Genomic DNA, 72,089 nt, shown 5'->3' with positions numbered 1-72,089 from the left:
AGTATTACATAAGTCTCCTTTTCCCTCCATTGACCATAATCTGGCCAACCCACCCCCCAGCACATGCTCTCACAGCCCCCTCCTCTGTCAGTGTCCATTGGTTATGCTCATATGCATGCATACAAGTCCTTTGGTTGATCTCTTACCCCCTCAATCCCCACCTTACCTCATAGGTTGGACAGTCTGTTTGATGCTTCTATGACTCTGGTTCTATTTTTGTTCATCCGTTTATGTCATTCATTATATTCCACAAATGAGTGAGATTATGTGCTATTTATTTTTCTCTGACTGACTTATTTTGCTTAGCATAATGCTCTCCAGGTCCATCCATGCTGTTGCAAATGGTGAAAGTTCCTTCTTTTTTACAGTAGCATAGTATTACATTGTGTAGATGTACCACTGTTTTCTAATCCACTCATCTGCTGATGGGCACTTAGGCTGTTTCCAAATCTTAGCTATTGTAAATTGTGCTGCTATATACACAGGGGTGCATATATCCTTTTTGAGAGGTGTTTCTGATTTCTTGGGATATATTCCTATAAGTGGGATTACTGGGTCAAATGGGAGTTCAATTGGTAATTTTTGGAGGAAACGCCATACTGTTTTCCAGAGTGGCTGCACCAACAGTGCAAGAGGGCTCCTTTCCCCACATCCTCGCCAGCACTTATTGTTTGTGGATTTGTTGATGATAGCCATTCTGACAGGTGTGAGATGGTATCTCATTGTTGTTTTAATTTGCATCTCTCAGATGATTAGTGACTTTGAACATGTTTTCTTATGTCTCTCATGTCCTCTTTGAAAAGTGTCTATTTAGGTCCTTTGCCCATTTTTTTATTTGATTGTGTATCTTCCTTTGTTAAGTTGTATGAGTTCACTATAAATTTTGGAGATTAAACCCTTATCAGAAATAACTGGCAAATATGTTCTCCCATGCAGTGGGCTTTTTTGTTGTTCTGTTGATGGTTTCTTTCTCTATGCAGAAACTTTTTATTTTGATGTAGTCCCATTTGTTCATTTTCTCTTTAGTTTCCCATTGCCTGAGGAGCTGTGTCGGTAAAGACATTGCTATTACAAATGCCTGCTATTTTGCTGCCTATGGCTTCTTCTAGATTTTTATGGTTTCCCGTCTTACATTTAAGTCCTTTAGCCATTTTGAGTTAATTTGTATAAGTTGGTGGTCTAGTTTCATTTTTTTGCATGTATCTGTCCAATTTTCCCAACACCATTTATTGAAGAGACTGTCATGACTCCATTGTATGCTCTTGCCTCCTTTGTCAAATATTAATTGAGCATAATGGCTTGGGTTGATCTTTGGGTTCTCTGTTCTGTACCATTGGTCTATATGTCTGTTCTTGTGCCAGTACCAGACAGTTTTGAGAACAGTGGCTTTGTAGTATTGCTTGTTATCTGGTATTGTGAACGCTCCAACTTTGTTCTTCTTTCTCAGGATTGCTGTAGCTATTCAGGGTCTTTTTTTTTTTTTTTATTCCAGATGAATTTTTGGAGAGTTTCTTCTAGTTCTTTGAAGTATGCTGTTGGCATCTTAATGGGGATTGCATTGAATCTATAGATTGCTTTGGGTAGTATGGACATTTTAATGATGTTGATTCTACCAATCCATGAACATGGTATATTCTTCCATTTGTTTATGTTTTCCTCTGTCTATTTTTTCAGTGTCCTGTAATTTTATGAGTACAGGTCCTTTACCTCCTTGGTTAAATTTATTCCTAGGTGTATTAAATGTTTTTGTGGCAATAGTAAATAGGATATTTTTTTAATTTCTGTTTCTGTGAGTTCATTATTGGTGTATAAAAAGGCCATGGATTTCTGGGTTTTAATTTTGTGTCCTGCTACATTGCCAAATTCATTTATTAGTTCTAGTAGTTTTTTGATGGAGGCTTCAGGGTTTTCTATGTAGAATATCATGTCATCTGCAAAAAATGACAATTTTACTTATTTTCCAATTTGAATGCCTTTTATTTCTTCTTCTTGTCTAATTACTATGACTAGCATTTCCAGTACTATGATGAACAGGAGTGGTGAAAGTGGGCATCCCTGTCTTTTTCCTGTTCTTTGGGGGTAATGGTTTTAGTTTTTGCCCATTGAGTATGATATTGGCTGTAGGTTTGTCATATAAAGTTTTTATTATGTGGAGGTATGATCCCTCTATTCCCACTTTGCTGAGAGTTTTTATCAGGAAAGGATGTTAGATTTTGTCAAATTTCTTTTCCGCATCAATCGATATGATTGTGATTTTTATCTCTCAATTTGTTTATGTGATGTATCACGTTATTGATTTGCAGATATTTTACCAGCCTTGCATCCCTGAAATAAATCCCACGTGTTCATGGTGTATGAACTTTCTAGTGTAATGCTGGATTCGATTTCCTAGAATTTTGTGGAGCATTTTAGCATCTATGCTCATTATGGATATTGGCCTGTAATTTTATTTGTAGTGTCTTTATCTGCTTTTGGGTTTAGGGTAATGATGGTTTCATAGAAACAGCTTAGAAGTGTGCCTTCCTCTTGAATTTTTTGGAATATTCTGAGAAGAATAGGTTTTAGTTCTTCTTTGAATGTTTTGGTAAAACTCTCCTGTGAAGCTCTCTGGCCCTGGGCTTTTGTTTGCTGGAAGCTTTTTGATGACTGCTTCTATTTCCTCCTTAGTTATTGGCCTGTGGAGATTTTTTGATTCTTCTTGATTGAGTTTTGGAAGGTCATATTTTTCTAAGAATATGTCCATTTCCTTTAGGTTGTTTAGTTTGTTGGAGTAGAGTTGTTCACAGTATTTTTTTTATAATATTTTGTATTTTTGTGGGGTTGTTTGTTATTTCATCATTTTCATTTCTGATTTTGTTTATTTGGGTCCTCTCTCTGCTTCTTGGTGAGCCTGGCTAGAGATTCATCAGTCTTGTTCATCCTTTTAAAGAACCAGCTCTTGGTTTCACTGATCTTTTGTATTTATTTATTTATTTTTTGGTCTCTATGTCATTTATTTCTGCTCTAATCTTTATTATCTCCTTCCTTCTGCTCACTCTGGGCTTTTCTTGCTGCTCTCTTTCTAATTCTTTAAGTTGTAGGTTAGATAATTTATTACCAGTTTTTCTTTTTATTTCTCTTTTTCTTTCTTCCTTCCTTCCTTCCTTTCTTTCTTTCTTTCTTTCTTTCTTTCTTTCTTTCTTTCTTTCTTTCTTTCTTTCTTCTTCTTTTTTTTTTTTTTGGTAGGCCTGTAATGCTATGAACTTCCCTCTCAGGACTGCTTTCATGGTGTCCCATTGGTTTTTTGATTGTTGTGTTTTTATTGTCATTCATTTCCAGGATATAACCCAATCATTGTTTAAAAGCATGCTATTCAACTTCCAAGTATTTTAATTTTTTTGATTGTTTTTATTGTAGCTGATTTCTAATATTATGCCATTGTGGTTTGAGAAGATGCTTGATATGATTTTAATCTTCTTGTATTTGGAGAGACTTTGCCTGTGACACAATATGTTATCTATCTTTTAAAATGTCCCATGTGCACTTGAGAAGAATGTATAGCTTTGGAGTGAAATGTTCTGAAGATGACAAGTAAGTCCATCTCATCTACTGAGCTATTTATGATTGCTGTTTCTTTGCTGATTTTTGTCTAGAGAATTTATCCAGTGATGTCAGTGGGGTATTAAATTCCCCTACTATGATCGTATTGCTATTGATCTCTCCCTTGATATTTTTCTGAAGTTTTTTTATGTATTTGGGTGCTCCTGCATTGGGTGCATATATGTTTACTAGAGTTATATCTTCTTGATGTATTGCTTCCTTTAGTATTATGAAGTGGCCTTCCTTATCTTTTGTTATGGCCTTCACTCTGAGGTCTATTTTGTCAAATATAAGCATTGCTACCCTAGCTCTTTTTTTCATTTCCATTTGCCTGAAAGATATTTTCTCATCCTTTCACTTTCAGTCTGTGTGAGTCTCTTGTTCTGAGGTGGGTCTCTTATAGACAGCATATATATGGTTCATGTTTTCTTATCCATTCATCCACTCTGTCTTTTGATTGGAGCCTTTAGACCATTTATGTTTAATGTTATTATTGATAGGTATTTGTTGGTAGACATTTTTCTTCTTTGTGCCTGTGTTCCTCCTCCCACCCCTTTTTCATTTTTTTTTTTTTTTTTTTTACAGTATTCCCTTTAGCATTTCTTGCATTGATGGCTTGGTTGTGATAAACTCCCTTAGCCTTGTTTTTGGTCTATGAAGCTCCTGATTTCCCCTTCAGTTTTGAGTGATAGCCTTGCTGGATAGAGTATTCTTGGATTCAGTCCCTTGCTTTGCATCACTTTGTAAATTCTTTTAATTCCATTCAGGCCTGATGCGTTTCTTTTGAAAAATCATTTGATAATCTAAGAGGAGCCCTTGGTCCTCTTCTTGTCCTTTTGGCACCCCTATTATATGTATGTTGCTTCATTTCATGTTGTCCCAAAGCTCCCTTAAGCTCTCCTCCTTTCTTTTGATTTTTTTCTCCAATTGCAGTTCAGATTGGGTGTGTTTTGCTTCCCTGTCTTCTAATTGCTAATTTGGCCCTCTGCTTTTCCTACTCTACTGTTGAAAGCTTCCATATTGTTTTTTTTTTTTTAATTGTAGCTATATCACTCTTTATTTTCTCCTTATTCTTACACAGGTTGTTGATTTTCTTGTCCATCCAGTTTACGAACTGTATGACCCTTATTCTGAATTCTTTTTCTGACATATTGCATGACTTTATTTCATTTACTTCCTTTTCTGGATATTCTTTTTTTTTTTGTCTCCCCATTTTTGTTCTCACCAAAGAATCTAGGTGCTAAGTTGTGCAGTGCCTATGGCTGCAGCGGTGGGCTTGGTGGCAGGTTGCACAGTTGTGGGGGGGGTGGCTGCTCCTCCGGCGGTTGTGGGTGGTGGCTGCTCATGTGGTGGCGGGCAATGGCTGCTACTCAGGCAGTCATGTGCAGCAGCTGCTTGCGTGGCTGATGGCAGGGATGCTGTATAAGGCTCGACTATTTTCTCAGGGCTAAAGTATCTGGCTGGTAGGGATAGAGCACCCTCAGGAACTCACAAGAGCCCTCAGCTCAGGAGACTGGAGTTCCAGTGACTGTGGGTCAGTAGCTGAGGCAGAGGTCTCTGGCTGGAGTGGCTCTAGGATCCCAGGTGGTGTCTGAGAGCACCTGGGTGGAAGTGAGGCTGGGCTCTCAGTCACAGCAGCTTCCTCCTTCAAGATGGCATCTCTGATTCATAGCCAGTGCTCTGGGAGAGATTACAGCAATAGCAGAGGCTGCCTGGTTATTCAAGCCTGGTCCACCAGCCCCTGAAGGTCCTGCAAGATCTAGCTGTCCATCACTCAGACATACACACACACCACACATCCACATACTCCCCTTTCGCCCCTCACTCACTCACACTCTCTTCCTCACTGCCATCCTCTCGGCTGCCATCTTGGAATCTGATCTGTTTCCATTTTTTTATGTCTTCTTTTATATTTCAGGAATGTTTTAGTTTCCATTTTACAAGTCTTTCATTTCCTTAGTTATGTTAACTTTAAAGTATTTTAGCCTTTTTCATTATAATTGGAATTGTTTCTTAATTTTCTTTCCACGTTGTTCATTTTTCATTTACAGAAATGCATGTTGACTTTATATCTTTTCTAATTGAATTTATTAAGGTTGTTTTAGTCAATAAAATTATATAGATTTTACGTGTACAATTCTATAATACATCATCTGCACATTGCATTATGTGCTCATCATCCACATGGTCTCCTTTGGTCACCATTTATCCCCCATTTATACTCTTTCACTCACCCTCATCCCCCTTGATATTTTTTCATAATCCCTTCAACTATTTCATCTTTATATTTTGCATCTTGATAATTTTTTATTAGCTCTAAGAGTTTTTGTGTGAAATATAGGGTTTTCTACATAACAATTCATGCCATCTGTAATCAGATATAATTTTTCTTCTTCTTTTCCAATTTGGATGTCTAAGACTTCAGTACTATGTTGAATGAAATTGTCAAAAGTGGATATTCTTTTTAAAAAACATATATTTTATTCATTTTTTACAGAGAGGAAGGGAGAGGGATAGAGAGTTAGAAATATCGATGAGAGAGAAGCATCAATCAGCAGCCTCCTGCACACCTCCCACTGTGGATGTGCCCACAACCAAGGTACATGTCCTTGACTGGAATCGAACCTGGGACCTTTCAGTCTGCAGGCCGATGCTCTATCCACTGAGCCAAACCAGTCAGGGCAAAAAGTGGACATTCTTGATTTGTTCCTGATATTAAAGGGAAAGAGTTCAGTCTTTCTCATCATAAAGTATAATTTCATCATTAAGCATGTCTGTTTTTCATATATGGCTTTTGTTATAAGATATTTTCCTTTTATTCATAATTTGTTGAGTGTTTTTATTGTGAAATATATTAAATTTTGTCAAATGTTTGTTCTGCATCAATTGAGATTATCATACTTTTCTCCCCTTTATGCTTTTAATGTTGTTTATTACATCGATCCACTTTCATATGTAGGACCATCCCCAGCCCTGGTAGGAGTGCATGTGGGAGGCAACTAATTGATGTGTCTCTCTCACATTGATGTTTCTCTCTCTTTCTGTCTCTCCCCCTCCCTTTCACTCTCTCTAAAAACCAATGGAAAATATCCTCGGGTGAATTTTTAGGTGCCTTATTATTATTTTTGATTTTGAATTAAATAATTATTTATCTATCATGGATTGAAGAAGAAATAGTTGAAGAAGAAAAACATGGTAGTTTTTGAAGGTACACTTAATGATAAAGTGTGTGTGACAGGCAGGATTGTAAAATTAGAATGAATATTTTTAAGCTATTGACAAATATCTTGTTTTAGATGTTTGTTGTATTTGCTCTAAAATATGATAGTACCTTGTCTTTTGAGTTGAATATGATTCAGCGTAGGGAGTAGAACAGGAAATGGAGTATCATTAATTTGTATGTGTTTTAAAATTTGGTCTTTAAAATAATCTGCAATATAAAACTGATATTCTAGGATTTTTAAATGAAATACCCCAAACATAAAATGATTAACCAATGGTTATACTTCTTACTGGTACCAATTCACCCCTAGAATCCAACTCTTCTTATTCAAAATTTTGTATTTTTTATATTACTTCACTCATATTTATTAGATAAGAGAAAAAATATTTCTTGATAACTAGGGTTTTCCTGCTCTAATTCTGAGAATTTATATAATTGATGAGGAAATTTTTCAGATTAACTTGTTTTTTGGAGAAGCATAAAATCTTAAATATAAGAGGACAAAAATCCCTTTAAGGTATCCTTTTCACCTAAAGTGGCAATATGACTTCTGGAGTTTATACTAGTAGTCAAAAGAAATTTGCAACTTTAATGCAGCAAACCCTGGAGACCAATCAGAAACTCCCATAGTACTTATCTAATCACCTTTCTCCTTGGAGAATATTTATACAAATATTTTAAATTAAAAATGAAGTCATCCGCTTGGTAGAATGTTTGGAGCCATTTCTATACTAATGTTTTCCAAATAGTGTGATTCCCACTGGATGGCTACAGTAATACTCCATTTTCAGAGTTAAGTGTGCCAGTTAGAGAGATACATCCTAAGAGAGATAGAATCATGCCTTTGATGAGGTTAATGAGAAGATGCGACCCCATTGGTCTCAAGATACAAATGCAGTGTAGAGTAGCTAATTTCTTATACTTCCTAAGACTAATTGATATGGTTTTGCCATAATTAGCTATAGGTTACATCAGGGCAACCAGGCAATTCCCACTGGCGGAATGAAACTTTTGTATCCTGCTATGAATTACCTTAAATAAAGCCTATGTAAAATAACTTGTGACTTTAATCAGTTTCATTGGGCCCTATTAAAAAGTGAATTCAGTCAAAGAACAAAATTAGAAAGAACCTTAAGAGATCCCTGAATAGGAGATTATAGGACAACTTAAGCTTGAAATAGTTTTAAATGGTACATTCCATTAAATGTCAAAAAAGATTGAGAGACGTGTTTCCTTAAGTTTTTATTCTTTCATATACAGATACACACACACACACATACACTCACAAGAATCTCTAGGGTGAATGTCAACATTATTATAGTAGTTTCCAAACTCCACAAATTAAAAGTAATTTTAATATATATGCAAACATAATTTTCTGATTCCATCAATGATGAGTTATATCTGCCTTTGACCACATCTTAAAAATAAAAAGAAACTATTTGACAGAGTAACTAATAGCTTCCGTTTCAAAACTCATCTTATATTCCTTAATCTCTGGAAGTTAGTTTATATTTTATTTACATTTTTTATTTCCTTTAGGAGAAATAGTGATCTTATATTATTAATCAGGTTTAATAAACATAACCTAAGATAATGGCAAAAAAATAAAGAGCTCATTTTCTAAAACTGTTTTCCTTATGCACAGACAGATTTGAACCACAGTTTCTCTTATTTCTAGTACACACATGTAAAATGACATTTTACCCCACATCTTCAATATATATATATATATATGGTTTGAATGGCAAAATAAAATTAAACAATTTATTTTGAGATGCTCCAAAATTTTTAATTGAAATTTTTGAAAGAAGATATTTACATTAGTCAATCAGATAAATATGTTACACTCTTTACTTCACCCAATTAATATACTTATCATTTGTATTTTTTTTTAAGGTCTTTATCTCCATTTACACACACACACACGCACGCACACACGCACGCACATAACCTCAGGACTATTGCTTGTTTGTTTAGATTGAGTAGTTGTTTTAAACTATATTAGAAACTATATTAAACTATACTATGATGCACTATTCTCAGCCAGTCCTTTAACAACAGCAGCCACACAAAATACCAATGTCTTAACTTCACCATTAATGCTGCTAGGACTGATATCAATTAAATATAAAAATAACATCACAGCCAAAACCGGTTTGGCTCAGTGGATAGAGCGTCGGCCTGCGGACTGAAGGGTCCCAGGTTCGATTCCGGTCAAGGGCATGTACCTGGGTTGCGGGCACATCCCCAGTGGGAGATGTGCAGGAGGCAGCTGATCGATGTTTCTCTCTCATCGATGTTTCTAAGTCTCTTTCTCTCACCTTTCCTCTCTGTAAAAAATCAATAAAATATATATTAAAAAAAAATAACATCACAAGCAAACTGCAATACCAACTATAAACAGGATTTGAGTAATAGCTGCTAAAAAAAATCCGCATCCAAATCTTCCCAAAGACATCTATTACACTCAATAACCTTAAAAGATATTCCTCCCCTTACCCACCAAAAGTTAGGCATAGTTCTGGGAAGATAATTATGGAAAGACATTTTCTGAGCATAATGAGTAAAATTGGTAAATGTGAAAGAAGGGAGTGAAATGGTGAGAATAAGGAAACTGTCTGTAATCTACCTAAAACAATGCAATAGGGTCTTTATACTTATACCTTTAGGAAGAGAAAACAAGGCTCTATCTTTAAAAATCTATCTTTATTGTTGAAAGCATTACAGATGCCCTCTGTAATTTCCCATTAACCCCCTCTACCCCGCACCTGCCCCTCCCAGGCCTTCACCACACTATTGTCTGTGTCCATGTTAGCTCTCAATAAAAAATATAACTTTTTACACCTTCTAATTGAGGCTAACTCCAGACACAAAATAATTAAGCTATAATTCAAATGTTTCTTTTACATTTTCCAGAATCTCATATCATGTAGAAGTGGAAGATTTCTTATTTTAAGAGAAGTAGTGTTTTAAATTTTAAAGCTTTTTCTTAAAGATAGCTATTCATGTTAATAACTTTCAGTTAAATAAGATAATTTTATTATTGATTATAAGTTATCAGATGATATGACATTATTCATAAAGGAATGCTTAGTGTTAGTTGTTTATTTTATATTATTCATGCATATAAGTAATCCCCTGAAAGATTGAAAATTATATTCTACCTAAAGATAGAGGGTGGGAATAGGAAGGAGGGAGACAATGGAGATTTAATTATTAGACACCTTTTAGTTTTTAATACTTTCACAAGCAAAATATGTTGTGTATTTTTATGTCATAGAGGTGCCTTAACTAATTTAATGCAAGAAATAATTCAAAGTAAATTCTATCTATATGTATCCTCAGTCAATAACCAATTAGGACACATTTGAATAGTTTCATCAGTTGAGAATTTCACATTTTTCAAGGCAGTCCATTTTGTTTTCAAAAATCTCTGCTAGATGTTTTCTTCAGACTGAGCAGGAAAGTGCTTTCCTGTGACTTCCTCCCATATTTTTAATTCTACCCTTTTTATAGTTGAGAATAAGTCATTTAAATATGTAATGATAATAACTTCAGTATTCTTGCATAATATCCATCTTCCCTGATGACAAACCCTAGGGTCATGGCCAAACATAGAAATCCTATCCAACTGTATGTACTTGCTCTATTTTTTTAACTGGTGTATTTCAAATGAAGGAACACTTAGAATTTAAAAAATAGTAATTCATTTGTTTATTTAAAAATATTTTAATGCCTTTTAGGTCATCATTGAAGGATGGAGATGCAGTTTGTGGACCTCTTGGATTGAATAATGTGAAAATTATTGATGGCCATGACATCAGTGTAGAGTAACAAGCAACCACCTCTCTTCTCAGGAAGCTTATAAGTTACTATGGAAAGATATGCCAAGGAGTTACATATGCTATAGAGAATGATAGAATTAGATGACAAAAAATCAGTCATGTGTAACATGTTCTTCATTTGGTATGCACATAGAACACAGTGAAAGAGTAAAGGAGGGAATGATTCTAGATCTTTGGGTAAATTTTAAATAACTTTTATAAATGTAATAGCTTTAATGAAATTACATATGTCACATTATCTTGAGAACTAAAAAGTATCAGATATTTTTTCTTTTTACTTTTTTATTGAATTTATTGGGAGGACATTAGTTAATAAAATTATGTAGGCTTCAGATGTGCAATTCCATAATGCATCATCTGTATAATGTATTGTGTGTTCACCACCCAAGTCAAGTCTCCTTCCATCAACATTTATTTACCCTATACTCTCTTTTACATCCCTCCCACCCCTATTCTCCTCTGTTGTGGGATGCAGGAAAAGGTGAAGGGATTAAGCAAACAAAACAAAACAAAGAAAAAACCTCATGGACTCAGATATGTTTTTAAAGTGTCTGACCCGTGATCCTACTTCTAGGAATATATCCCAAGAAATAAGAAACACCAATTAGAAAGGACATATGCACCCCTATGTTTATAGCAGCACAGTTTACAATAGCTAAGATTTGGAAGCAGCCTAAGTGTCCAACAGCAGATGAGTGGATAAGAAAACAGTGGTACATCTACACACAATGGGATACTACACTGCTGTAAAAAGGAAGGATCTCCTACCATTTGCAACAGCATGGACAGACCTGGAGAGCATTATGCTAAGTGAAATAAGTCAGTCAGAGAAAGATAAATATCACATGATCTCACTCATTTGTGAAATATAATGAACAACATAAACTGATGAACAAAAACAGATCCAGAGACAGAAAAGCATTGCTCAGATGCTCAAATCTCAGAGGGAAGGTAGGGTAAGGTGAGGGTAAGGGGGAGAGATCAACCAAAGGACTTATATGCAAGCATATAGGCCTAACCAATGGACACAGACAACAGGGGTGTGAGGGATGGGGGGGGGCACTGGGGGGGAAGCACACATATGCAATACCTTAATCAATAAAGAAAAAAATAAAATTGTGAACAATATTTACATGAAAACTGGATAATATAATTTGTAATCAAACTGTTATCAAGATAAGAATATAAAAATGACATGAGTAGTTTTTTAAATTAAATGTGTAGTCTTAAAAAAAATCCATGTAAGACATTCACACCAATCACTATAACTTTTTTTCCACCAGATGGCACTGCTAGGAAGAATTTCAAATAGGCAGTCTAGTAATTCTAAACCCTACAGAGTTAAATAAAAAGCCTCTGAATAAATTTCTTTAACTGGTAGGATGTGAATATAGTATATGTTATTTCCTTTATTATAAGGCTTTTAATCAGCTATTAGTAACTTGAATTGATTGTATTGTTTATATTGAAAACATGCATAATTTGGTGAAAACTTACAAGCATATAAAATTCTATTCTGGGTTATTATCCTTGTTGCCAGATTAATCAATGTTGCTAGATCGATCAATAATTGTTAACAAATATTTGGCATCTACTTTCCCCTAGTGACAAATGTATGTAGAAACTGAGGAAACATTATTTTTTTTGTTTTAATTAAGCATTATTTTTTAATTCAAAAATTAAAACATAATTATAGTACATTCATGTCTTTCTTGAAAGGAGTCTGGAGACTAACCCTATACTTTGGGTCTTGTATTTGGGAAACTGCTCTTGAGTCAGGTGACCTGGTTACAAAGGTTATTTGTCTAGCTAGCCCCTTCCATTTGAGGACAATAGAAAAACCTCATAAAAATTAAAATCCTTGGGAATTCTGTCAAACAAATGAATGACTCTGAATTATTTATTTTATAATATATGAATAATATTTGTTGAAGTAATTTGCATTATTCTTGAATTACACTTAAAGGATACATGTGTCCTAGATTTATTTTATTAATATGGGACTGTTCAACTCTATATAAGGATGTGTCAGACTAGAAGAAGAATGTGTGGCAATAACTAATCTTTTCCAGAAGAGTAAAAAGATACAGTTAAAAAAATAGCTGTCTAAATCTCTAGAACTTTAGTTAAAATGGTTTTTGAATTATTGAGGATTGTTCACTTACTGGTAAGGAATACCTCATCTCAGAATGATGCAAGAAAATGATTGAAGAGGCAAGGCATTATTGTCTCATGCAATAGAAAATTGGAGTGTATTACTGGATTCACAGGCCTATATGTCATCACGACTCAAGATGTATGCAACTCTAAGTAGTGTTTTCCTACCATTGACGTTATAGTAAAGTCACTCGTTCCTTGTGATATAGCCCTCAGGAGTTCTAGAATTACATGTTTCCAAGTTCAACTCTAATGGAAAAGATATCACCTTTTTCATTTATTTTTTTAAAATTTATTTTTATTTTTTAATCTTTATTGTTGAAAGTATTACATAGGTCCTCCTTTTTAACCCATTAACCTCTTCCAGCCTCCCCCCACCCCAGGCCCTCACCACCCCATCGTCTGTGTCCAAGGGTTACGCATAAATGCATACACGTTCATTGGTTGATCACTCTCCTCCCACCCACCTTTGCCAATATCACCTTTTTCTTGTTTGCTTAAGTAAAAACTCAAGAGTTAGCTTGATTGGGCTTTATTGAGTCATGTCTCCAACTTTAAGCCAGTCTCTTCTGTGAGGCCTTGGTCACATGCCCACCCATGTTCTAACACATAATTTGAGGTTTATGAAGTTGTGCTTTTCCAATGAGGAACAAAGCAAAGGGATAAGAGTTGTGAAGGAAATACAAATTCTAAAATACCTCTTACACATTAAGATTAATAGAATATAGAAGCAAAAACATAGTAGAATGTATTTAGAATAGATCTGTCTCCTCCAACACATGGTCGGCAGAGTGTTAAGAAGTGTACAGTTTGAGTATTTTATACATTTTTAATTTTCTATCAAATTTCTGAAACTAAAATAAAAATTGATTAACTGGTTTTGGGATTGGAGTATGGTTAGGTAGAATAATACCAAGTGACTGAATTAATATGCCATACATGTGTTGTGTCTTTACCCCTTCTATTTTTTTCCCCTCTGGGCCTCAGTTTTCTCATTTCTATAATGTAGATAATAATGTTCTCATTGCAGGTCTGTTGTAAGATATAAAGGAGATAAACTTTGCAAAGCACAGGACAATACCCAGCATATAGTAGGTGCCAAATAAATATTTGATTTAATTATTAGTGTCCACTTTCCTGTAAGGACAGATAGCTTGAGGTGAAGAGTTAGCCTATACACACTCCCAAAGGTAAATTATATAACTATATCAAAGGAGATCTGAAAAGTACAAGATCTGTGGGGCAATAATAACAAGCAGTTTGGAGAAGAAATATATACTTGAATATCTCAAATGAGGTAAAAAACCTAAAATAACTGTCACTTATTCTTTTACTTATTTTTAAATATTTTTGCAATTAATTGAATATCTATCCCTATCAGTCTCTGATTTAAGTTTTGGGATACAGTAATAAATAGACATGTTCTTACTTTCAGAAGCCTACAATTTATTGCAAATAAGTATATTAATAAAAACAATTAAATACACAATCCAAGCACTGTAAATATGAAAAGGAAACTAGAGCCCAAAGAAAATTAGACAATGTCACAAAACATGTAATGGGAGGAAGAGATGTAGTTATAGAGACAAAAGAAAACTTTTATAAATAAGCAATTATTGAGTTGAGATTTGAAGGGAAAATGTGGATTAATTAGATGAAAGGGGATAGTTGTTGGAGAGGGAGATTTTAAAGAGGAAATAGCATGTAAGATCAACATTATTACCTGATTTTAAACATGCTTTAATATCTTTCAAAATATAGAATGATAATTGTAATATCAAGACTGACTACTGGAAATTTCTGGTACTTAGCATCGGTTTGGACTGTGGAAGTGATATCAAGTATTAAATGGGGGGAGCTAAGTGCTGGGTAAGTTTTAGAGAAGTGGGCACGTGCTGGAAAGCCTCTCGTTGCTGTTCATGATTATTTATTGTTTAAACTCAGATCTGTATACTTTCTTTTCCTTCCATACATTTTAAAATAGGGCCTTTTTGAGGATGCTTTTTGGAACCTGTCCTCATTCTTTTAAACCAACAGTATCGATTTGTCTCTCGTGATATGTGTGGAAAATATTATTTGAACTTTTAATTTGGGAAATAACTGTTTTGAAGCTCAAGGAATAAAGTGACAAATCAGTTTGGTAAAGAGATTTCTTTCAGCTTTTTTTTCTGAGAATTCAGCATCATCCTGGACTCCTGGAGAACTGGAGGTTGACAGCATCCAGAAATACTACTTCTGGTGCAAGCACAGATCTCTTAACACATTCGTAGCAAATCACAACACCAAAGCTTCTCTAAGTGGTTTTGCAGAGCAGTCAATATTTTAAAATGGGAGCAAATCAATGCAAAAGATCAGAAAACCTGTGATGACTGGCAGTTGTTGGACTGGTGTGTGTGTGTGTGTGTGTGTGTGTGTGTGTGTGTGTGTGCATGCACACACATGCTTGCATATGAAGTATTTGTTATGTGTGTCAGAGACAACTAAGAGGTAATGTTGGAAGGGATGAGGATCTGCTTGTACACAAGCAGTGCCTATGGACCTTCAGTTATTCTACTCTTGTGAAGTCTCTTTCATCTAAGACTATCACAGTATCTCATGTATAAACATAAACACTCACTTCTCCTAAAATTCATATTGTTCAGTCACAAGAAATGAATTCACTTGTTCAGCTTCTATTTGCAGTGATGCTTAGTTTCTGAGTTTAAAATCCGCAGGTATGGCCTTTTCAGTTGTAATTCTATTGATAAACATCTCAGATTCTGATTATTGCTATTCTGAAAAATGTAGAACATCAGTGATGATTTAAGAAGAATGATAATTTGAACAAAGCAATATACTATGTATTCAATACAGAGAAAGACAGGAAAAAGGGGGGGATATAACCACAATTTAAAAATTTGATAAAAATCTTATAAAATTGTCATATTTTTATCATTGGCCTAGCAATATACACACATAATATACATATTAGATAAATCATCAGGGTCCCTCACTGGACTTACAAGTTAAATAGAGTTGTGTTGTCATGAAACAGTAAATATCACTCATCAATTTTTACTAACATTGATTTTTGCAGATGCATGATTATTAAGCTGTATAGAGACCAGAGTAATTAAAAGCATGTACTTCTACTTAAGAATTTAAATCTAACAGTCTATATTTGACACCAAAAATGTATTAATTACTTTCTATTCATTTTTAATTCTCTTCCACAAAAAGAGCATTTCATTTTCCTTAGTAAAATGGTGTGAAACATACTAATCTTAATCCTGTTACCACAGTAGAAGCAAAAAAACTGAATGGTATTCAGAACACAGGAGATTCTCAGTAATTATGTTCATTAAATATTGTTGATTGAATAAGTGATACATTATTTAATGGTCCTACTGCATAGCTCCCTTTTACTTAAAGTGAAAAACTGTATAACAGGTCCAACTGTTTCTTGGTTGCTATGCTGTAAATACTTTAATGACATTATATATTGGTAGAGGGATCATGAAACTTTGGGTAACCTCTCTGTACCATAGTGTAAGTTTTGTCTATGATGGCTGGTTTAGGCCATTTGCCTAAGAGCGCTCCTTTGTGTTAGCCTTTGAAAGGCTTCCTTCACTTCCTTGTTCCTCAAGGTATAGATAAGAGGATTCAGAGCCGGTGTGACCACCGTGTACATGAGTGCAGTTGCTTTGTCTGTTTCTGGGGTGTGTGCAGTCTTAGGTTGGAGATAGGTGAACAAGGCAGTGCCATAGAAGAGAGAAACCACCAGGATATGAGAAGAACAAGTGGAGAAAGCTTTGCGTCTGCCAGCTGCTGAAGGGATTCTTAAGATGGTCACAAAAATGCGCCCGTAGGAACACAGAATGAGGAAACAGGGACTCATGATAAAGAGCACGGAGACAGCGAACATCACAATCTCATTATGGGAGGTATCAACACAAGCCAGTTTCACTACAGGCATGATGTCACAAAAAAAGTGCTGAATCTTGCCTGTTCCACAGAAGGGCAGAGTGAAGATCCAGGTGATCTGGACTGATTCCACCACCACCCCGGTGGTCCAAGATGCTGCAGCCAATTTCAAACACACTTGAGGGCCCATCAAGAGAGTGTAATGCAGTGGGTAGCAGATAGCTACAAAGCGGTCATAAGCCATGGCTGCTAGCAGGCAACACTCTGTCAGTCCCAAGATGGCGAATATGTACATCTGAGCTGCACAGCCTCCCAGAGTTATGGTCTTGGTATCCACAAGCAGGTGCACCAGCATCTGAGGCACCACACTGGTGATATAGCACATCTCCAGGAAGGAGAGGTTAACCAGGAAGAAATACATGGGAGTGTGCAGGGAAGGGGTGACGCAGATCAGACAGATGATAATGAGGTTTCCTCCCACAGTAAACAAGTAAATGATTAAGAACACAGCGAAGAGCACAAGTTGCAACTCTGCTAGAGATGAGAAAGCCACAAATGTGAATCTGGTGCAGAAGGATTCGTTTCCACTCATTATAGGTTCAGAGCCAGATACCTGTGGAGACAACAGAGAGGGCAGATAATACCTAATGTAATCCAGTCACCTAGCAGAGGTTTTGATCACCCCTCAGAAAAAGGAACTTTCCTAGGATCAGTGGTCTACCATGAGAACCTACACACTGGATTCCTTTTACTAAAGCATTCTAAATAGCTGCCCAACTAAAATGGGTGGACTATTTCTCCCTGATTTTGAATTCTGAATATTACGATATTTTTGTTTTATCTTTTTGATATTCTTATATACACAGGCTGTTATATAAGTAACATATGAAAGCATTCTAACTGTAAAGAAGTCACATAAAACCTAAGTATATATAATTAAAAATAAAGGTGCTATATGCTGGTCTTTCAAATTTCACAGCATTCCTTATGCATTTGGAAGGGAGTATATTTCCAGCCATTTATGTATTCATTTTCATACATATATTTATGCATTTTGATTTGAAAAGAATAAGCCAATAGGCAGCTAAAAATCAGGGAAACCCAAACTAACAGACTCTCCTTTCTACAACCTCAATGCAATGTTACAGGAATTTATGAGTAAGAGAACATACCTACAACCACAGGTAAACTTTCCCTTGCTGGGCTTCTAGACTTACTGCGATTTCAACTTATGACATTGTGATGGAATCAGTAGTATTTGTATTCTGACTAAAGACCGGAGGGATTGCATCCACTGCGTGGCTTAATTATATTTGTCTCAAGAGGAATTTGTTCAGAAACAACAATGAACGTTCAATGTAGAATTGGGTTTTTATTTTTAATACATTTTCCAGAGATAATCTATTGCTATTAGTTACATCACATAGGCTTTGATGTGTAAACCTAAAAGTTTCTAAGAGATTTTCAATATGTCATCATACTAATTTTTGACTTTATGGATATTTGACATGATAATCTTCCTTAAGCTCCTCAATGGGCATGACGGCTCAGGACTTTGTAATACTGATAGGCCCAGTAGAGTACACAAAGTAGGCTCCACAAACCGCCCAGAGAGCATTCACTTTATTCATTATCTATGATTAAATTGTTAGCAGCATACATGGGCTTGATTAGAGAAATTCTAAATTTTCAGTGGAATTAATGAAAATAATTGATCAAAAATATGAAAGTTTTTTTTTTTTTCCTGTCTTCAAAAAAACAAACAAAATACTTTTTCTTTTTCAAGGTTCCTCATTGAAAGGGGAAGGCAGTTTCATTTTATTTTATTTTTTCCTGCTTTATTAAGGTTTAATTGAAAAAAACTACACTAATAAAAGAGAAACATGCAAATTGGTGTTACTCTACTACACCCACCAGCCAATCAGAGTGACTATGCAAATTAACCCAACAAATATGGTGGTTAATTTGCATTTGCAGGCGCAGAGCGAAGACTGAAGGCTCTGGCAGGAGTGAAGACTGAAGACTGGAGACTGAAGTCTGAAGACTGAAGAGGCTTGGCTTCTCTGCTATGGCTGGACCAAAGGCCTGGGTCCTGGCTTCCAGAGGAAAACCGGTGCTGGCAGCCGGGGGAAGGAAGGCCTATTGCGCGAATCTTCATGCAACGAGATTCTAGTTATATATATTCAAAGTATACAACATGATTATTTGATATATGTATACATTGTAAAATGATTACCACAATCAGTTTAATGACCACATCCATCACCTCACATATTTTTGTGTGTGTATGATATGTAGGCTTAGAATCTTCTCTTTTGTTCCTTTTAATTTATCTTTATTGTTGAAAGTATTACAGATGTCTTTTCCCTTCTCCCCTCCTCCCCAAATGACTCCCCTCCTCTTCACTCCCATTCCCTCCCTAGGAGGATCTGCTCTTTTTAGCAAATTTCAAGTATGAAATACAGTATTAATTATAGTCACTATACTGTACATTAGATTCTCAGAACTGATTAATCTTATAACTGAAGGTTTAAACCCTTTGATCAGCATCTCACTATTTCCCTGACTTAGCCCATTCTACTCTGTTTTTATAAATTCAATTTTTTTATATTATAATTATAAGTGAAATTATATGTTTTTATGTGACTGGTTACTTCACTTAGTATAATGACCTCCAGATTCATCCATGTTGTCACTTATGGCTGGATTTCCTTTTTATGGCTGAATAATATTCCTTTTTTACATTGGTCTTGGCAATAATTTTTGGATATGACATCAAAAGCACAAGCAACAAAAGCAAAAATAAACAAGTGGGATTACATCAGACAAGAATATTTCCACACAATAAAGAATATGAACAACAAAAGGAAAAGGTAAGTTGTAGAATGGGAGGCAATATTTGCAAACCATGTATCTAATAAGAGGATAATGTACAAAATATATAATTCATGTACTTCAATAGCAAAAACCAAATAACCCAGTCAAATAATGGGCAGAGAACCTGAATAGATATTTTTCCAAATAAGATATACAATGTACAACAGGTAGGTGAAAAGATGCTCAACATCACTAATCACAGACACATGCAAATCAAAACCACTTTGACATCACCTCACATTTGTTAGGAAAGCTATTAACAACAACAACAACAACAACAACAACAACAAAGACAAGAGATAATAAGTACTGCCAAGGCTGTAAAGGAAGGGAATCCTTGTACATTGTTAGTAAGAATATAAACTGGTATAGTCATTATAGAAAACAGCTTGTAAGTTCTTCAGAAAATTCAACTAGAACTTCCATAGGATCCAGCAATTCTACTTCCGGTTATATATATAGAGGAAATAAGATCAGTATCTCAAATAAAGATCTCAAATAGATCTCAAAAATTGCAATTGTAATACAAATAAATAATACAAGAATTAATAAATAGTATTACAAAAATAAACTGCTTTGCATACTCATAACTGTAAACCTACTTTTGCCCACCCCTGTATTGTCCTGATTCTCAACTTAATACTGTGATTTGAGCAATAATTAAACTTTCTTTGTGTACTTAATTTCATCCATTTAGTGGTGATATAAATATTTCATGCTTCATTAAGCTATCATAAAAAAGGAGTAAATAAATGTAAAGCATTTAGAATGCTACTCAACTCCATAACTATTAGCTTTATCAAGAACTGAGAATTTTGATCAAGAACTTATGTTACAGATCAGAAAAAGTTTGTCTGCCTAGCAGTAGCAGAGCCAAACACTAAATACCATGAATTACAGTGGAGAATTATTGCCTATTTTATTACGAATGGCACCATCCAGGAGAATGGGAAGCTAGTGCTCAAAAGCTCAAACTCCCAGATGGCAGGTAGGTTGCAGTTTACATAAGGCAAAATCACAAGACACTGCGGGTTAGGGGTTCAGAGTCACGTTGGGAGTTGATTGGTTAGAGGTGAGGTAAGACTAATGAATAATTTCCGGTCCTGAGGACAGCTCTGAGTTTTTTTTCTGTGTTCCTCTGCCTGGTCCCATTGGGGGGGGGGGGGGAGAGAGAGAGAGATGAGAGAGAGAGAGAGAGAGAGAGAGAGAGAGAGAGAGAGAGAGAGAATGAGAATTTCTGTATAGTTAGGATTTAAAATCAAATAAAATCAAAATCATAATGGACCCTCGATTTAACTTAGAAATTTTTATTATCATGAATTTAGAAGAACTGGTGCTTATCTACTATACCTATCTGTATCTTTTTTGGAAGGAGTCTCTTTTCCCATGAACTGGAAGTAGATTATTAGGGGAAAACAAACCTGATTGTCTGTAATATGCTAGATCACTTTGGTAGCTGTTTTACCATAATAATTTGTTTTAACCCTCCTAATTTTTCTGTGAGACAAGGATATTCACAATTTTGCTTAAAAAGAATGAAATAATAGTCACCTTATTTAAGATCATACATTAAGGGAACGAATAATAGAATATCAATGCACAATCAAGACATTTGTATTTGCAGTTTTTCCAATGTCCATTTAATTGTCTGTCTCTCCTGACTGCTTCTGATTATGATTTAATTCATTGCTTAAAGAAAATTCATTAAAGAAAAATTGTATAGTAATTGTTTGTTGAATTATTTATTTAATTCTGCCTGAAGAACAGAGATACAATGGCCAGAGAGCAAAAATTTCTGAATCTGGGGGCTAATTCCAGAAGGTCATAAATGCAAGAAGTTCATGAAAAGGTTGGTGGACCTTGAGGCTTCAGTAGGGCTGAAGATACATATTGCCTGCTGGAATAGCTGAAAGCATTTCCCCAAACCTAAAGATTTGCATATTGCTTGCTGTCTAACAGCCGAAGGCAGTTCCCCCAACCTGACAATGCTTACTGTATACCAAACCTTACCTTTGATATGTATATCTGCTTTGCTTTAGGACAATCATATCTAATAATAGACAAATAGGGTAATTAACTGTACCTCCGCTATGCTTCCCATTGGCTAATCAGGGTGATATGCAAATTAACTGCTAACCAAGATGGCGGCTGGCAGCCACACAGCTGAAGTGAACATGAGGCTTGGTTGCCCCGGCGATGGAGGAAGCCAAAGTTCCCCGCCTGCTTCAGCTGGGCTCTGAGCTGCACTCTAAGCAACTATGTTGCAATTATAGAAGCCAAACAAACCCCAGATACCTGCTTTCAGCAGCGAGGTCTGAGAGCTCGAGCTGGGCCTCAGAGCTAAAGCCGGCTCTCAGTTCCAGTGACAGCCATAGAAGGTAAATAAATCCCAGAATAAAAGAAAAAAAGGAGAGGTTGGGAGCTTCAGTCGCCCACCAGCCTGAAAACAGCCTCAGCCCCTCACCCAGACTGGCCAGGCACCCCAGTGGGGACCCGCACCCTGAAGGGGGTGCGACCAGCTGCAAACAGCCATCATCCCCTCATCCAGGCTGTAATCGGGAGTAGAGGAGTAAGTGATATTCATTTAAGAACAGATAATGTAGAAATAACTCCATTGAAATTTTACCTTATCTTCGGGAATTTTCATGACTTTGAAAGATCTTATAAAACTTTTATTTATTTGTTTGCCTCATTTTTTTGGTTACTCAGTTTTATATCCCACATATATTGAAATTACATGTGGGATATAAAACTGAAAAAGTTAATTAAATTGATTTTTTTCTGTCTGATTTATTTATTTAGCACCATATTCTCAAGTTTCACCCATGGTTGCAAATGGAAGTATTTCATCTTTTCTTATGGCTGAGTAATATGTAACATGTCTTCTTTATCCAATCATCTATCAAAGGACAATTCGGTTGTTTCCATGTCTTAGCCACCATGAATAATGTACACAGACAACAGTAAGTATGATGGTTACAGACAGAAGGGGGTTTGGGAGTAGTAAAGGGCATCAGATATATGATGATGGAAGAAGATCTGACTTTGAGTGGTGGGCACACAATGCAATATACAACAATGTGTCATAGAATTGTACACTTGAAACCTACATAATTTTATTAGCCAACTAGAGGCCCAGTGCATGAAATTCATGTTCTCAGGGTGTCCCTCAGGCTGGCTTGTGCCCTCTTGCAGTCTGGGGCCTAAGCTGTCAGTTGGACAACCTTAGCACTGTTGTGGAGGCAGGAGAGGCTCCCACCACTGCTGCTGTGCTCACCAGCCAGGAGCCTGGCTTCTGGCTGAGTGGTGCTCCCCCTGTGGGAGTGCACTGACCACCAGGGGGCAGCTCCTGGTGGTCAGTGCGCATCATAGTGACTGGTCATTCTGCCATCGGGCCAAAACCACCTCTCTGACATCCCTCCAAGGGGTCCCAGATTGTGAGAGGGCACAGGCCAGGCCGAGGTACCCCAATGATGCACAATCGGGGCTGGAGAGGGACATGGGAGGGCTCCAGGGCATGTTCGGCCCATCTCACTCAGTCCCGATTGGCTGGACCCCAGCAGCAAGCTAACTTACCAGTCGGAGCGTCTGCCCCCTGGTGGTCAGTGCACGTCATAGTGAGCAGTTAAGCAGCCATAGCATATCATTAGCATATTGTGCTTTGATTGGTTGAATGGCTGACTGGACACTTAGCATATTAGGTTTTTATTATATAGGATGTTATCCCAATAAATGTAATTTAAAAATACCTTACAGTAAAAAAATTTAAAAATAAAACCCTGATACATTATTTAGTAATGCATCATTTTCCCCTTGATTTTCCTTGTGCAATACTACAAATATTTTATTTAGTATGATATATAGTTACTTATTTGATACAGGTATGAAATAAAATAAATCAAATATATGTTATGCCATAAATTTTCCTGGGAAATGATTAGAGATTTGTTTTACTTATTTTACATGTATATGTATCCAATAGATGACTTAAAAATATTTAAATCATTATACCATTGTTATTTAGTTTGCTTGGAAAATAAGGATTAAGGAATTTCCCTTAATTTCTACAAATGTAGAAAGCTTCTCTTTATCTTTTTTCCAGAAAGAAGTAAAATAAGGAAGTGATGAGTTTACCATTGAACTATTTATTACATCTCCTTTTCATGTACAGTTTAACTTTAATCTCCTGGGGCCTTTTCAAGGCATTTTGTCTCCCAAATATTTCATTAGATTTTTGGGGAATCATTCCCACAGTGCTAATTTATAACTGTTTTAAGTTTTTTATATATTTGTAAGAGTTGCTTCTATCACAAATAGATTATAATAAATTAAAGGGAGTAATTTTCACAGTTTTGTTAGCTCTTTACAAAACATTTCAAAGAATGGTATGTTTCTATTACTAAATTAAAATAGCCTTAGAAATCCCAAGGATAAAAATTCCAGGACACACAATACAATATATCAATCATGTTTCATAGCAATATATACTTAAAGCCTATCTACACTAATAAAAGAGAAACATGGTAATTGGCATACGACTGCTACCCTTCCCGTTGGCTAATCAGCAAGATATGCAAATTAACTGACAGCCAAGATGAAGGCCGGCAGCCAGGCAGCTTGAAACTAACATGAGGCTTGCTTGTCTCAGTGACGGAGGAAACCAACGTTTCCCGCCTGCGGCTGCAGGCCTCTGAGCTTGCAGTTTAAGAAACTATGTAACAAATACCGCCGAACTTCAGCCAGCAGGATCGCAACATTGTAAGCAAAGGCTAGAAACCTACTTTCAGCAGTGGAGGCCTAAGAGCTGGAGCCAAGCCTCAAGCTAAAGCTGGCCCAGAATAAAAAAAAAAAAAAAAAAAAAAAAAAAAAGGAAAAAAAAAGCGGTTGGGAGCTATAGTCACCCCCAGCCTGAAAACAGCCCTCAGCTCCTCACCCAGACTGGCCAGGCACCCCAGTGGGAACCCCCACCCTGAAGGGTGTGTGACCAGCTGCAAACAGCCATCATCCCCTCACCTAGGCTGGCCAGGCACCCCAGTGGGGACCCCCACCCTGATCCAGAACACCCTTCAGGCAAACCAGTCAGCCCCACCCGTGCACCAGGCCTCTATGCTATATAGTAAAAGGGTAATATGCCTCCCAGCACTGGGATCAACGTGACAGGGGGCAGCAACCAAACCCCCTGATCGGCCCTGCTCTGTGTATGACAGAGTGCGGCACCCCAACCCCCCCTCCCCATGGGCCCTGCTCTGTGTGTGACGGGGTAGAGCCATAACCTCCCCATCAGCCCTGCCCTGAGTGTGACAGTGGCGGCGCCCCAACCCCCTGATCGGCCCTGCTCTGTGGGTGATAGAGGGTGGCGCCCCAACCCCCCTGATGGCCCTGCTGTGTGCGTGACAGGGGGTGGTGCCACAACCTCCCCATCGACCCTGCCTTGAGTGTGACAGGGGACGGTGCCTCAACCCCCCAATTGGCCCTACCCTGAGCGTGACTATGGGTGGCATCGCAACCTCCCAATCCGCCCTGCTCTGTGCATGACAGGGGACAGCGCCCCAACTCCCCAATCGGCCCTGCTCTGAGCCCGACCAAGGGCTGCACCTAGGGATTGGGCCTGCCCTCTGCCACCCGGGAGCAGGCCTAAGCCAGCAGGTCGTTATCTCCCGAGGGGTCCCAGACTGCTAGAGGGCACAGGCTGGGCTGAGGGGCCCCCCCTCCCCCCGAGTGCACAAATTTTTGTGCACCGGGCCTCTAGTCTTATATAATAAAAGGCCAGCAACCATAACAGCATAACGACTGGAATGACCAATCAACCAGTCTCTATGAGGTGCATTGAACACCTCTAGGTCCCTCCCCCCAGCCCGCAGGCTCTGATCGCTGGATGGCCAATGGGGAACCATGGGGAACCAGGGTGGGTGGCAGCGAGGTGCGACTGGGGACTGGTGAGGAAACAGAACACTGACCTCTTGGTCCCTACCCCAGCCCGCAGGCTCAGATTGATTGCCTGGCCAAGGGGAACTAGGATTGGATGGAGGCAGCAGGGTGGGACTGGGGCTGGTGAGTGGGCAAAAGATGGCCTTGATCACAGGTTAGGCCTAGGGACCCTACCCATGCATGATTTCATGTGCTGTGTCTCTAGTCTATATAATAAAAATCTAAGTGACCATTATGGTGGAACAACCAGAATGACCGGTCGCTATTATGCACACTGACTACCAGGGGGCAAACACTTAACGCAGAAGCTGCCCCCTGGTGGTCAGTGCACTCCCACAGGGGGAGCGTTGCTCAGCCAGAAGCCAGGCTCACCGCTGGGGAGCACAGCGGCGATGGCTGGAGCCTCTCGAGCCTCTCCTGCCTCCACAGTAGTGATAAGGAGCAGTGAGCAGTTGGGCAGTAAGGAACAGGGGTCTTGGACTGCAAGAGGGATGTCCAATTGCCCGCAGGGAGTGGGCCTAAGCCAGCAGTCAGACATCCCCCAAGGGGTCCTGGACTGCAAGAGGGTGCAGGCCGGGCTGAGAGACCCCCCTCACCCTCAGTGTATAAACTTCATGCACTGGGCCTCTAGTATAATCATATTAACCAATGTCACCCCTATAAATTTAATTTATAAAATTATTATATTATAAAAAATTCCAGGGATTTAAAAAAAAAGAAAAATTGCTTACTTGTTTATAATACAAATCATGTTAGATAATATAAGGTACTGCTTCTATGGAACAATATATGTATCTTGGTACTGTTTACAATGTTCCCATAGTAAAAATAAACCAATGGCCAAACTATTTAAGGTATAAGACAACAATAAAACACATGCCAGTTACCAGTTTAACTTGTGTTTAATAATTTAAAAATATTATTCTTAAAACATATATTTTAAAATAATAAAATATTATAAATTAATTAAAAATGAAATTCAAGACCATTTGTCTTAAGGGCATGGTATAAATTTCTCTTATCAATACTGGATACAAATATATATCACAAATAACACAAAACTCTTATAAAGAAAATTAAAACCTATATTCCTCACAAAGTTTTAGCATATTAATAGTTGTAATCCCAAGGGACTTGACCCATGTGCACAATAGATTTACCACAAAATATCTAATATTGAGAAACACATATTGAATTTTAGTCATTATGACTTAAAGAAATATAGACAGTTCCATTAAAATTTTATATTCTCCCTTATGAAATAAAAATAGTTGTCCAATTAACAGTACCAAGTAGTTCCTTCTAATGTCCCAGGGATCATTTCCCCAAGGCCAGTCACACTTTTAAATCTTATACTAAAGATATATCAACATTTAGTATCAGGGCAAAGCAGATTAGTCTGCCTAAGGCATTTGCTTAATTCTGAAGATTTGAGATAATCTATAGATCAAAGAACAATTCTTACAAAATATTACCTATCTTTTAAAAATCATTAACCTTCTAATTAAGGAAGAACTATGGGGTTTTATTTGGTAAGATATATCCATATACCAGTATTTCTTTCTGTTTTTTTTTTTTTTAAATAGTTTTATCTGTGCAACTGTGTATAGTAAGAACAATTTAAGAAAAATAAATATGAAAACTTGTTTAATTATGGGAAAATGATCAAATTTATGCTTTATTAAAATAAAAAAAAATTATGAGGGTCTTATCTCTCTAGAAAGCATTAGACTGCTGAAGAAAAGTGTATCAGAAAAACAATAGTTGTGATTTAAGAAATGCTTTGGATTATAAACATATACTAGTAGAATATTTTCAATTCAGATATTGGAGTTATTTGCTCTCCAATTTTCACTAGCTTATATTTATGATTGTTAGAGTGATGTTTCAATTAGAGAAAATTAGAGATGATCTTAACTTCACATTGTATTCCAAATACTGATGATGTAATTGGATTGACCCATAATCATCCTTATGAGAAAACATATCCTTGCAATAAAGCTAGCTGGAATGAGAGGTAAAGTCTATTTTCTCAGAAAATGTTGAAGTTGACCTGTTTAATGGGAAGGAAAAAATTATTTGGCCTCATTAGGACATAGCCAACTAAATTAGGACTTAAGTAAATATCATTAAATTATTAAAATTATATGCAACGTGTAAATTTGTACATTATCTAGAGCTATGTAGTATTCATACAACTCAACCACAGTCTGCAATTTTTTTAAAAAAACACATCAGTATAATCTGTGGTAGTTATTGTAATATCATTGCTGATGAATCTCCTTTTTTATATGGATATATGTAAAGTAATCAGTAGGTTTTTTTTAGGATATAGAAAGACTGAGAAGGATATTTGGAGGTATAATTTGTGACACTATAAACCTCTAGTTTTACCAAATTTTTTTTTAAATTAAATGTACTCAGACAAGGTAGAAAATGTGCAATACTAGTTATCAGGAAACTGACAATTTTCTTGGATGGCCTTATTATATTTCACATTGAAGACTATGGGTGGCACTATAGACCTTGATCACTTCAGGAAGGACCGACCAGCCATGCCTTTATGCAACATCTGTATCAGAACCCTGAGAAGCAGTGGCGATTGGAGCATTTTAGGGATACACTAAAAATCGTTAGCCTGAAATATGTTCTCGATACCTTCAGCAACCATCATATTCTTTTTTTTCCCTCAAGATAAATGATGGATTATTTTTAGAGACATAACAAGATTAGAATTGTTGTAAAGTGTTTGTAGGCATGATAATGCATACAACTCATTTTATAAGTTTTGCTAAATATACCAGGAATAAGAATATTGTTGCTATTACTGATGATGAGAATGATACTGAAGCAGGTTTTGCAATTGCGGTGAGAGGATAATGGTCATAATCACTAAAACATCAGTTACCCTAGAGTCGGAGACTTCTAAAGACATGATAACTTGGGATCACCAGAGTGTCCTTTTGATATTGAGGACATTGGTTTGAGAACTTCCAGCTAGTAAACAAAATAAATAGGTGAGATACTACCAAAGAGCATGTTTTTAAGAGTAGGATTGAAATATGGGTCACTTGTTTCAATATGGATCTACAGGCTATGAGTTGCTAATTTTTTACTTTCATAAGGTAAATCTATTTCAAAAATAATTTTGACTATAAAAGTTTCTGAATTAAATTTGAAAATGTATTATAAAATAATTCATTGATCCAATATTTACCTAACCCCCACATTTGAAAAAATGAAACATCATTCACCTCAGCTACAGTGTAGCATTATGAATAATTATTTTTCCATATAGGTTTCTGTGATTGCTAATGTTTGATATGCTATTGCTAAGTAAGACTTGTACAGAAAATATTTGTATAATTCTACTTTTATTTAAAATTAATTTAATTAAGGTCTAGTGTTTGAGTTTATAGTAGTTGAATTAGTGCTTTTTGACTGGATTTTTACTGGGTGTACAATAAAAACTGACTGGCCTCCACTTCTGTCCATGCAGCTGAGATAACTGAGTCTGTTGAGAGTTCAGCAAACTACTGCATAATAATGCTGACTTGGTATCCATTTTGTGTAGCCAAGTGGCCTGCAGGCAGGGATGAGGGGGACTTGCACTTAGAATTAACCCCTTCCTTGAGAACGTGCACTAGATAACAGCCTGTAAATGTTAAGTTTCTGACATGACTTCCTCAACTGCCCTTGTGCAAAACCGTCACCCTTGCTTCCTAGGGTCTTCCCCTACCCTTTATATAAACCCTGGGGAGCATATAAAAACTGCTCTTTTTGCTTAGAATTGGCCAATCTAGCTTTAGCCAGGGAACTCCAAATTACCTCACCCTGGGATCTTAATAAAGGCATGTGCCCCAGCTATTGTCCCACACCCTGCCTTGACTTCCCCGTTTAGCCCCTTGAGGCGTTCCATGTAGCTCCTCCAGGACCTGTGTATAATAAGCTCTATCTCAGTTTCTCTTGTGGTCTTTTGTTGAACCATGGTTTACCATCCTACACTCTTGGGCTCTAACTAATACATGTTAATCTAACAGTCACAAAAAAGTGGGAAGCAGAACTATTTTGATGGGTGGAAATTGAGATGAGTATTAGAAGGAAGACTTCTCTTTTTTTGGTCATATTTGTTCAAAGTTGTTCTTTTTAAAGCCCAACTCAAATGATATGACCATATGCATAATAAGAAATGGGCAACTTATGGTCAAATTATGGTTCAAGAGACAATATCAAAAATCCCATAAATTTTCAGGTTAATGAAGACAAAAAAGCACCAAAATCATTATATATGTTTACTTGTTTGCTTCTCTTTACTTACTGTTTCTCTCATATGTACATATATGTGTGTGCATGTTTATGTATATATGTGTGTATATAGTGGATGATGGTATTAAGTATAACCCATTCAATAAAAACTTTTAACTCATATAATCAAGCATTAGAAAAGTCAAACCATGCCATAATTTATCTTTTTGCACCCTGGATTTATCTTTAATATAATAGTTTAAAATAAAATAATATAATAAAAGTAGTAGATGATTCTATTTTGATTATTTTCTAACTCTTTCTACTTAATTCTGATGAAGAATATGCTCTGTAAACCATGACCCCTGTTGAGAGAAAAACTCATGTAGGTGATAAGCAATTAGTAGTACTCATGTAAAGTATTTCTTTTTCAGTGATTTTTATCTTATTGTAAACATTCTCTCTGCTTCAAAGAAATAGAATGGTAAGGCAACTGAAAACAGAGATATATGTATGGACTTTATTGATATTTTTGAAATTATATCTACATATCTTTTGGTGCATATACTTTGATTCTTAGAAACTAGTTTAAGACATGATTTGTGAAAATCACACCAGAGTTGCTGAATTTATTCTGCTCGGTTTTACAAACAACCCTGAGAAGCAAATTTCTCTCTTTGTTTTGTTCCTGGTCATCTACACAGTCACTTTTTTGGGAAATTTCCTTATTGTCACGGTTACCAGTGTGGATCCTGCTCTTCGAACACCCATGTACTTTTTTCTTCGAAACCTATCACTTCTTGAAGTCTGTTTCACCTTGGTCATGATGCCGAAGATGCTGGTAGACCTGGTGTCCTCAAGGAAAATCATCTCTTTTGTAGGCTGTGGTACCCAGATGTACTTCTTCTTCTTCTTTGGTAGCTCTGAATGTTTCCTCCTTTCTATGATGGCTTATGATCGCTTTGTGGCCATCTGTAACCCTCTTCGTTATTCAGTCATAATGAATAGGTCTTTATGCTTGTGGATGGCTGTAGGCTGTTGGATGTCTGGTGTTCCTGTCTCTATGCTACAGACAGCTTGGATGATGGCCCTTCCTTTCTGTGGGCCAAACACGATAGACCACTTTTTTTGTGATGGTCCCTCAGTGTTGAAACTAGTCACTCAGGATACAACCATGTATGAAATGCAAGCACTTGCTTCCACACTACTATTTATTATGCTTCCATTTTCCCTCATTTTGGTCTCCTACATCCGTATTATCTCAACCATCGTAAGGATGCCCTCAGCGACTGGTCGCCAGAAGGCATTCTCCACTTGTTTATCACATATTATTGTGGTATCCCTTTTCTATGGAACAGCCAGCTTGACCTACCTACGGCCCAAATCCAACCAATCCCTGGAGAGCAAGAAATTAGTGTCATTGTCCTACACTGTCATCACTCCTATGCTAAACCCCATCATCTACAGCCTAAGGAACAATGAAGTGAAGGGGGCAGTTAAGAGGACATTCACTAGAAAAGTCTTGCGGAAGTTAAATATGTTTTGAGTTATCTTTTGGCGTAGTGCTGTTTCTAAACAAAGTAAGGGCAGCAGAACCCATAAACAAAAGCTTAAAAGGAGGGGAATGTTTGCTGTTATTTTGTCAGTGCCACTGTGATGGGTGGGTCACCGTGCCCAGTCAGAGTCCCAGAAAGAAACAGACGGTAGTCTCAAACTGGGATAATTGAGATAATCTTTATGAGGGGACAATGTATAAATTGGGGGACAGGTTTAGATAATTGTCACACAATTAATATGATGGAAATTCCATTTCTTGATCTCAAGGGGCAAGGTGAAGGAGTTGAAAGTGGAACCTGGATAATGTTAAAATTATAAGAAAAAGCCATCTACCAGGAGCTCTGTTCATTAGTAAAGGAAGACAATCATGCCAGCTTTATTCTACTTTCTCTTAAATCTATTGCTAGTGCCTGCTCTTGATCAAACCAAATCTGATACAAAAGGCAAGAATGTCTGTGAATGAATTATAAAAAGGCCAGCCTTCTGGGGCACAGATCAAGATGGAAAAAGTTATGAAGGGTACATGAAAATAACCACCACAAACCACTATATATTTTGCAGCTAATATGGTGCAAAGGTCAATTATGTAATGTGTTGTAAGTGACTTTTAAAAGATATATTGAAAGGTGAAGCTTTGTATTTGGCAAGAATTCATGGTGCAAATTCTTTATATGGTTGCTTGTTTAAATGAGGTTATTAATAAAATTACCTTAGTATTAATATTTGGTGACATGATTCTAGGCCTCTTTGATCATTGGCTAAATCAGCTATTAGTTTATATTCATCAGCTCTTACTTCTTAGAATTTAAACAACAAACATTTTCTTGACACTATAGGGAAAGCAATAGAGTAATGATAGTAACCAACAGTTTTTATGGAGGCACTGTCTTTAAAAAATACCTTTGTAATGACTCAAGAGATAGATCTTATTATACATTTATTTTTCATAAAAGACAAATTATGATCAGAATGTTTAAGTAACTTGACAAGGTAAAGAGTTGAGAGGTGACCACAAGAATTTGAATTTAGGCCCTAATAAATTTGAAATCCAATATTTTAACCTCTTAAAAATATCTAGTTATATTTTCATTATGGTAAAGCACCACTTATATGGGAATTTGGTTTTTAAGGCCTTAAAGGACCTTAAAACAACAGAAAAGACAAAATGACATTGAATCAAGTTTAATTTTGGAAAATCTTATTTTTAGTAGCATAAGGATATATTGGCTTGAATATGCAAGTTACATATAACTAGATGCCCAGTGCATGAATTTGTGCATGGATAGTGTCCGGCCGGCCCGCTCTGATGAGGGCCCATCGGGGTAGGGCTGGCTGAGGGGAGGAGCTGTGGGAGGGTTCCAGGGCATGTCCAGCTCATCTTGCTCAGTCCTAATCACCTGGACCCCAGCAGCAAACTAACCTACCAGTCAGAGAGTCTGCCCCCTAGTGGTCAGTGCACATCATAGTGACTGGTCGACTGTCTGCCCCCTGGTGGTTAGTGCACATCATAGTGAGTGGTTGAGCAGCCTTAGCATATCATTAGCATATTATACTTTGATTGGTTGAATGGATAACCAGACAACTGTACACAGCATATTAGGTTTTTATTATATAGGACTAGAGGCCTAATGCACAAAACTTCATGCAAGAGTAGACCTTCCTTCTGTCGGCTGCCAGCACTGGCTTCCCTCTGGCACCCAGAACCCAGGCTGCTTCCACCCTCCAGCCACTGTCAGGCACCCGGTACTTGGGCTGGCTTCCCTCTGGCCCCAGCTTCGTCAGGAAGGATGTCCAGAATGAAGTCCAGAAGACATCCAGTCTAATTAGCATATTACCCTTTTGTTATTATAGATGACTAGAGACCCAGTGCATGAAAATTCATGCACTGAAGGGGGGTCCCTCAGCCCGGCCTGCCCCCTCTCACAGTCTGGGAGCCCTTTGGGGCAGGAGGCGACCCAGTGATCAGGGGAAAGCAATGCCCCATTACACCTCTGCTACTGCCACTGCCGGCAGCGAAAGCCTTGGCTGGCCCTGGTTACCTAAGCCTCGGGCAGCCCTGGGCAGCTGGGCAGCTGGCATCTGAGGCTTGCCTGCACCTCAGGCCAGGCCTGGGTGGCTAAGGGGCTGAGAGGCCTGGGGAACTTCAGAGGCAGGCATGTGGAGCAGCTGGGCCCACCTGGGGTTGGACCCAGCCTTGCCATGCACCTGCCACCCCAGTGGGGCTGAGAGGACTGGGCACCACCATCTTGTGGCTGTGGGCACCGTAATCTTTGAGGGTGTGACAGTCAATTAGCATATTCCCTCCTTATTGGCTGTGGTGCCTCCATCTTTGCGATGGCATGACGGTCAATTAGAATATTCCCTCTTTATTAGATAGGATATCTGTTATAAGTTTTCATTAGCCAATGTTTATCTTAATTGTACAGATTTTATTTAAATCATAACCACCCTCCAACATTGTTTGTCAATTTTCAGGAAAATTTTAAAAAAATCACAACTTGTGATGACTATTTTAATTTAATTATGATTTCTTAAGGTTTATATCCATTGATTGGAATTTGGGATTAAACTATGTGTTTCTGTAAATATTTTTATAATGGCTATTTACTAATTAATGTTTTAAAATTAAATTTATTGGGGTGACATTGGTTAATAAGATCATTTAGATTTCACATGTACATTTCCATGATACAAGATCTGTATATTGTATTGTGTGCCCTCCACCCAAAGTCAAATCATCATCTGTCACCATATATTTGTCCCTATTCCCACTTCTTTCTACTTCCAGGCAGATTAAAGTTACAGCACCTGTCTCTCTGGTACTTCAGTTAGTCTATGAAATATCACTTCACATTATATATAATAGAATGACTATCAATGGTCTTTGAATTCTGAACCCCAGATAGTGCAATAAAGCTGTTTTTTTAAATTAGGTCTTAACAAAGTAACACAGCTTCTTAAATACAGTACAACTTATTTCTTAAGAGAGCTTCTATTTGAAATGCTCTAGTTAGGTAAGCTGAATAATAAATAAGATATAAAAATATGACCTCTATTTTGTTGACTAGTCACTAAATTACAGGCACTGGTAGGTGTTTTATATATGTAATTCTGAGAACTACAGTATAATATATAATCATTATTAGCATTATGCATAGGAGCAAAATACTTAGTTTTCATTACTTCAATTGAGGAGTAATTAATTATGTAATGATTAGTAAAGGATTTCTAGTAGTATTGATTAGAAGCAATGATTAATAATAGAGAAAAATAATACATGAAAATAGATCAAGATAAATGGAGAAATGAACAAAATTAATATTCTTCCTAATATATGCTTAAGTTGGAATCTTAAAGAAAACAATTAAAAAGTTTATCCTAGAAATGTTAGGTATAAGTACCTATAATTGAATATGGAAGTGTTAAATGATAATGTCAAAGGAATATGTATAGGAGAGAACCAAGATGGCAGTGTAGGTAAATGCCTCTACTCACTGCCTCCCACAGCCACATCAAAATTACACATAAAATACAGAACAACCTTCATATAGAACCACCTGAAAGCTGAATGAATAGAAGTCCTACAACTAGAGAAGTAAAGAAGAAAGCACATTGAGACTAGTAGGAGGGATAGGAGGCTGGACCAGTACCCATGTGTGCCACTTTTTTAATCAGGAGGGAGATCTTCTCTGCAGAGGCCCCCTGTGAGGAGCAAGGGGACCCAGTCCAACATCAGACCCCCAGCCCAGGGTCCCAGAGCTTGGAAAAGAAGATCCTGCAACTATGAGCTATTAAAAAACAGTGGGAATTGAGGCTTGTTGACATGTAGGCAGCTGGAGACCCAGCTGTTCCTTTTAAAAGACAGGTGCAAGATTGAACTTACAAGGTCCTGCTTCCCCTGGGCTCTAGCACCAGGGTGAGATTCTGGGGGACACAGACACACATGAGGAGTAACTGGATTGTCTGGCATTGGGGCAGGAACTTGGGTGCAGCTTCCTCCCAAAAAGAGGTGCTTGTAGGGGTCATTGTTCCTATGCCAAGACCTCCCAGGTTGCAGAGCTGATGGGCAGCCAGTGTGCAGTGGCTTTTGCATATGAATGGCTTGTCCTTGCTCAGGATTCAGACTTTGCTAAAATCTCTCAAACAAACTGCAGCTGGGTCAGAGAGCCCCAAACCTATCAATAAAAGGCCAAGTCCCAGCACCAGCATCAGCCTGCCTTGTTTCACAGCTGGGCCTTGTCTGGGCACTTACAAACCTGATACAAATAGGAGGAATCTACACATCTCTCTGTATCTCCTGCTGGGTGACCCCAGGCAGTGGCTGACTTTGTACCTTGCTGGAGATCAAAGAGCCAGTGCACCCGGTGGTCAGCTTCAGACTGTGAATGCTGCATCCATTTGCGGCTAGGGGTCAGGATCTGAAGGAGGGTCTGTGCACAAATGAATATACTAGACAGGAAATATGAATTTAGAAGGCATAGGGGGCCAGATGGAAAACTTCCCTCTAGTGGAGAAGCACTCTCAAAACTCAGTCTGGTATGCTTTTTATTCACTTGAATACAACATTTGCCTTTTAGAAATGCAAAAAGGCATATCAAAGGTAAAGTTTGGTAACAGTAAAAGGATTATCAGGTTAAGAAATTGCCTTGAGCCATTTGGCCAACAGCAGGGCAATATGCTGATTTTCAGCCTTGCTGAATATTGCATTAATATGCTAACTACTATTGGTCTTAGCCTCTGATATTTCCCCTTTTTTGTTTTCTTAATAAATTTAGAAAGGTGTATGCCATTTGCAGGGCTTGAGTCCTTTTAAGACTTTTCATTCTGCATTTGCAGACTAGATTTAAACATATAGGAATAAGAATGAGACAGATAATAGTGGTTATGCTAAAAAGCAAATGTAGAGAGATTCAATGAAAAGGATTGAGTTCTTTCATGTCCTTTTTAAAAATTGTTGTCAGTCATTTAAGGAATTTGTCTGTAGTAGGTTTCTTTCTGTGCTGTCTATTCTTTATGGGTCCCCTTCCCAATCACTGTCCCTTGAGACATGACAGCAATGATATTCGAGTTCTGGATGGTGGACAAACAGTAGGCAATGACAATGCAGGTCCGACCTTCTTTGGCTTTGTCCAGGGCAACGTGCACCATCACACAACTGGCGACTGCTAGCATGGCAAGGCTTCTTTACCATCTTCCAGGTCATTTCTAGACTGTTTCTCCTCTGTCTTGTTCTCCAATTCCTTATCTTCAGTGTGTTGTTTGGGGCTACTGCTATCTGTGGCAGGAGTAGTCGATTGTCTGTAGCCACAGGTACAGGGTGAGGCCTTGCAGGAATCCACATAGGCTTGGAGGAGTTTTCTGAAAATACACAAGCATATCCTCGACCAAAGGTTAATAAAGGGACCCTTCCATAATCCAGAGTGGGGATCTTTCAATTTAAACAGACCATTTTCCTTTGGCTTATTATGACACCAGTGTAATTGCATGGGTGTCTTGTCATCAGCATTACAAGTGAAAAACTTTAAATTAATTAAGCCTTGATGTAGTTTACTTAGAGGAGATTTCTCCACTATTCCCACTTTTTTTTTTCAAGTTGGGTTTTTAGCCACTGATGTTGGCGTTCTATAATTGCCATATAATTGAATTGCATGTATTCCCTCAATGTGCTGAATTTTCCACTTTTTACAAAATTGCTGGAAATAACACCTGTTTAAATAGTATAAATAGACTTTGGTTACTGAGTCATTTTAACTGAGTAGTTGCAATCCTGTTTACCAGGCCAGCAGCATAGGCAGATCAGAAATAATATTAAGAGGCTTTTGGAAATTCTGCAATGCAGCCTTGATGGCTTCTATTTCAGTTCTTTGCACAGAAGTGTGACTAGTTTGTATGACTTGATCTGAATTCATTGCATGATAAGTAGCTTTACCATTAGATGAATTATCAGTAAAAACAGTTAATGCTCCAGGAATAGGTCCCTGCCTGTATTTTTTGGTATAATAATGGGGGTGCAATATAAAAACTACAGCAATTTGTTTTTAGTAGGTGACAACTAAGTATCCCTGCATATTCACTTATTTCAATTTGCCAATTTAAACCAGCCTGAAATAAGGTTTATTTTCTAACTTCATTTATCCTTGGGTGTGGATAATAAATTGTGCTGCTATGAACACAGGGGTGCATATATCCTTTCTGATTGGTGTTTCTGATTTCTTGGGATATATTCACAGAAGTGGGATTACTGGTCAAATAAGAGTTCCATATTTAACTTTTTGAGGAATCTCCATACTGTTCTCCACAGTGGTTGCACCAGTCTGCATTCCCACCAGCAGTGCAAGAGGGTTTCTTTTCTCCACATCCTCTCCAGCACTTGTCGTTTGTTGATTTGTTGATGATAGCCATTCTGACAGGTGTGAGATGGTACCTCATTGTAGTTTTGATTTGCATCTCTCGGATGATTAGTGACTTTGAGCATGTTTTCATATGTCTCTTGGCCTTCTGAATGTCCTCTTTCGAAAAGTGTCAATTTAGATCCTTTGCCCATTTTTTGATTGGATTGTTTATCTTCCTTTTGTTAAGTTGTATAAATTCCTGTAAATTTTGGAGATTAACCCCTTATTTGAAATAGGATTGGCAAATATCTTCTCCCATGCAGTGGGCTTTCTTGTTATTTGTTGATGGTTTCTTTTACTGAGCATAAGCTTTTTATTTTGATGTAGTCCCATTTGTTTATTTTCTTCTTAGTTTCCATTGCCCTAGAGCTATATTGGTAAAGATATTGTTACTATAAATGTCTGATATTTTGCTGCCTATGAAGTCTTCTAAGATTTTTATGGTTTCCCATCTTATATTAAAGTCCTTTAGCCATTTTGAGTTTGTTTTTGTGTATTGTGTAAATTGGTGATCTAGTTGCATTTTTTTTTGCATGTATCTGACCAAATTTCTCAGCACCATTTATTGAGGAGACTGTCTTGACTTCCTTGTATGCTCTTGCCTCCTTTATCAACTATTAAATGAGCATAATGGCCTGGGTCGATTTCTGGGTTCTCTGTTCTGTTCCCCTGGTCTATGTCTGTTCTTGTGCCAGTACCCAGCAGTTTTGAGAACTATGGCTTTGTAATATAGCTTGATACATGGTATTATGATCCCTCCAACTTCGTTCTTCTTTCTCAGGATTGCTGTGGCTATTCAGGGTCTTTTTTTATTCCAGATGAATTTTTGAAATTGTTCTAGGTCTTTTAAATATTCCATTGGTATTTTAATGGGTATTTCATTGAATCTGTAGATAGCTTTGAGTAGTATGAGCATTTTAATAATGTTAATTCTACCAGTCCATGAACATGGTATGTCTTTCCATTTGTTTATGTCTTCCTCTATCTCTTTTCTCAATGTCCTGTAGTTTTCTGAGTATAAGTCTTTTACCTCCTTAGTTAAGTTTATTCTTATGTATCTTAATTTTTTTTGGTGCAATGGTAAGTTTATGTTATTTTAAAAGGTAGAAAGCCCTCAGCTAAAATCTGATTTACATTAGTCTTTTATAAAGACTATTAAAAAGAGAAAATGATAGGTTTAACAAAAAAGAATGAGTTACCATATGGTGTAATATAATTTAATGTAAACTAAATACATTTTAAAAATTACAAATAGAGGACATCAATATTAAAATATAGTCTTTCTGTTTTTTTTCGTTTGCATTTCTTCATGACTTTATCAATGTAGTACACTATTCTTTTGAAAAGTCTGGATTAAGAGAAAACAAATTCAAAGATCTTAATTGAGTTCATGTTATTTTGAGTAAAAATTAATGAATTAATTATTATAGGCTATTACTGATGATTAGCAAAATATTTGGTGTGGGTAGCAACAGACCTCAAAATAATAGGTGTCTCATAGAGCCTTTCCCCCTATAATTCTCATTCTTTAATATTTTTAATTAGTTAATGCGTTTGAGACAAGTGGCACTGCGTATAAAAAGGATTCCACTTCTTGTAATCTTAAGAACTACAAAACAAGCAATTAGGCTTCTTATTGAAGGACAGAAACTTCTCAAAATAAAGAACAAGTCTGAAATCTCTTTTTATATTTCATTTTTATACTTTTAAAAAGATAAATATATTCATTTTGTGCATAATCCTAAAAAATATGTTCTAAGTGAAATATTACATAAGTTGGTGAGCAATGACTGTTTTAAAAACCATGAGAAAAAAATGAAACTAGATAAGTTTTTTTGTTATGTTAAAAATCTTTGAGTTTACATATTCTCAGTGTGTGTTGCTGGAGCCAATGTATATTTAGAAGAGAATGTAAGAGAAAAGTATGGGTTAAAGCAAAAAAACCCAAAATGATGGCATGGAGACCTTCAGAAATTGCTTCTATTCTGGGACTCACATTAAATCAAGAGAGGTAGGAATGAAATTGCTACTAAACACATTAAGGTTTAGAAAAAAATGTGGTTTTGTTTTAATCATAAGAACTTTCTCATGAAACTCTAAAAATTGATTTGTATTAAATTCACTGAAATAGTATGGCATGAAGTGAGGACTAATGTTTTCCAAAGCTATTTTGATAGTTATACTGAAAGAATCAACTGTGCTATCTTAATAGGAAATCTTTAAACCTTTCATTTTGTAGGAACCAAGCTTTGAATAGAGATCCTTTATAGTATTCAACAGAATCAGAGAAATGCGCTTTATTAAATAAATATATTTTCTCTAGATAATTATAACAGCATATGAATTTATAACAGCATGGTCATTGAATATTATGAATTATGGATAACTCTTGAACTTGGGAAATTATTGTTTCATATTTGTGAATCAGTCACATTGAATTACATAGAAATTTAACTTTCATATCACAAAGGAATCTCTTACCTCTTACCAATAAACTTCAAAAGCAGTTACAGAAACCCTGAAACTATAAGGGGGCTTAGAAACCGTGACTATTTTACTTTATCTAGCTAGAACTTACTATAGTATTTGGAAGAAAAATAATGTTGCCTAATAGTTTGTAACATTTATTTATTTAGAATCCTGTAATTTAAATTTAGGCTAGACAGTACCCAAATATGAACTTACTTCTGACTTTACACTCTGGCACTCTATATAACACATATTTTTGACTGATGTTTTCCTATGATCTTCACTTTTAAAAATAGAATAACCTTGGATTTCAAAAACATCTCACTAGTGAGTATGACTTTTACTTATATCGCTAGACTATTCACATTTTTTTTAAAAAAATGATTCATTGAAGAAAATGGTAAAGGAAAGAAAAGAGAAGTAAAAGGGAGAAGGAAAAAAATTAGTGGTAATTATTTATAATGTATGGAGGGTACTTTTCTTCAACTCTTCTAGGTTCTTCTGGCTGGTCTAATAATTAAATTGATATGAGACAGATTAATAGGAGGAAACCCAAATTTAATTTTGTATGTACAGGGCTCCATAGGAATGAGGCACATAAGCAGTCTGGTAACTGATGCTTATATGCTGTCCTGTTCTAAGAAGAACTGGATAGGGTTTTGGGACTTCAAAGGAAAGAAAGACAATTCATAGAAAGGTGGGAAGATAAAATGTTGAGTAAACAAATGTTTTCTATGTCATGCAGAGACAAAGGGACACAGAGAGGAGTGGAGCAAACAGGTCTTGCTAAATTCCCCTAGTCCACCGCACCCAGCTCATATTCTTTGCAGTTATTTTCTGGTAATAGCTTTCTTCCTAGCATAGGTCCTTTAGATAGTTAAGGGGGAGGTAAAAAGTAAAAGTTCCCAAGTCTTCTGTTCTTAAAAATAATCAGCCTAAAGTAGTCATCATGCCAAAGAGACATAGTTTATTTAGGGCAGTGAATTTTGCTCCCCTGCAATAATCATTGGAAATACTCGTACATTGTTATGACAGCCAGACTGGAATATATAAAATGCAATAAGGTTAAAATACAATTTAATATGACACAATATTTTTCTTAAAAAAGTATTGTCATCCTTTAGAAGAATTTAGTGAAAGACTTTTGAGGTGATGAATGTAAGGGCATAGGCTGGTCTGCAAGAAGACAGAAAAACAAGAAAAAATAAAAATTCCCATAATTTTGAATTGTCATGTGCTGAACCAGGAAGAGAATGAATATTGAAAATAGAGAAGAAGCTATGAAAGGTAACAGAGGAAAAAATGGACTAATATAACTACCATCCATGTCTAACTAACATTTATATTTTTAAAATAGCTAGTTTTCTAGAACCCTCCTCTGTCCCTGCAGATATTAAGCGTGCTACTTAAACAAAACAAATACCATACATGAGGATACGCGTTATTATCTGTTTGGGTGTATATCAGAGGAAAGAAGCAACCAGGGTGAGATCAATTAAATTCAAGTCTCAGGAACAATGGAGGAAGCTAAACCAAAAGTTATAAGGATTTAAGTCTTAAATTTTCAGAAGTTTGGTGAAAGTATTGAATTCCCACTGCTAATGGGCTAGAAATATTTAGGTCAAGTTTATGTTAATTTTAAGAGGCAGGGATTCCTTAGCGGCAATCTGACTTACAGAATTACAAAGTCACCATAAAGTAGAAAAAAAAGAAAAAAAATGTTTGGAAAAGAAGTAGGGGTCTTATTTCTCTGTAAAATGATGAAGATGATGAAACTTTACTTGCTGCAAAGCAACAGGGTTCTCTGAAGATCTCTTGAGGTTCTGTGTAGCTTTAAGATTTATGACCCAAGGAAATAGTTTTATACTGATATAGTTTTATATTTGTATAAATAAAAATATGAATTATTCTTTTAATTAAAATAAAAAGAGAAATATGGGTCACAGCTTGGTGTTAAATAATTTAATGTAAAATAAATAGATTGGGAAAAATTGCAAATACAGAAGATAACAGTTAAAATATTATAGATTTTTGTTATTTGTATTTACTTTTATATGACATTATCAATGTAATATGTGATATTTTTGAAATGCCTGGATTTACAACCCTTTAGAAAAGAAAATAGAATTCCATTCAGTTAACAAATTTTAAATAAAAAAAATATGAGTGAGTTTTGATAGGCTGTTACTGCTGACTAACAGGACAGAGAAGGGAGTTGGATATGGGAAGCAATGTGTTTATGGAGCATCTTAAGCACATAGTCATCTCATGCAGCTTTTTCCCCTTTAATTTTCATTTCTTCTTTTTCTTTTTAAATAGAAAACAGCTATGAGAAACCACACGACAGTGACAGCATTTATTCTTCTTGGACTGACTGATGATCCACAATTACAGGCTGTCATTTTTCTTCTCCTTCTTATCACCTACATGTTGAGTGTCACCGGGAACCTAACCATCATCACTCTCACCCTCCTGGATCCACACCTAAAGACGCCCATGTATTTCTTCCTCCGAAATTTCTCATTTTTAGAAATCTCGTTCACAACTGTATGCATCCCCAAATTTCTTGTCAGTATGGCAACAGGTGATAAGTCCATTTCTTACAATAACTGTGCAGCACAGCTGTTTTTTACTATTCTCTTGGGTGCGTCCGAGTTTTTTCTACTGGCTGCCATGTCCTATGATCGCTATGTGGCCATCTGCAAACCCCTGCATTACACCACCATCATGAGTGGCAGAACCTGCACCTTGTTGGTCTTTGCTTCATGGTTGGCCGGTTTCATAATAATTTTTCCACCACTCCTTATAGGTCTCCAGCTAGACTTCTGTGCAGCCAACACTGTAGATCATTTCTTCTGTGATGTTTCTCCTATATTGCAGCTCTCTTGCACAAACACGGATATAATAGAAATAATGATGCTTCTCTCAGCCATTTTAACGCTCGTGGTTACACTAGTGTTAGTGATTCTCTCCTACACAAACATCATCAGGACTATTCTGAAGATACCTTCTCCTCAACAGAGGAAGAGAGCCTTTTCTACATGTTCTTCTCACATGGTAGTTGTGTCTATTTCCTATGGCAGCTGCATCTTCATGTATGTGAAACCCTCAGCAAAGGAGAGAGTGTCTTTAAATAAAGGGATAGCTCTGCTCAGTACTTCTGTTGCCCCCATGTTGAATCCCTTCATTTACACGCTGAGAAACAAACAAGTGAAAGATGCTTTTAAGCACATGATCAAAAAGAATTTTTTTTCAACAAAGTGAACCACTTTAGTGATATAACTGAGGTTATGAATAAAAAAAAGGAAGTGTGGGGTGTGTCACAGAGCTCATCAATGTTTTATTTAAAATATTATCTATTTTTTGAATTGTAATTCTCATTGTGGCTTACCTAATCTCCAAAATCTGACCTCCACTGCTGGACTTCTTCTTCCTCATGCTGAGAGCATATATAAAAGATATTTCTTGTTTGTAGACAAATTCATTTGTCTTTTGTGTGTGTGTGTGTCTCTAGATTTCCTTGCAAAGTTCTCTCACAGAAAGACAAAGTGGGACTTAATTTTTTCTATGTTTCTTTTCACTGTTCTGTAATTCAGCGTGATCCAATTTGGCATATATTCTAATAGAATTTAATACATTTCCCAGATTGGATCAACTAATTTGTTTTTTATTGGTGGATTGCAAATTTGAAATCTCATTTATTAGTGTGCTTAGAACTGCAGAGCAAATTAATATAGTGGCATTTCTTCTGTTACACATTTTGATAGTTTCAAAATTTTAACTAAGCTTTGAATTGTGTATTCTTATAAACAGATTAGAGGCTCAGAGAGGTCTAAGCATTACTGACCTTGCAGTTATTAGATAGAACTCATTTCTAACATTTAGTGAATGCTTACAATGAGAATTCATTAGCTCCCATCTTCAAAACAGTATGACAGGTATCATCATGCTTGTTTATTAATAAAGATCTAAGGCATATTTAGAGCCTAAGTAACTTGCTGATGACAGAAAAAAACAGCACCTCACTGATGACAAAATACAGTCCTTTGTTGTCCATGCATCTTTTATATTTTGTTAACAAAATGAAGTGGAAATCCCTTCAATCCCCAATGCCATTTAGGAGGCAAATGAAATTAGATCTTTTAAGAAATTTCCATTAAGTTAAGGAAATGACCTACATAAAAGTAGGCCTTATGAAATCTAAGAAGTACTTTATTTTTCTAATTAAGTGATTTGAGCATTAAAAATTAGATATAATGACTGATCTTGTGCAAAACAACACATTTTTACCCTTTTCCAAATTGTTATACCTCAGTATGACCAAAAGAAAATATTTTTCTAACTAATATAAATTTCCTTGATAAATATTTATCTAGCACTTGTTTATGTACAATGTAAACAGTGACTTTATGAATAATTTGTGACTTATAGGATTATCACTTTTTTTGATTTATCAGAATGTTACATACATAAATTATCCTACACATTTAAAAGGAATATATTACTTTGTTAGATGTTCAGGTTAGCAAGAAATTTAACATCAACTTTGTGAAATATTAGTGAAATTTTAAAATTTATATATCTAACCTTTATATATCTAACTTTCTTAAAAATTGAATTGAGGAGAACCAAGATGACAGCATAGGTAAACACCTGTACTTGCTGCCTCCCACAACCATATCAAAATTACAACCAAAACACTTAACAACTATCATCCAGAACTGTGGGCAACCTAGCTGAGTAGAAGAACTACAACTAGAAAAATAAAGAAGAAAGATCATTGAGACTGGTAGGAGGTGTGGAGGTGTGGAGGTGTAGAGGTGTGGAAGGGGCTGCCGCCTGGGTGTGCCACTTTTTAATCAAGAGGGAGATACAAGCTCTGGCATGCTCTGAGCTCCAGTGCTGGGCGAGACTTCTGGGGACCCAGACACATATGGGAAGAAACTAGACTGGCATCAGGGCAGGAACACAGGGGCAACATTCTTCCAAATGAAGGTGCATGTAGCAGCGGTCAGACCTCTCTGGTGCAGGACTGACTGGCAGCCATTGCTGTTTGCTCCACCCTGGAGACTCCCTGAGACCACACCCCCACCCAATTTACAATCGTACCCAAGTTGTGGGCAGTGGCTTTTGCATATGAATGGCCTGTCCTTTCTCAGCCTAAAACCTGTCAAACTGCAGCTGGGTCAGGGAGCCCCAAAGCTATCTAAAGGAGGCAAAGACCAACACTGCAGCAGCCTGCCTTGCTTCACAGCTTGGCTTCATCTGGGCACTTCCAAACCCCATACAAAGAGGTGGAATCTGCAGACCTCTCTGTAGCTGCTGCTGGGTACCCCAGGCAGTGGCTGACTTTGCAACTCTTTGGAGATCCAAGAGCTGGTGTACGCAGTGGTTAGTGTGAGACCATCTAGTTTATAACTTTTCAGATCCAGAAGAGACACACTCAAGGGGCAGACTCAGTGAGCACCAAAGCTCCACTGAAGCAAGTCCTGCCCCATAAGGGTGTCTCCTGCACAGCAGCTCTTCCACTGTAGACACAGCTGATCCTCACAGCCAATTGGCGTGGTGGTAAACAAACACAGGGAAGCAGCCAAAATGCAGGGACAAAGAAATGTGTCACAAATGAAAGAAATGGAAGAAAGAAAACTACTGGATATAGAGTCAAAACCACAGTTACAAGGTTACTCAAGAATCTTCTAGAAACTTCTGAGAAACTTAGTGAGACCTTCAAGGAACTTGTGAGACCTTCAAGGATCTTAGTGAGAATGCCAAAAAAAAAAAAAAAAAAAAAAAAAAAGGAAAAGGACCAGTCAGTAATTAAGCATACACTGACTGAAATAAAGAATAATACACAGAGATTCAACAGTAGAGGATCCCAAGAATCAAGTCAAAGAATTGAAATACAAGGAAGCAGAAAACACCCAACTGGAAGATCAAAAAGAAAAGAGAATAAAAAAAATATGAAGATAGTGTAAGGAACCTCTGGGACAACTTCAAGCATACCAACATCCAAATTATGGGGGTGCCAGAAGAAGAAAGAGAGCAATGTATTGAAAACCTATTTGAAGAAATAATGACAGAAAACTTCCCCACCTGGTGAAAGAAATAGACTTACAAGCCTAGGAAGTGCAGAGAACCCCAAACAAGAGGAATTCAAAGAGGACCACACCAAGACACATCATAATTAAAATGCCAAGAGCAAAAGACAAAGAGAGAATCTTAAAAGCAGCAAGAGAAAGATAATCAGTTACCTACAAGGGAGTACCCATACGACTGTCAGCTGATTTCTCAACAGAAACTTTGCACGCCAGAAGGGAGTGGCAAGAAATATTCAAAGTGATTAATAGCAAGAACCTACAACCAAGATTACTCTACCCAGCAAAGCTATCATGTAGAATTGAAGGTCAGATAAAGAGCTTCACAGACAAGAAAAAGCTAAAGGAGTTCATCACTACCAAACCAATATTATATGAAATGCTGAAGGGTATTCTTTAAGAAGAGGAAGAAGAAGAAAACGGTTAAGATAAAAAATTATGAACAACAAAGTGACAACAAATACATATCTATCAACAAGTGAATCTAAAAGTCAAATGAATAAAAAAATCTGATGAGCAGAATAAACTGGTGAATGTAATAGAATCAGGGGCATAGAAATGGAGTGGACTGACAATTGGGGGGAAGGGGATGTGGGGGTGCAGGAAGAGATGGGACAAAGATCTTATATGCATGTATGCAGTACCTATAGATGCAGACAGTGCGGTGGTGAGGGCCTGGGGGTGGGGTGGGAACCAGGTGGAGGGAAGCTATGGGTGGGGGGGAAAGAGGGACAACTGTAATAATCTGAACAATAGAGATTTAAAAAAAGAAAGAAAAAAGAATATACATACAAAAAATTTGAATTTATTGGTTCACAAAACCATACAGGTTTCAAGGGTACAACCCAACAAAATATCATCTGCATTATGCACCCATTGCCTCATTTTGTCCCCATTCCCACCCACTTTGCCAACTCCCCATACCCCTCCCCTTTCCCATTTTTACAGATCAATTTCTTCTGAATACATCATATATTAAGTTTATATGCACAAAATTTCCTACATTATGGATAACAACTACACTCCAGAAAAGCAGTTGCAAAATGTTTGACATCTGATATATGCCATATTTTCTCAGATTTCATGTGAACACTCTTGCCGAAGTCTCAGGTTGTCGACAAATGCAATATGTGAAATATTTACTCCACATTTCTATGTTATTTTCCTTTTTGACCATTCATTATATGTGAATGTAAAGTCTATTTAGTTCTTGTTACAGTCTGTTACATAGATAAATACATAAGTTATTTAATATAGATAAAAGACTATAATATCTTTCCCTTTCATTTATATCCAAAATAATTACAAATATCTTTTATAAAATTCATAAATATATTTATTAGGTTTAACTACTTACACTGCACAGGCCCTTTTTCATCTTTCATTAGTAGGCTGTATATAAATAAATAATAGAAAATGCAAAAAAGGAAACCCCAGGCTTTAGGTAGAATGAGAAATAATTAGAAGAAGTAATTTTATACTTAGTTTGCAATAAATCAGATATTTGTGAATAAATTTTTACTTTTGTTAATAGCAAGGATAAGAATGTATTATATATTGTGTTGGACTTTAAAAAAATATTAAAATCCCATTTGTGCATCTATTTCTGCCATCTCTGATGTTCCTTTCCCCCCTGGAACTTAAAGATAACAAAATTGTTAACAGTTGTGTTTCACTGATATATATTGAATAAGTGTTAAGAAAAATTAGATTGAAGGCACATCCACTGTCTCTTAAATATCCTCTTGTCTTTGATCTCTGACTTATCCTCCACATTGCTGTTGGAACACTTCCTAAGATACTAATTGCTCATAGCACTTTCCTCTAAGAAAATTTTTAACGTTATTTTTATTGTTGACGCTATTACAGATGTTTCTATTTCCCCCCACTTTTGCCCACTTCCACCAAGCTCACCCCCCAACCTCCTTCCCTCTGGCCATCACCACACCGTTATCTGTGTCTATGTGTTATACATATATGTTCTTTGAATAATCCCTGCTAAGAAATGTTTAAAGGCTTTATATTGCTTACAGGGTAATGTTCAAATTCCTCTAGTGATTGTATTTTACATGCTTATCATATGGCTCTGTATGACCTACATTCAGTTGAGAAAGGTCAGCCTTTAATGCCATGCTCTTTCTAAGAGATGATTTAAGTAATTCTGTCAACACTTGAAGCCATGGACTTCTAACATTCTCATCTTCAATATTGCCTTCAGAAGGTCAGATAACTGATTTCAAAATCCCCTCTTAAGGGTATATTTTATGTAACCAGCAGTGCAGGAATGACATTTTTCAGGATATTTCTATCTGTCCTGTTTTAGCTCTTGTTTTGAATTATTTTCACAAGATAATTTTATGTTACTTAGTCTTGGAAGATAGAGAAAACAGCAGATTTCTTCCCTGACCAGTGTTACAAAGATACTGTCTCTCAATGTGGCAAGGTTGGGCAGATTTGCTAGTAATATTGTCAGTCTCTTAAGTTTGGGGTCCTCAACTGTGACATGAACTGATCATATATGTGCAACATCCACGTGGGTCCTCTTTACATTGCCCCTGCTGGGGATGAGGAGGCAGGTGGAACTGAGCTAACATGAAACTCATTCAACCTCCCGTGCTGTAATAACATTTACTGTCTTTGAGTCAGGAGTCTTGTGCTTTTTGCCAGAATCTATGAAACTGTGGCTGGTTGACATAGTATAACCCTTGTTGTTCTAGCTGTTTTGTTGTAGAGGATGACTTGCTGGAAGAGAGAGGGCTTTCTGGAAGAGGAGGGCACAAGGGCCTTCCATGGGAAGGTTAGGGATATGGAAGGCTCTTATATCCAGTTGTGGATTTTCTTGCACAAGTGTTGAGTGAGGAGGATAAGGGTGCCCTACTGTCACAACAGTCAAAGGGCAAGGAGGTAGGATTGAAACTAGCTACCTGAGCGCTCCTTTTTGTTGTTGCTCACTCCTTTGTAGGAAGGAGGAAGGGCCAAAGCCTCCCCACACCTGGCGTTGGGTGTAATGCAATATCGGATGTTTGTATAACTCTCAAGCAAACATCTGACGACACTTAATGAAAAGTAATTATGCCCTTAACTTCTAGCTTTAACTCCAACATGGGAAGTGCTTGAAACTTCTCACTCCCCAATGTATGACCAAACAGCTGGGCAACTGTAAAACGACTATTTTTCTCTTACCCATTAGAGAACTAAGGCTGCAGGGAGAAACTGCTGCCCTGAAATGCAGACAGACTTGCATCCAGGAAATCACAGGTGGGATCTGCTTACCTGGCACAGAAACCTCTTCAACAGTAATTGAGTAACAACACTTAAATACTATTTTGGATGAACTCTAGAGCATGAATGTGGATAAGAATGAGAGAAAATCCTAGAGGCCACAATATTAAGGGAGCCCCAACAATTTTATGAGCTTTACCTAAAAAAACCAAACAAAACAAAACAAAACAAAACAAAACAAAACAAAACAAAAAAAACTGCCCCAGGTTCTCGTGGTGAGTATTTGGAAAAAGAAAAACCAACCTTTGTGTTTTTTGGCAAGAGAAGTGAAGAGCAATCAGTGTGAAATACATCTGGAGCCTTCTCTATAACAAAGCCCACTGTCCAGAGGAAAAGAATTTGCCAGTGTCTGTGGACAAAGGACATCCTATCACTCTGTTCTCTCACCTAATAGGGGAAGGAGCATAGTCAATGGGTGCCATGCCTTCAGGGAACTAGATTGAGCATGCTGCAGGCAGGGGAAGGAGTAGAGGCCAGTGAGGGAAAAAGATAAACCACTGGAGAAATGCTTGCGAAAGTCAGAGCCCAGGGACAAAGGCTCACTAAAAGGCCAATATTTAATTGGAAGATCATAGAATGCTCTTTTATTATAGGAGAAAAATGTTCCTCATCTTCCCCTATTGCTAGTGGGAGGGGGGTTCTTGGGGTACTGTGGGAAGAGCATTTCTGGAGGCCCCATGGAGGATGAGATAAGATAAAGCTTTATTATTGTGGAATGATACCCCTGAGTTTCCAAAGTCCCATTTCCCTTAGTCCAATCTTAGAAGAAGTATCGCTGGGGTTTCAGTAAAGCTAACATCAGAGCCAGTGTCCAGAGCTTCCTTCATATGTTGGAGCTGGGCCCATTCAGCATCAGGCTAGTTACATTAGTCCATGTGTGTGGGGTCCACATGGCCATGTGCCATGTGAGCTGAACCAGAGAAGCCGGATAAAAAGAGCCCCACAAGCCCAGAGTCACATGAGTCCCAAGACAGCCAGAGAGTTAACTCCTTTGTTTAGGGGGTTATGTGTCCCAAATCCTCATGCCTTTGCAGGGCCATTCCCATTCTGGCAAATTATCTCTGTCCCCAGGTATGATTGACAGCAAGCACATTCCAGGTGTCACCCCAACTTTACTAGGCATGAGTCTATCTTCCCTTTTGTCCAGTCCCCTTCCCACAATGTTTTGCTGGGAACATGCCTATAATGTCTGGCCTTTTCTTTGCTCCTTTCCTATTATTAACTAGAGGCCTCATGCGCAAAATTCATGCATGGGGGGTTCCCTCATCCCAGCCTGCACCTTCTCCAATCTGGGACCCCTCGGGGGATGTCCAAACTGGCAGTCGGTCATCCCTCTCACAATATGGGACCGTTGGCTCCTAACTGCTCACCTGCCTGCCTGATCACCCTAAACTGCCCCCTCTGCAGGCTTGGTCACCTCCAACTGCCACCCTCACCAGCCTGGTCGCCCCTTACTGCCCCACCCTAATGGCCTGGTTGTCTCCAACATCCCCTTTCTTCCAGCCTGGTCACCCCCAACTGCCCTCCCTTAAGGCCTGGTAGCCCCCAAATGTCCCCCCCGCCAGCCTGGTTGCCCCTTACTGCCCCACCCTGCCGACCTGGTCGCCCCACACAGCCTTTTGTTCAATCGTTTGGTTATCCCTCAAAACCCGCTGCTGTACTAGTTGCCCCACACACCCTGCTGTTCAGTCATTTGGTTGTCTCTCACTAACCCCCCTGCCGGCCTGGTCACCCCATGCAGCCTGCTGTTCGGTAGTCCATCTGATAGTTTAGGTTGTGACGGCCCCTGGCTTTTTATATATTACTAGAGGCCCGGTGCACAAAAATTTGTGCACTCGGGGGGAAGGGGGGGGGGCCCTCAGCCCAACCTGTGCCCTCTTGCAGTCTGGGACGCCTCGGGAGATAATGCCCTGCTGGCTTAGGCCTGCTCCCGGGTGGCAGAGGGCAGGCCCAATCCCTAGGTGCAGCCCCTGGTCGGGCTCAGAGCAGGGCTGATTGGGGAGTTGGGATGCCGCCCCCTGTCATGCACAGAGCAGGGCGGATCTGGAGGTTGCAATGCCACCCCCAGTCACGCTCAGGGTAGGGCCAATTGGGGGGTTGGGGCACCGCCCCCTGTCACACTCAAGGCAGGGTCGATGGGGAGGTTGCAGCGCCACCCCCTGTCACACACGGAGCAGGGCCAATCCGGGGGTTGGGGCGCTGCCCCCTGTCACTCACAGAGCAGGGCCGATAGGGGAGTTGGGACACCGCCCCCTGTCACACACAGAGCAGAGCAGGTCAGGAGGTTGGGGCGCCACCTTCTATCACCCACATAGCAGGGCCGATCAGGGGGTTGGGGCGCCGCCACTCTCACACTCAGGGCAGGGCCAATGGGGAGGTTATGGCTCTACCCCATCACACACAGAGCAGGGCCCTTGGGAGGGGTGGGGGTTGTGGCGCCGCCCTCTATCACCCACAGAGCAGGGCTGATCAGGGGGTTGGGGCGCCGCCACTCTCACACTCAGGGCAGGGCCAATGGGGAGGTTATGGCTCTACCCTGTCACACACAGAGCAGGGCTGATCAGGGGGTTGGGGTGCCGCACCCTGTCACACACAGAGCCGCAGGGCGATCAGAGGTTGGGGAGCTCCCCCGTATCAGTCACAGAGCAGGGCTGATCAGGAGGTTGGGGCGCCTTCCCCTGTCATGAACAGAGCAGGGCAGATAGGGAGGTTGTGGCCCCGCCCCCTGTCACACACAGAGCCACAGGGCGATCAGGGGGTTTGGGCGCTGCCCCCTGTCACGCTGATCCCAGTGCCGGGCGGCCTCTTGGCTCTGCTGATCCCAGTGCTGGGAGGCATATTACCCTTTTACTATATAGAATAGAAGCCTGGTGCATGGGTGGGGCTGGCTGGTTTGCCCTGAAGGGTGTTCTGGATCAGGATGGGGGTCCCCACTGGGGTGCCTGGCCAGCCTGGGTGAGGGGATGATGGCTGTTTGCAGCTGGTCACACACCATTCAAGGTGGGGGTCCCCACTGGGGTTCTTGGCCATACTGGGTGAGGGACTGATGGCTGTTTGCTGCTGGCCTTCCCCCCATCAGATTGGGAGTCCCCACTGCAGTGCCTGGCCAGCCTAGATGAAGGGTTGATGGCTGTTTTCAGGCTGCCTGCACCCTCTTTAGGATGGGCGTCCCCACTAGGGTGCCTAGCCAGCTTGGATGAGGGGCTGATGGCTGTTTTCAGGCTGCCTGCATCCCCTTTAGAGTGTGTGTCCCCACTGGGGTGCCTGGCCAGTCTGGATGAGGGGCTGAGGGTTTTCAGGCTGGTCAAGCCCGCCAGCGAATGAAGCTCCCAGCTTCTCCTTTTTTTCTTTTTTCTTTTTTTAATTCTGGGATTTATTTACCTTCTAAAATTGGAACTTTGTTGCCACTCCAGCTCTGAGGCTATGGCCTGCTGATAGGAGGAATCTGGGGTTTGTTTAGCTTCTATAATTGCAACTTTGTTGCTTAGAGTGGAGCTCAGAGCCCGGCCGCAGCAGGGAGGAAGCTTGGCTTCCTCCATCACTGGAGCAAGCAAGCCTCCTGCTCGCTTCAGCTGTGTGGCTGCCGACTGCCATCTTTGTTGGCGGTTAATTTGCATATCTCGATGATTAGCCAATGGGAAGTGTAGCAGAGGTACGGTTAATTTCAATCTTTGTCTATTATTAGATAGGATGGTGCACTTAGCTTGAGATACAATATTTTCTACCAGGCTAAATTGTCCATCTTATATTCCCACATTTTATTACTAACTAATATAAACTTTATTTTTTCTTTCAGACCTTTAGCAGGGATTTCAAGACACAAATGTGTGGTAGGTCACACATATATTAGGGAAATTTTTACGGAATTATCTGGAGACATACTAAAAACTAATTTTTTAAAATATATATTTATACTTTAAAAGTAATTTAGTGCCTGGGGAGAACACTTCTATAAAAACATATAAATTGGTTTGCTTTGGGAAATGTTCAAAAATCTCATATCCACATGAGAATTCTTTGTAATCTAGATAATTTCCCTTTAAAGTAGAAAAGCATAAATACTACATGGGATCAAGTGTTAATTAATCTGTAATACTTAGAATATTCAACACATAATGGGAAAATTTGATTCACTGCCTAAAAATTTGTGATAAAATAGTTAATCAAACTCTTTCCAAAGTAGGGGCTAAAAACAATCATAGATTGTAGAATAGAGTGAAATCCATTTAAAAAATGAAACATTGGTGTGTTCTGTTCAACTGATGATAAGAGATCTAAATATTGAAACAGAGACTTTTATGTCTGAATAAATTTGTGAGTATATCTTATTTTAAAAGTTGTTTGAATTTTTAAGTGTTCTTGGTAGACTCAAAAAGATGAAAACAATATTTCTCAAAAGTAACAACAATGTTTCCTGTTACATATATTTTATCTCACATTTGTTCTATTTTCACCTTTAACTTTATTTCACCAACCTTTTAAACTTTAACATAGGGAAAATGATGAAGAAGACAAATGAAATATAATGAACGTTTACTATTGAAATCCTTTTCCTTTTGAAATCTATCTAATATTGACAGTATCTAATACAAAGAAATATATCTGCATTCATAGGCCTGACTTCTAATGGTTTCAATTTGTCAACTTTGTTGTTGTTTATGTTGCAGTGTGTGTTGGGAGACAGTTGGTGTGCACAATTGTTGAAGTTGGACAAAGAAATGATTTGACGTGATAAACTTCTTATTTGGGTGATTTACATATAAGTTTCCCACAGTGTTGCCATTATGGTAAGTTGTGTAAATGAGAAACATTTTATAACAGGCAGCTTCACAATTATCTGAATGTGAAAGAAATGTCCAGGGAGAAATACTACTTTGTGTTCACTCATAAATGTCTATGTATTAAACACACATGATTTTGATAATAAAACTCTAATAATTTATTTTAATGAAGTCATGCATGTACTCTTCACTTTACGCTGTTTCCTCTCTAATGAATGAATACCTTCTCTCATTTTTTATATTCTAAGACCTAACTTTAAATCTAACTTTCCTCCTGTGAACTCAGATATTATTGGAACTAACACTTATTTGTCCTTAAAAGATTATTTTTATTTCTATATATGCCTTTTTTAATGATAATACATGTTTTAAATAAGTTAGAAATAATAATTTTTGTATTCTCAAACAGAAAACATTATTTTACCATAAGACCTTAATCATTTTATGTGTTAGAGGAGGAAGATACTGAGGAAAGAAATTTTCCTAGGAGATATTGTTAAACTTTTTTATTTTAAAGAAATAAGCTATTCTCTGGCCCATAGTATTTTGTCCAAAATGCTGTAGTTTTAAGGAAACAACTTGGGAAATCTTAATGCTGATGTCCAACTTACTAGCTGTGCAAACCTGAACAATCTGTCTCACTTAATATATGCCTCATGTTGAGACCAGCTATCTATAGATATTTCTTTAATTGTGTGTTTGCCAAACATTTGAATAGTCTTATGATAAGAAAATATACACCTTTTAAAATTTGTGTCACACTAGTCTATGTGTTTGAAATTTGCCGAATAATTCTCTTCTCTTTTAGGCTATGATGATCTCAAAACTGTTTATGTTTCAGTCTGTATTTTAGACAGAGAACAAAAAGGTAAGTATAAGAAAGGCAAGCAGATGGAGAGAAGTTGCATTGGTAGCTAGTTCCTCTTTATAATTTCTTCTTACTAATTTACATATTTTCAATCTTCTTTTTACTTTTCCTCTCAAATTCACTATCCTAGCTCTCAAATACCTTCTTACCTCTCTAGGCTTCCATAAAGCTTTATCTTTGTCCTTTTCTTTCTCTTTACTCCTTTCATCTCATATGATTTCATGAATCCATATTTGTATACTTCTCTCTGTTTCTTTTTTTAATGAAAATTTTAAAAATTGTTTTGAGGGGAAAAAACAATGATTTGTTGTTCCACATATTTATGCATTCCTTGGTTGATTCTTCTATGTGCCCTGACTGGGACTGAACCCTCAACCTTGGTGTATTAAGATAACACTCTAACCAACTGACCTACCCAGCCTGGGCTGTTTCTCTTAGCTTTTATACTCCTTATTCTCACAAAACTGCGGTTTCTTCTTGCACAGACTGACATTACCAGACTGTACTTGCTGATTTTGCTTCAGGCAACAAATTGCTAAGTGCTTGGTTGCAACAGAGATCAAGGGGATGGAAATACTCTTGAGAACAGAATATTTTCCCCCAATACCTCCAAATCACTTACCTGGAATTGGATCTCATTAACCATGAAAATAAATGAGACAAGAATCAGGCATTTGAATCTGCTTAGTTGAGTAAAATAGTAAATGTATACTAGCCCTGTTTATTGATGATGGCTAGGTTTGTGGTACGTGTGTGGGGGGCAAATTATGAGCTTGTAGTGACATCATTTTGGTTCTAGGATGAAAACTTTATTCAGACAGGAAATGGCAAACCACCCTGACTCTTGAATATTAACAAGAGAAAAAAACATTTTCCTATGCTTTGAAAATCTTCTCTAATCCCTTTAATTTACCCACATAAAAAAATCAACAATTACTATTGCTATATAGGTTATTCTCTAGTACAATTTTCCACTGCAGTTTTAACAACTTTTTTCATGCAAACCCTCCCCCCCCCCAAAAAAAACCCCAAAAAACAAAATTTTAAAAACATAAAAGAGAAATGTATTTTTCTATCTGAAACATCACTTTGCTAACTTTACTTTCAACATTAATTATCATGGTTATTTTTCCATTGGGATCATCATTTTCTTTTTTTTTCTGTATTCAGATATAGCAAGTATAGCAATGGGAAATCACACGAGAATTACAGTGTTTATCCTAGCAGGTTTGACTGATGACCCACAATGGAAAGTGGTGTTATTCATCTTCCTGCTTCTCATTTACATGCTAAGCATCACTGGCAATCTGATCATCATCACACTCACCCTGCTGGATATTCACCTCAAGACCCCCATGTATTTTTTCCTTCGGAACTTTTCCTTTTTGGAAATTTCCTATACCAGTACATGCATTCCTAAATTTTTGCTTACTGTGGCAACAGGGGACAAAACCATTTCCTATAATTGTTGTGTCACTCAGGTGTTTTTTGCCTTCCTTTTTGGAGCATCTGAATTTTACTTGCTGGCTGCTATGTCCTATGACCGCTATGTTGCCATCTGTAAGCCCCTGCATTACACAGTCATCATGAACAGTAAAATCTGCACACAGCTTGTCCTCAGTTGTTGGCTGGCTGGTTTTTTTGTCATCTTTCCACCACTCATCTTGGGCCTGGACCTTGACTTCTGTGCCTCCAATATTATTGAGCATTTCTACTGTGACTCTACTCCTGTTATGCAGATCTCCTGCACAGACACATGGATAATTGAGCTGATGGGATTCATCTCTGCTTTGGTGACACTTTTGATCACGTTGATAATGGTGATAATATCATACACCTATATTGCCTTGACCATTTTAAAATTCCCTTCAACTAGTCAGAGGAAAAAAGCGTTTTCGACATGTTCTTCTCACATGATTGTGATATCCCTTTCTTATGGCAGCTGTATTTTCATGTATGTTAATCCATCAGTCAAACAAAGGGTATCTTTTTCCAAGGGAATTTCTGTGCTCAATACTTCAGTCGCGCCACTTTTGAACCCTTTCATCTACACTTTACGGAACCAACAAGTGAAAAAAGCCTTCATGATTATGATCCACAGGGTTATTTTTTTCACAAAGAAATGAATGTCCTATTGCACTATCTATGTAAAATAAATGAACAATGGAGCCCTTAATAATAACAGTATATCTAATAGTATCTACCAGGGCATAGTTCTCCTTCTTTCCCCTTTCTTTTCTAGGATGTTTACCTTTATCTCTTTGAAGCTTTATTTTCACAGAAATCGTTGTTCTACATTAATTTTCATTATTTTCTTCAATAGAGACATTTTTTCTGATCTCATTTTCTTTTCTTCTGGATATGTAAATGAAATTGAGCTAAATTTTTAATCTGTCTTTTTCTATTTTTCAATTCCAATTAGTCAAACTATGAAGTATTATTTAATTTGAATTATGTTTTATGTAGCATGCAATGCGAAGTTTGTTACTGTCCTTTATTTGTGATCATTGGTAACTTATTTAAAACTAATATTCATTTATATTTTCTGTAATACTACTGATTTATTGGTGCACATTCTATTTAAAATAATGAAAAGGAAACAGATTTGCAATAGTGTTGATGCTCATCTTTGAAAATGTTTGTTAATTAAAAATATGATTGTTATTTTACAGTACATTTTATAAAAACTAGTTATTCATAAGAAATATTTAAAAAATAGCAAAGAAATAAAATAAAACAGGCAGGAAGAAAACCACATATAGTATAGAATTGAGTAGACAATTATATAAATTTATGTAGCATTTGTAGAATGAACAGGATCTTAATATATATTTAGGTCATGAATATGATTTCAGGGAAAATGATTACTTAAACAATTTATTATATTTTTTCATCATAATTTTGTTTTATATCCATTTTGATAAAGCAGATTTAATAATTCTAAAACATTATCAAACTTTTAGAAATTTTAAGAGCAAGGAAATGAGAAAAAAAATACGTATGTATAATTTGAGCCAAACTAATAAAAATAAAACCTGAGTTTCTCTTACTATTCTGATTAATTTTGATTCTGTTATATGTCAATCAGGATGAGTTAAGCGAACTCACCCTGATTGACATATAACAGATAATTCATCACTGAGCTATTCTGAAATGCTTTACTTAATATGCATTTAAATGTCTGCCCTCTATAAGTTATTTACCTTAGAGGATGTTTGTGACTTTTAATAAGGATCACCAATATATATTTTTTAAAATATATATTCTATTGATTTTTTACAGAGAGGAAGGGAGAGAGATAGAGAGTTAGAAACATCGATGAGAGAGAAACATCGATCAGCTGCCTCTCACACATCCCCTACTGGGAATGTATCTGCAACCCAGGTACATGCCCTTGACTGGAATCGAACCCGGGACCCCCCAGTCCGCAGGCCGACGCTCTATCCACTGAGCCAAACCGGCTCCGGCAGGATCACCAATATTTTTTAAGGTGAAATCGTCTTGGCATGTGATTAGAGTCTGTAAAACATACAGATAATTCTCCCATAAGTGTAAGTTCTAGGCAGAAATGTGGTTTATTTCTGAATATCTCAAATGTAAGTTCCTATGTTTTAGAATATATTGGTCATCTTTAGTGCTCTCTATTTCTCAACATGGCATAATCACTATAATCAGATTGTCTAAAAAATCTCTAATTTTAAGTTAGTCAGTCATAATTTGAAAATTTTAGTTATGAGTGTCCTTTTTTCTTATTTAATTTACTGGAATTTTTCATTATTCATGATATTATTTACTAAACACTGAAGTCTGTTTTCCATTTTGATCAAAATACTTGAAATATTCCATTCCTAATAAATATATTTTCTTGCTTATTTAGAAATCTGATTTTGTAAAGTATCATCCTTGCCTTCATTTAGCTGTTATTGCCCTCACCACCTTTTACTTCACATTCTCTTCACAGCCATCTTTTACTGGTTTATAAGCCACCAATTCAGTAACCTTTTAAACAGTGCCTTTCAAGATTAGTCATCTTTTTACTGTCATAGTAATGAATATTAGCATTGCTTAGAACAATTGATCACTGCCTTTATAATTAATACAATTTTGGGGGGGATTAAATGAGATATTATTGTGGGGTTTTCTGTGATTATATGGAAGGTGTTTTTGTTTGTTTGTTTTGTTAATCCTCACCCAAGGTTATTTTTCCATTGATTTCTTAGAAAGGGTGGAAAGGGCGGGGGGGTGGGAGGGGTGAGAGAGAGAGAGAGAGAGAGAGAGAGAGAGAGAGAGACAAACATCATGTGAGAGGGACACATTGATTGGTTGCCTCCCCCCGAACGCATCCCGACCAGGGCTGGGGATCCACTTGCAACCCAGGTATGTGCCATTGGCCAGAATTGAATCGAACCCAGACCCTTCAGTCCATGGGCCAAAGCTCTTTCCACTGAGCCAAACTGGCTAGGGCTGGAGGTTTTCTCTCTCTCTCTCTCTCTCTCTCTCTCTCTCTCTCTCTCTCTCTCTCTCTCTCTCTCTCTCTCTTTTGCTGATTCCTCCTGTACTTGATTCCTGAATATTAGAATCCCCAATACTCTTCTCTTTATTATATTTATAATTCACTGACTTTCCCTATTGATGGATCACATCTAATTCCAATAGTGTGTGTCTGTGTGTGTGTAAAATGGCTGAAAATCTTCTGAAAGTATTGAGAAAGGACAAAACATAAGTTGAAGAAACTGAGAGAACACAAAAAGAGGAAAACAACTAGGCACAACCATTTAAAGCTGGAAAAAAAATAACAAGGCAAAAAGAAAATCTTGAAGGCATGCAAGGGGAAAAACATATTTACGACATATAGACATGAACCACAATTAGTTCTGACTTCTCATCAGAAGCAATTCAAGCAAAAAAGGTATGTAGTCACAACCTAGAATTCTACATTCAAAGATGAAAGAGAAGTAAAAACTCATTAAAACCAAGGGAATGCATTGTCAAGAAACCTACCTTACAAGAAATGTTAAAGGATTTCCTACTGACAGAAACAAAATATTTTAAATAAAAAAATTAAATTTTCTTCATGAAGTGAAGAGCTTCAAAACTGGAATAAGGGGAAGTAAAATATCTTTTTTTCTCTCATTTTAATTGCTCTAAAAGAAAAGTGACTAAGGCAATGATGGTAATGTTTATTGTAAAGGATAACAGATTTGAATAATCTTATTTATTGTTTTGGTCAAGGATGTTTGCCTGTATCTGTGTGCCAGATTAAATCAAATCCTATTTGTGGGAATAAGTCATTATCCAAAGCCTTTAACATTTGTATAGTTTTGAGTATACAGTAAAAAAGTCACAAGCATACCAAGGGAGTTTCAAATGACAAAAAACCATGAAAATAACAAAAATAGAAAGAGACTCAAGAAGATATACATGCATTTAGCACAGTCTGTAAAAATTATTAGAACATCATTTTCATAAAAGTGGTATAAATTAATGATCTTAAATAATTGGTATTGAAAATTCAAGAAATATTCATACAATAATTGACAGCAGAAGAGGGGATTATGTACTGGAAAAATGGTTAGGAGAAATATCCAGAATTCTTTTTTTTTTTTTTTTTTTTTTTTTTCAGAGAGGAAGGGAGAGAGACAGAGAGCTAGAAACATCGATGAGAGAGAAACATCGATCATCTGCCTCCTGCACATCTCCCACTGGGGATATGCCCGCAACCCAGGCACATGCCCTTGACCGGAATCGAACCTGGGACCCTTCAGTCCGCAGGCTGACGCTCTATCCCCTGAGCCAAACCGGTTTCGGCAAGAATTCTTTTTATAAAAAGTACACAGAATACATATTCTTTACTATGGGATTTAGTAAAATAAAATCAGTCACAGGACACAAAGAACAGAGAAACATAGAACAAAAAGTTTAGTTGAAAAGATAATTATTAGGAATTTTTAAAACTAATTAAATATATCAGAACACATGTATAATAACACAAAATGAAAAATCTAGAATTCAATATTCAAATAAAATATTTATAATAAAATAAAGATGTGTAGCTCAAAAGTGTGTTGTAAACACACATTAAAGAAAAATATCAGTTAGAAGGCAGCACAGAGATGCAAGAAGGGCAATTGTAAAAATTAGATAAAATAAATGAATATTGATTTAATAGTAATGGTGTAAGAAAATAATAGGTTCAGGAAGATTTTGAGATATGTAGAATTGAAATGCACAACAACAATAACATAAGTGGTAAGAAAAGATAAATTAAGCTAAAATATTCTAAGGTTTTTTATTCTAATAAACTGAAAACTAATTAAGGTAAGAATGTATGCTGTCATCTCTAGAATAATGTCTGAAAGAATAATTAAATATAACAAAGCAATCAATAGAGGTAAAATGGAATAATAAAAGTTTGTTATTCCAAATGAAGGCATTTAAAAATGAATATAAGGAATAAAAATAGGTCAATCAAATGGATACAAAGTAATAAGGTAGATATCAATAATTATATTGAATTTTCATGGATGAGAAATTTTTCAAGCTAATTTTCACTTGAATTATAAAATTATATAATTATTAAGTTGGATATGCCTTAACCAATGGACATAAGACACTGGAGGATAGGGGAGGCCAGGGGATTGTCAAGGGCAGGGAAAAAAAATAAAGGAGACATATGTAATATTCTTTGTAATACTTTAAGCAATTAAAAAAAGTTGGATATGCTTTTAATATAAAAAAACAGAATGGAAAAGTATGTAACATGAACATATTAACCATAAAACATAAGTTCTAGCTAGACTAATGGCAGATACAGTAAATTTTACTGAAAAAGGCATTAGTATTGATAAAATGGGATCTTTCATACACAGAACTAATCCATATGAAATATCACTATCTGAAATAAGCATATGCTGCCTGTATTAATCAGGGTGCTCCAGAGAACCAGAACCAATATGAAATTTATTACAAGGAATTGTCCCACTTAATGATGGAGGCTAAGAAATCCCACAATCTCCTATGCAAGCTGGAGACCTAGGAAAGTATTGATATAATTCTGAGATCCAGGGAACTGATGGTGTAAGTCCAAGATGAGGGTAGGAACAGAGAGCAAATACCACCCTACCCCTCTGCCATTTTGTTCTATTTGGGTTTTTCAGGGATTGGATGGTACCCACCCACATTTGCGTCAGGGCAACCTGTTTTACTCAGGCAGAGATTCAAATGCTAATCACATCTGAAAACACTCTCACAGAAATAATATGTAATATGCATATCCTATACCCTAGTCAAATCCTATATAATAAAAGGATAATATGCAAATCCATTTAAAGCTGAAAATATAGCCAATGGCCGGTTGGTATGACGCACACTGACCACCAGGGACAGATGCTTACTGCAGGAGCTGTCCCCTGGTGGTCAGTGCACTCCCACAGGGGGAACGCAGCTCAACCAGAAGCCAAGCTCACAGCGGGTGAGCACAGTGGTGAGTACAGCGACAGTGGCAGGAGCTGCTCCCACCTCCGCTGCAGCACTAAGGATGTCTGACTGATGGCTTAGGCCCATTGGCAGCTGGCCTAAGGCATCAGTCAGACATCACCTGAGGGCTCCCGGACTGTGAGAGGGTGCAGGCCAGCCTGAGAGATCACCCCTGAGTGCATGAATTTTGTGCACCGGGTCACTAGTTGATAAATTAAATTAACCATCTCAAGTCTAGACCTTGTCAATTTGACTCTCATAAACATTTTCTTAAACCTTACTTAGTCTCCAAATAAAGAAAACAACAAATTCATAATTTCATATAACATAATAGCCAATCCTGTACACAATAAAAAACACTCTAACACCAGCTAGCTCAGTGCATTTTTTCTAAGTGTTTGGAACACAAGTAATCTTAATCAATAAAACTTAATTATCCTAAGTGTCAGCTAATTATATACATGCTCAGATTTATTATACTATATCCAAATACAGTCATATGTCACTTTCAGACAGAATACATAGTGAAAATGCATTACATGATTTCATCAATATATGAACATCATAGAATGCACTTATACAAACCTTGATAGCATAGCCTATGACACACCTAACTATATGGTACAGTCTACTGCTCCTAAACTACAAATTTGTACAGCATGTTACTGAACTCTATAGGCAATTGTAGCATAATAATACTTTTTGTGTATTTAAAAATCTAAACATAGGAAAAAGTACAGTGAACATACAGCATAAAAAATAAAACATGGTACACCTATATATGGCACTTAGTCTGAATGGAGCTTACAGAACTGGAAGTTGCTCTGAGTGAGTCAGTGAGTGAGTGAGGAGTGAACGTGAAGGCCTGGGACATGACTGTACACTGCTGTAGACTTTATGAACACTGTACACTTAGACCACACTAAATCTATAAAATTATTTTTCTTTCTTTTAGTAATAAATTAATCTATCTGTAATAGTATCAATAATCCTATAAAATAACTAATATGCTAAGTTTCTGGTCGTCAGGTCATCCATTCAACCAATCAAAGCATAATATGCTAATGATATGCTAAGGCCGCTCAACCACTCACTATGACGTGCACTGACCACCAGGGGGCAGACAATCAACTGGTTGACCAGTTGCTATGACGTGCACTGACCACCAGGAGGTAGACAATCAACTGGTTGACCAGTTGCTATGACGTGCACTGACCACCAGGAGGTAGATGCTCCAATGGGTAGGTTAGCTTGCTGCTGGGGTCTGGCCAATCGGGAGTGAGTGAGATGGGCCGGACATGCCCTGGAGCCCTCCCGGGTTCCCTTCCTGGCTGGTCAACCTTCTGCATCCCTCCCCAGTCCCCATTGTGCACCTGTGGGGTCCCTTGGCCTGGCCTGCGCTCTCTTGTAGTCTGGGCTGAGGGACCTCTCCCCTGAGTGCATGAATTTTGTGCACTGGGCCTCTAGTAAAAATAAATTTTAAAATAATAATTAATCTTAGCTTATTGTAATGTTTTTAATTTATAATCTTTTTTATGTTTAAAGAGCTTGTAAGCCAAAAACACACTATGAAAATTCCTCCGTATTAATGAAAAGCTTTCGGTGTTGTTTGGTATTTAAACTTTATTAAATGTATTGGGGTGACATTTGTTAATAAAATTATGTGAGCTTCAACTGTACAATTCTATGACACATCACATGTATATTGCATTATATGTTCATTACCCAAAAACAAGTCTCCTTCTGTCACCATGTATTTGAATGCCTTTACCCTCTTCTTACCTCCATACCACCATTTCCCTCTGGTAACCACCATATTGTTGTCTATGTCTACAATTTTGTTTGTTTGTTTGTCTTGTTTGTTCTTTTGTTGCTTTCAGTTTTATATTTCACACATGAGTGCAATCATATGGTTTTTTTTACTTTTTTCATCTGACTTATTTCTCTTAGGATGTTCATGTCAAGATCCATCCATTCTGTCACAGCAAATGGCAATATTTCACCTTGTCTGATGGCTAAGTAGTATTTCATTGTACATACATACATCGTTTTTAAAAATTCATTCAGCTTGATTAACAAAAATATATTCAGTTCACACATAGTCTAGTAAATAAAGCATTGCAAACCCATGTATGACCATTTTTTAAAATACACATTACAAGCATTCAAGCATTCCTGTTCTCCTGATACAATGATCTGAGAGCAGTGCTTTTCTATGATTTTAAGACAGGTGCATTATTTGGTAAACATGGATATACAATAATTTTATGCATTTAGAGATGAGTTGTCCATACTTTCCAAGATATTTCTAAACATTTATTTATTCTAACCACATCAGACAATACTCATGACTTCTATCTGTAACTACTATGAAGATACATCAGGATTTTAATGAACTGCAACCTTATTTTTCTTAAAATGTAAAATGTTCCTCTGTCTTACATTAATGCAAGGAACAATGCTCTGAATATCTACTTCATGGTGACTTACATTAACATCTTAAGTCAACCACAAACATCATATTCATTTAGATTTTCTTCAGAGGTTGCACATCACATTGCCCTTAATCTTCAAGGGAATAGATGTGAGTGAATCCCCCCAACTCCCAAAATACAAGGGCTCTCAGATCTCTGAGGCAGCAACAATCAACCCCGTAATTTCACAACGCACTAGGGATAAAGACATAGCATCAAGTGATTTCATAGTAAAATCACATTAGTATTTTTTTATAATAATTCCAAATAGCATCAATATAAAAAGGATACATTGCAAGTAACTACAGCTATCCAGACATCTGTCTTCCTAATATTTTGAAGCATACTAAAAATTGTTATCTAAGTTTTAAAACTTTGGATTATTCTTTATGTATTCTAATTTAGCATAATATCTGAAAAGTGTTATTGACTTACTACTTTTTAATGTGAATACTCCAACATTTCAGATTTTATTTTCAATTAAATATTTCCCCACATTTTTAAAAAACCTTTAAAGTCACTTCACAGCATGAATGCTCTGGGGTTTTTCAAAGTATATATTTTGGACAAAGATCTTTTATCATGTATTATGAGTGTAGAATTTCCCCTCAATATGCATTCTCTGATACTGAGTGAGGCTATAGGTCCAGCAATAGGGTTTCCCATACTCTTTACACTTATAAGGTTTCCCTCCATTATGAATATTCATGTGTCGAGTAAACTGTGAATGGTGAATAAAGGCTTTTCCACATTTTCTATATTTGTAAGGCTTTGTTTTTTCTGGTATGAATTCTTCCATGTTGAATAAGATGTCAATTCTGATTAAAGACTGACCGGTTCTTCACATTTGTAAGGCTTCTCTGCAGTATGGATTTTCTTATATTTATTGTGACTGGATAATTGAGTAAAGACTTTCACACACTGATTACGTTTGTAAGCATCTTCCCTGGTATGAATATTTTTATAATCACTAAGATTTAAAGACTGGTTCAAAGATTTGTCACATTCACTGCATTTGTTTGTCTTCTCTGCACTATGACTATGATGTAATTATAGATTTGAGCTTTGACTAAAGACTTTCCCACATTTATAATTGTTCTCTGAAAAGTGAGTTCTCAGACATTTATTAAAATTTGACCCTTAAAGTTTTTCTAAGATTCATTGAATTGATTACTTCTCTCTCCATTACACATGGGATGATAATAATTGATAAAAGAAAGGCCATTAATTTCATTTAATGGGGACTTTAATTTCATTAAATGTGTACATTTATTACCAAGTAACTATTCTATGTTACCAACTGAATCATGATGGTGGTATAAAGACCATCCCAAGTTTATAAAAATTATAGTCTTTGGAATAAAGTGGGCATTTTTTAAAAAAAATATATTTTATTGATTTTTTTACAGAGAGGAAAGGAGAGAGATAGAGGGTTAGAAACATCAATGAGAGAGAAACATCAATTAGCTGCCTCCTTCACACCTCCTACTGGGGATGTGCCCGCAACCAAGGTACATGTCCTTGACCGGAATCGAACCTGGGACCTTTCAGTCTGCAGGCCGACACTCTAATGAGACAAACCAATCAGGGCAGGAGGGCATTTTTCTGAGTAAAAGAATAAGGAGTCCCTTGTTATTAGATTCTCAAATGGATCACCTTTAGAATTTCTGTCTTTATTTTTAAATTGCTGATTTTCTGAAATGTTTGACTCTTGTTTAATCTGATACTACATTTTAAGTGGTCTAAATGATTATTTGTTGCACAGACTAGATGACTTTTCAGACTTTCAAAATTTCCTTTAAGAGAATATGTGTGCTTAAAAATGTTTTGGGCCCCGACCGGTTTGGCTCAGTGGACAGAGCGTCAGCCTGCAGACTCAAGGGCATGTACTTTGGTTGCGGGCACATCCCCAGTAGGGAGTGTGCAGGAGGCAGCTGATTGATGTTTCTCTCTCATCGATGTTTCTAACTCTCTATCCCTCTCTCTTCCTCTCTGTAAAAAATCAATAAAATATATTTTAAAAAATTGTTTTGGGTCTTTGTGCTCAGAAACACAGTTTTTGCAAATGTAACTTTTAAAGTGATAGTTTCCCTAAGATGTATATCTTTGATCTCTTTTGGCATCTGGGATTTTATTATGAGTAATTGTCCCAGCATCACTATGTTCATCATAGCATCTTTCTGCCCTTTCCAATCCCATTCACATTCCCAGTCTTTCATTAAGTATACATTCTCAGGACACAGCTTTCATATCTTACCAGTAGCATTTTGTATAATGAATCTCCTATGTCTGACATTGGCAATAGACCTGGGTGTCTTCAGAAGACATAACTGTGTTCACACCTTTGTTTCATTATCACTAATTTGTTGTGTTATTTGTTTGTTTGTTTGTTTTGCTATATTCAAATCACTCTCCAGCATCCAGGGAGCTTTCCCTTGCTCCAAAAAGGAGATAATATTCATATTAAGGACAGAAATTTCCAAGAAGAACAGGTTTTGGTAGCTCTTTAGAATCACATCTCTGTAGAAGGCCCTCTGAGCTGTGTATAGGCCTTTTTTAACTCCTTCTGAGAGAATTCTATGATGTTCCTTTTTAAAAAAAAATTTTTAAATTGATTTTTAGGGAGAGGAAGAGAGAGATAGAAACATCATTGAGAGAGAAACATCAATCGGCTGCCTCCTGCACCCCCCCAGCCCTACCCAATCAGTTATCACGTTTGTTCCCTGACATGGAATAGAACCAGCAATCTCTCAGGGCTTGGGTCGATGCTCAAGCATTGAGCCACACTGGCCTAACTATGACCACATTCTTGACTGTCACTCATCCCTGAGAAAGAGTCAATATTGAACACTCTTTGCTTTATTCCCCTCTTCTTCTGGGCTTTTTCCTCAGGCTAAAAGGGTTTTTATAAGTAAATTCTCAGGAATGTGGCCTTCACTCCCAGCTCTCTGATTCCCTATGTATATCTTTGTCCAATTATCTATTGAAAGACACTTCAGTTGTTTTCATGTCTTGGACATTATGTATAATGCTGCAACAAACATTCGGGTACATTTATCTTTATGAATAAATTTTTTTTTTCAAATATTTTCCGTAGATAACCAGAAGAACAGTTGCTGGGTCATATGATAACTCTATTCTTAATTTTTTGAAGAACCTCCATACTGTTTTCCATAGAGGCTACACCAATTTATATTTTCACCAGCAGTGCATGAGGGTTCTTTTTGCTCACTGTTAACATAGTACTGGAAGTCCTGGCCAGAGCAATCAGGGAAGATAAAAAAGTAAAAAGCAACCAAATTGGGAATGAAAAAGTAAAACTGTCACTTTTTACAGATGTCATGATTCTTCATATAGAAAATTCTAAAGATTCCAACACAAAGCTATTAGAAATAATAAACAAATGTAGTAAAGTTGCAGGATACAAAAAGACATTGTGTTCCTGTACATCAATATAACTTCAGAAAAATAAATGAAATTTTAAAAACAATTCATTTTTGCAATTGTAACTAAAAATAAAACACTTAAGGATAATCTTAACAAGAATGTGAAGACCTATACGCTGAAAGTTACAAGACATTATTAAAAAGAATTGAAGGGGAATTCACAGATGGCTGACAGGACGGCAGTGAGGGAGAGAGTATGAGGGAGTGAGGGAGTGAAAGGGGAGTGCGTGGACGTGTGGGGCGTGTGTGTGTGTGTGTGTGTGTGTGTGTGTGTGTGTGTTTGTGTGTGTGGGACAGTTATACATATTCCGTGGGACTTTTGGGGGCTGGTGGACCATGCTCCTATAGCTGGGCAGCCTCTGCTGCCATTGCAATCTCTCCCAGGCTGTGACTGGGAGCCCAGCCTCACAGCCACCCAGGGAGACCTCGGACACCACCCAGGACCCTCCAGCCACACCAGCCAAGGACCAGCTGCCTCAGCTGCGAACCCACGGACACCGAGAGTCCAACCTCCCCAGCCATGGGCTCCTAAAAAGTTTGTCTGGGGGAAGACAAAATGGCAGCTGATAGTCAGACGTGTCCTGCCCCTTCTCACAGAGCAGATAGAAGAAACAACTAAGTCGAATAACATCCAACTGGAATTGGTGAGTTAAACATGGCTGGTGAGACAATCTGTAGCCAGAAAGGACAGAGGACATCTGGAGAATGGTAAGATCAGGGATCTGGGCTGCAGTGAGAGATGCATGACCACTGGGACTAGAAGGTCAGAAGGAAACTGCACTGCATCAAGTCTGCGTCCCTTGGGGGACATGCGTAACACTCGACTGTGGACGGGGGTCCACAGGGCTGCTGGCAGCCGGGGACTCTAGATCTAAGTCCACAGCCATAGGAGGCTGCGCCCAGGAAGGCAGCCTGAAGTTCTGCACTGGCCGTGCTGGGGGGAGAAAAGCGCATAGCCACGCAGTGGCTCTGTCTTTATATTTTCCTTGTTTTCACTCACTAAACCCGGTGCATAGGATCTTTCAATTACAAATACTCACCAAGGCTGCAGTGCAGGGGAAGGTGGTTTGCGAAGGCTGAGGAGCAAGGCAGGGAGAGGCAACCGGGAATCCAGCTCTGACAAGTCCAGTCCCTCCAGCCCTGAGCAGCAATTTTCCTCCTGAAAAGCTGACCCCTCCAAGCAGCGCAGCCGCACCCAGCCTCGAGCTCTGCAGGGAAACAAAAAATCTGAATACCCCCAGGGAGCCCTCAATGACTGGGTTGAGGGGCCATTTGGTCCTGGAAACTAGTACAGCAACACCCACACCTAGAGCCAGTGTCAGAAATAGACACTTGTGTAAGTACCACTGAAAGCAGACAGACAAACAAAGTGGGCAGATTGGTCCTGTCTGCCTGAAACCAAGGCTGTGGAGACAGACACAGAGCAGCAGTGGATCACTGAGAACTTCAACATGATGCTGACTACCTAAGAGAAAACTGAGAAGTGCCAGACAGAACAGTAGAGAGGGGTCTCAAACCAGCCCCCATGGTACAATAAAACTCAGCTGAAGTGAACAACGCTTCACTGCTTCACCTTTTTATTTTTTATCTTTTACTTAAGAAAGAAAAAGGAAAATTATTTTCCTTTATTTTAATTTATTATTATTACTATTACTAGAGGCCCAGTGCACAAATTTGTGCATGGGTGGGGTTTGGCCGGCCCTGCCCCAATTGGGGCAGATTGGGGCTGAACCTGTTGGGAGGAGGAAATGGAGGGAGGTTGGCTGGTTGGGCAGAGGGGCCGTGGGTGATTGGCCAGTGGGCCCTTCCCCCAAATGGGGTGGTGGGTGCTGATAGGAGGCCAGCAGCCTGGTGGAGGGGCCATTTTGGGACCGGGGGCAATCAGGGGTGGGGCTTGCCGGGGGGGAGGGGCCTCAGGCTGATCAGGGTGGTGGGGGCCCATAAGGCGTGGGGCCTGCCTGAGGGAGGGTCTGTGAGAGGTTGGCCAGCCAGCCCTGCCCACTATTGTGGTGGTGGTGGGGTGATCAGGGGTGGGGCCGGCCAAGTGGAGGGGCTGCAGGCCAATCAGGGTGGTGGGGGTCCATTGAGGATGGGGCTGGCTGGGGAAAGTGCTGCAGGAGGTTGGCCAACCAGCCCTGCCCCCTATTGGGGTGGAGGGCAATCAAGGGCAGGGCCGGCTGGGGGGAGGAGCTTCAGGCCAATCATGGTGTGGTGGGCTGGGTGGAAGAGGGTGGGTTATTTGGCTGGCTGCCTGCCCTTGATCGGGGTGGGAGAGTCCAGTAGTGGGCAGTACATATTAAAGGATACTTTGGAGAACAGTAACTGGGAAGAATGGAAAAAAGTCAGGTTTGACCAAAGGAATAAGTAAAGCTGCAATGCTGGCCAGGGATCAGCCTCAGTGAACCACATAGAGAGCTCTTGGGTCAATGGGGAAAAAAGGAGACATATGTACCTGATTGGGCTAGTTCGCTGGCCACAGTGGGCACCATAGCGACTGGTCGTTACGGTTGTTAGGGCGTTAGGTCACTGGCTTTTTATATTATATAAATTATTTTTTAACTTTTTTTGATTAGTGTTCTATGTTCTATTTTTATTTTTTATCATTATTTTACTTTATCTATTTTTTTTCCTTTTTGCCAACCTCTTCTTCCTCACTTCTCATTTCATCCTGTTTCTCTTCTGTTCCTACTTTAGTTTTTCTCTCTCCTTTCTTTTTATTTCTTGTTAAAAATTGATCTTAATTATCTGATTTATTGACGCATTACTATTATAGTAGTCTCTGTTGGCTTACTCATATATCTAATTTCCTCTCCCTGCTCCAAGTCCATGCACACTTCTCTTTTCTCTTTCTTTGCTAGCCATTTTTTTCCTATTTTTTATGCTTTTATTTTTCCTCTCCTTGCTTGCTCTCTTTTTCTCCTAATTGTTTAATTAGTTTCACTCACCAAACTCAGGCCTATTTTCTCTCTACTCTATTCTCCTTTCCAAGACCAGGTGAGTATATAAATAGATAGATTAAAAAAAGGAAAAAAAATTTAAATTTTTTATTGATTGATTATTTTGCTTTCTACTTTTCTTCTTATCCACTCATTCTGTTTCAACCTTCTCTATACTGAACTGGCCATTCAACATTCATTCAATTCCTTTACCTTACTTTCTGGAAATAAGCTCTGCCTCTTCAAATTAGGCTCCCACCCCCCACCCCTTTTTTTTCTGGGGATTTGTTATTTGCATTTTTTTGATTTAGTTGTTGGTTTTGTGGAGTTTTCTTCCATATACATATATTTTTTCCTTCTTTATTTTCTTTTCTCTCTTAACTTTTCCCCCCCTTTTCTCAATATTATAATTACACTCTTTTCTCTCTCCTAATTCTATTTTTCTCTGGTGGTCACCTTTATTGGAATTATCGGTGTCATGAATACATTCATGTTTTGTTCCCTCCGTTTCAAGTCTTGTTGAATTATATTTTGTGCCATACGGTCAACATGG

At 37.7% G+C, this 72,089-nt stretch overlaps 4 protein-coding genes across 4 annotated transcripts; 3 read left to right on the top strand and 1 right to left on the bottom strand.

Moving 5' to 3' along the window:
• Positions 1-16,360: 16,360 nt before the first annotated feature.
• On the bottom strand, positions 16,361-17,302 carry LOC118650663 (olfactory receptor 10C1-like). Its single transcript, XM_036298997.1, has one exon. It carries the CDS (start codon positions 17,300-17,302, stop codon positions 16,361-16,363), a length of 942 nt encoding a protein of 313 aa, XP_036154890.1.
• A 13,053-nt stretch (positions 17,303-30,355) lies between these two features.
• Positions 30,356-31,306, top strand: LOC118649640 (olfactory receptor 10A7). Its single transcript, XM_036296967.1, has one exon. The coding sequence runs from the start codon at positions 30,356-30,358 to the stop codon at positions 31,304-31,306; it is 951 nt and encodes a 316-aa protein (XP_036152860.1).
• An 11,200-nt stretch (positions 31,307-42,506) lies between these two features.
• Positions 42,507-43,442, top strand: LOC118651258 (olfactory receptor 6C74). The gene has a single exon (XM_036300258.1). The coding sequence runs from the start codon at positions 42,507-42,509 to the stop codon at positions 43,440-43,442; it is 936 nt and encodes a 311-aa protein (XP_036156151.1).
• A 12,949-nt stretch (positions 43,443-56,391) lies between these two features.
• On the top strand, positions 56,392-57,330 carry LOC118651261 (olfactory receptor 6C75-like). The gene has a single exon (XM_036300259.1). It carries the CDS (start codon positions 56,392-56,394, stop codon positions 57,328-57,330), a length of 939 nt encoding a protein of 312 aa, XP_036156152.1.
• Positions 57,331-72,089: the final 14,759 nt, after the last annotated feature.

The sequence above is a fragment of the Myotis myotis genome, unplaced genomic scaffold (genome assembly GCF_014108235.1).
Source record: "Myotis myotis isolate mMyoMyo1 unplaced genomic scaffold, mMyoMyo1.p scaffold_m19_p_3, whole genome shotgun sequence".
NCBI classification, from domain to species: domain Eukaryota; kingdom Metazoa; phylum Chordata; class Mammalia; order Chiroptera; family Vespertilionidae; genus Myotis; species Myotis myotis.
This window is presented reverse-complemented; position numbering and strand designations above follow the sequence as displayed.

What these genes read in the sequence shown, in the direction of transcription:
- LOC118650663 (XM_036298997.1), bottom strand. Translation starts at nt 17,302, where the DNA reads ATGAGTGGAAACGAATCCTTCTGCACCAGATTCACATTTGTGGCTTTC.
- LOC118649640 (XM_036296967.1), top strand. Translation starts at nt 30,356, where the DNA reads ATGATTTGTGAAAATCACACCAGAGTTGCTGAATTTATTCTGCTCGGT.
- LOC118651258 (XM_036300258.1), top strand. Translation starts at nt 42,507, where the DNA reads ATGAGAAACCACACGACAGTGACAGCATTTATTCTTCTTGGACTGACT.
- LOC118651261 (XM_036300259.1), top strand. Translation starts at nt 56,392, where the DNA reads ATGGGAAATCACACGAGAATTACAGTGTTTATCCTAGCAGGTTTGACT.